Below are 72,089 nucleotides of genomic sequence, written 5' to 3' on the forward strand. Positions count from 1 at the left end.
CCTGATGTATTTGGTTAAAAACATAAAACTGATGTCACGGGAAATTTAGCCACATAGTAGTAATATATAAATCTCTTAAAACCTAAACCTAAACCTAAACCTAAACGTAAGGACTAAATATATAAACAAACTAACCTTACAAAAGCTGAACTTTATAAGCTAAAATCTATACCGTGAGTTGTAGATCTTGAATGCTATACCGTGCGTTTAGGGCTTCTTACATCTAGAGAGAGAGAGAGTTTGCAGAAACCAAAGAAAATCTCTCTATAACTTAAGAAACACAATATAATAAAATCAAAGAGATAAAATTTTCAGAGGACAAAATATTATAGATAATTTAAAAGAATTTTGGTTTAATTCTTGAATACCGCAACTCCATAAAATTCATACTAATAATAATATTTTATGATAGCGCAGTTAGAATTTTGGTGGAAAATTGTGGTGCCAGCAAAGGTTTCGGTTTTATATATATATATATATATATATAGATGAGTATTCAATGGTGAACAAAGTACTATGTATTAATTAATATATAAACAAAACTAGCCTTACAAAAACTAAACTTTATAAGCTAAAATCTATACCGTGCATTGTAGATCTTGAATGCTTTAGGGCTTCCTACGTCTGGAGAGAGAGAGTTTGCAGAAACCGTGACTTTATATTTCTTAACTTGAGAGAGGGGTAAAGTTGCTAGGATTTTGTAGATCTTGAATGCTTTAGGGCTTCCTACGTCTGGAGAGAGAGAGAGTTTGCAGAAACCGTGGCTTTATATTTCTTAACTTGAGAGAGGGGTAAAGTTGCTAGGATTTTGAGAAGTTATAATTTTTATTTATTTTTTTATTTTTTAAATATTGTGCTGACGTGGAAAATTGTGGTGCCAGCAAAGGCTTCGGTTTTATATATATATATATATATATATAGATTATATGATTTGAATAAGTAAAAAAATATTTTAATGAGTAATGTAGTTGCACGATTTTCCTGGCCCAAACCCTCTTGATCAGGCTTTGGCCCGAGGCGCATCACACAATAAATACTTGTAGAGGATGGGTCAAAGAACTAAGCCTCAGTGAGCTTCGTCGGTCTGATGTATGGAAAATATTGTTGCAGAAATAAAAACACAAGAATGAATATTCAACCCAAGATTCTATTCCCTCAGTGCTGAATACATTTTTCGTCCCCTCTCTTAGAGGGACTCCACTACAATATATATCTCTCCCATTCTTATCTGAGCCTTACACTTGTTGATCATCTAAGCCTCCACTTGAGCATCTGTCCCATCAGACACCCTTTCCACTCCTTTGTGAGTTGCAGTGACCAAGGTGGTACTGTTCAGGGGTCTTTTCCTCATTAATGCGGCCAAGAGGGTGGTTGTGACACATTTAATGTTGTGGTGGCAGCTTTCCATGAGATATTTTGGGTTTTATTCTTTTTTATATGCTTGGATGATGAACTGCAGTGGTTGGGGCGAGCTCTTGGTCTGGACTTCGTAGTATCCGAGGAGGTGTTACTCCTCGGACAGGTTTCTTTTACCGCAGTTTGGGCTTGAATAATGTTTTGGTTATGACTTCTCCTCGGACACGATGCTTCTCGGACGGGCCCGTATTTAACTAGCCCATTATTTTGGACCGGGCCCCACAAGTAATATAATATTAAAAAATTACAATATTTTATGTAGGGGCATAAGAGTAAGTTAATTTATACAAACTACCTTTTCTATTTTTTCACTTTTTTTCTCAACCAAACAATTTATTTATTTTTTTATTATCTCTCCACATTTTCACCCCAAAACCAAATACAAAATGAGGGAATAAATTAAAATCTTTTCTATTCTCTCACTTTTCTATCTCCTCCCCATTTCCTATTTTCTTACTTTTCCATTACTTCAATCAAACAAACTCTTAGAGTATTAGAAGTTTTAGCTTATTACAGGTGAAAAGCTCATGAAGGAGATCATTAACACTTCATTTACGAGTACACAAAGAAATAGAATAAGTAAATTATGAAGGAATGAAATGTATTTAATAAAATTACTACAGTGTCATTGCACCACCGATAATGTGAGGCAGAAAATGATTTTTTGCAAAGCATAATTCATTTTTTGTCCATTAATGTGTGGTTTTCTGTTTTTTTTACTAGATTATTCTATTGACTTGCACGTTCTGATTTCACCAAAAATAGGAAAATGTTCAATATTATTTTAAACAAAACGTTTTACACAAAAAGAAATGAAACCTATATTTGAACATGAGTTTAATATTTGCTATTTTTGCTCCAGCTAGGAGGCGCTGTTAATATGAAGGAATCACCGCTAGTTTTTGGTGTTTATGTTAGAATTATATGCCCACAAAAACAATTTTATGGATTTTATTTGATGATAAATTACATTTTCACATACATGATTATTATGGGTATTTATATTATTTATATATGGCTTGTAATGTCACCTCTAAAGAAAAATTATGCTAATAAATAAGGAATAAAAGACATGAAATAATGATTTTTTTATAGACTAGTAAATTGTTGCTAGGCCGGGAATATTAAGGTTTTCCACTTCTCGACTAATCTTTATGTCATAATGCTTTTATTGCTTTGGTTATATTATTTGTGGAATTTCCATATCATTTGTTGTGTGATTAACTATTTAATTAATTGTGAGTTCCAGTAAACTCAATTGGTAAAATTTTTTATATTTAAATAAAAGATCTGGAGTTCAATCCCTGCTTATATCAAAAATTAATTAGTGTCTTAATTTAATAATAAAGAGCTATCATTAGGAGTGAATGTCATAAGTTGACACTCTCTCAAAACAAAAAAAAAAAAAAACTATTTAATTAATTAATCGATCAGGAGATAATTAAGGGTTAGTAGAGAACATAATAATTGTCCTTTCTTGTGTTGCATTTTCGAACTTGATCTTGTACTTAGAATTTGAAAAATACAGTCAAACAAGAAGCACGGTCAAGGAATTTTCCAACATTACACCCAACACGCTTCAGTCTTGAGAAATACCAATATCAAACGGGTATGAGTTGGGATTACCATAATGTAATTATTTTTATTATAAAAATTCAGCTAACACATTATTTAAAAATCTCATTTGGCTGCTCTGTTAGTGTCATACATAAAAAAAAAAATATTAGCGGAAGTGGATAAAGAAACTAATTAATTGCGCTCGTAATTAATGCTCAATTACTAATTTAATACCGATAATCTTAGCCGCCATGTCTGCAATGTTTCTTTCGCATGACCTGTGATGAGAATCTATGCATTAGTAAGCCAGAAGATGTCCTCCATACGAACTTCTAAATGCTGACAGTGAAACCAAAAAAAAAAAAAATCGAATTCAAATATGGAGGCTACATAATTAAAATGACATGTAAGCGTCTCTCTCGTTTGCGAAACTCTTAACAACACAAAATTGCTTTTTTTAGGCAAGAGGACGAAAACTGGGTTGCGTGGAGGGTCCCTATTGTAATGAGCGTGGTTCCCCTGATGTGTAAATTTTGTTTCATTGTAATTTAAAAACTACTTGGAAAGGAATGCATGACAGAAACCTAAACATAAAAAAATAAAAAATAAATTCTATTTCTTACTCAACAAGAAATAACACCTAGCAGTGCAATTTAATTTCTATATATAACGTAGCTCGGAGTTGTTCTTTCATCAACAAACGTTTTCTTCTAACTACTCATAAAAGGTTTCGCGAGAGAAAAATGATGAGGATGGGGGAAACATGGTCTCAACTAGGCTCACTGATTGCGACCGCAATGTTTCTTTGGGCCATGTTTGACAAATATTTCCCTCACCATCTTCGTAGCCTAATCCTAAGTCATACTAAGAAATTGACTAGTTTCGTGTACCCTTATATCCAAATTAAGTTCCCTGAATTCACTGGCGAGTATCTTAAGCGAAGTGAAGCCTATGCTGCCATTGAAACATACCTCAGTAGCAAGTCCTCCAGCGAAGCTAAAAGTCTTAAAGCAGTAGTTGTCAAAGACAGCAGTCAACCTGTACAACTGAGCATGGACGAGAACGAAGAAGTTACAGATGAATTTGAAGGCATGAAGGTTTGGTGGGGTGTAAAGAAAATCCCCCAAAGAGCACAGCCATTTTCTTTCTACCCAGCGATGGAGGAGAAGAGGTATTACAAGCTCACTTTCCATAAATCTCACCGAGAAACTCTGTGTGTGAAATACATCAATCATGTCCTGCAAGAAGGAAAAGCAATAACGGTGACAAATCGACAAAGGAGGCTGTGCATCAACAATCCTAGTCAGAATTGGGGTGGCTACAGATCAACCAAATGGAGCCATGTCACTTTTGAGCACCCAGCAAGTTTTGACACTTTGGCCATGGACTCGAAGAAAAAGGAAGAAATCATCAATGACCTTATTAAGTTTAGTGAGGGAAAAGAGTATTATGCTAAGATTGGCAAGGCCTGGAAGCGTGGCTATCTTCTCTATGGTCCTCCCGGAACTGGTAAGTCTAGCATGATTGCTGCTATGGCTAACTACTTGAACTATGACATCTATGATCTTGAATTGACAACGGTTAAGGACAACACGGAGCTGAGGAGGCTTTTGATCGAGACGACAAGTAAGTCTATTATTGTGATTGAAGATATTGATTGCTCACTTGATCTTACGGGTCAACGAAAAAAGAAAAAGGAGCAAGAGAAGGATGAGGAAAAGAAGGACCCCGCTAGTAAAATGGCCAAAGGAGAAGAAGAAAGTAGTAGTAAGGTCACTCTCTCTGGTTTGTTGAATTTTATAGATGGGCTTTGGTCAGCTTGTGGGGGAGAGAGGATCATTGTTTTCACCACTAATTATGTGGAAAAGCTTGATCCGGCTCTCATTAGGAGGGGACGTATGGACAAGCACATAGAAATGTCCTATTGTGGCTTTGAAGCATTCAAGGTTCTTGCCAAGAATTATTTGGATGTTGACTCGCATGAATTGTTTGCGACCATTGACCATTTGTTGGAGGAAACCGATATGACTCCTGCTGATGTTGCTGAGAATTTGATGCCTAAGTCACAGAATGAAGATGCTGAGACTTGTTTAAAGAAATTGATTGAAGCTATTAAGACGGCCAAAGAGGAAGCAACAAAGAAGGCTGAGGAAGAGGCACGGTTAAAGGCAGAGAAAGAAGAGAAAGAGAAGCAAGAAGCTAGTCAAGAAGATGGGAAAGTAGTTGATATTAACTGGGGTTTAAATTTCTCAACATTCTTCAATCAATGATGGCCACTTCATCTTCTTCTTAAAAATTCATTCGCTTTTGTTTTTGTTTTTCTGGATCATGCGTGCTTATATGAATCCAATATAACCGTTTTCATGTTTAAATAAAAAGAAATGCAATTCCTGTTGGTGAAAGAAACAATCTATCCCTTTCTTGTTTGATACTTTGATTTTTTTTTTATTTTTTTTAAAGTTCCTTCTTTGATTTATATTTTCGCCACTAAATTTATTCCATATCAAGAAACAAATGACGAAAAACACTTAACACATTCATTGTGATATTCAAAAGATTTCGTTATCTTTAACTGTAAATGACTCCAATGAATCTCTCATCTCTTAAATTCTTAATATACACGCAGAAAGATCCCTCAGCTTAGGAATGGCAGATGTGAAAGAGAATGGTGTTGATGTTGTGAAAGATGACAAGACATTGGGTAATGAGGTGAAAGAAAATGGAGTCACCGCCTGAAGTAAACTAGGATACAATTATGACTGAATTTGTTCTTGTGTGCTCTGCATTATGTATATTAAAAGCCATCATATGCTATATTGATGCTTGAAGAATGTGAAAAGATGTGTAATAGTACTATGTATGGTGGTTAGAACTATTAGTCCACTAGGCTGTAGTGAGAAGATGTTTGTGTTTTTAGTTTGTTTAATATGAACTACTCTGTTCCTATAAGATTCAATAAGAACTAATCTGTTTCGTTTTGTTTTTTGTTTTTTTTTTTTTTTTCTTTTCCTACATAAATAGACCGATGGGAGTCAAAGCAGCCCCAAGTATTTGTAGATTGTAGTACTGTTCTAGGCTCCTAATTATTTTTTGAATATAGAAAATTAAAATACTGCCAACAACTATGGGCTTGGCCGACTTCAGCTGAGCAAAACTTAGCCAAGCTCTCAACCCAAGTTCATTCTGTCGGGCATGGACGGTGGGCCCAAGGGGGCCTGGCACCCCTGGTCCAATTTTTTTTTTTTTTTTTAAATTATTCTATATTTAATTTTGTAATTGGTCATCTTTTTCACCATCAGTTTAACTAGTCTAATCTAAATAGCAACTATTTAACTCAAAAATTTTAAAAAAATAATAAAAATATTCACAATGGTAATTATATTTTAGCAAAAAAACTATTTTACCACCAAAAAACAAAAAATCATGTGTTATTGGAGATATTAAAGCTAAATTTTTTGCAACTATAGTAAACTAGTATAGATACTAGTTGACTGAAGTTATTAAAAATAAAATATAATATTACATTAAGATTATATTTATTTCTTCAATTAAAAAACTCAAATTCTCTCTCTTTCTTATTATTTTAATGAATTTTTTATATTATTTTAAATGAAGTAATAAAAAAATAGATAAAGTAACTTTTTGAGATACAAAAAGTTAAAATTTTTAGCACCACCACTATAATACTCTAACTTCCACAAAAAAAAAAAAAAAAAAAAAAAAAAAAAAAAAAAAATCTTAGCCAACCTGGTATAAATAAAAAACAATATTTTGTTGTTGTTTTTATCTTTGTCTTTGTTGGTAAATGATTAATGTATTTGGAAACACTGATTTTATGTATTTATAATTTTTTTAATGGTATATGGATGTCTATTTGAATTTTTTTTCTTTTTTTTGCTAATTTAAAATCCTGAGTTCGTCCTTGCTCTCGGGCTAGAGGCCCATAGACGTTGGGGTTCAGTCAGGTTGATCCTAATTTTATTTTATTATTTTTTAGTTGAATAATCTAATGAAGAGATTAAACTCAATGTTCCAATAGAAAATACAGCACATTGCATGATATCCCAAAAACTACCCCAGAAAAGTATTAGTGCTAAAAAGCAGGATCACTTATTTAATGTCTTACTAAGGGTTAAACTTCAGAGTGATGAACAAAGATTGCACGAACCATGTGTTGGGGATGAAAATGAACCTATATATGAGTAGTATACATTCTATAATCGTAAACATTATATATAGGGTTGGGTTCAAGTTATATCTGATGTAATTCTAAGCAATATTACACCACCTAATAACTTGTTATAGAATTCATATTTTGAAAATCGCACCGTTGAATTACATGTTCTATATGTTTTTAATAATCATGCCAATTTTCATGTCAATTAGATGTTATTTACTATTTGATCCATAAACTTATCTTTTATACATTATTTTAAACTACAAAAACTTGAATTGAAAAAATTGATTGATGACATGTCTATTAATGAAGATTAAGATAATGTAATATAACGGTAGATTTATTAAAATTTGCATCCAATTAAAAAATATTGACTGGTGTAACATTGCTTAAAGTTACACCAGGTGTAACTTGAACCCAACCCATATATATATATAGTTTTAGCCTATGAGGTTCATTTCTGATGATTGTCCTCTTTATCATCAGACCAAGACACCAATTGATTTTTTGTATAGGTGAAAATTGAATCCTAGATCTCTTATTCAGCCATCAAAAATTTTACCAATTAAATTAACTAGAATCTACTATAATATATCATAAACTTTAGTGTATTACAAAGGAAAAAATTCAAATAATGGAAGACAATAAAAACACACCTCGTATCATTATTGTTTAATAATAATTTGCAGAGAAAACCACTTCAAAATTAATATATTATGAATGAATAGTTTTGTCTTTATAACCTATTACCTTAAAAAAAAAAAAAAAAAAAAAAAAAAAACCCTTTTGAGGAAGAACAAAACTTCTTTTTAAGTCTAGACTATTGTCACAGGATAGATTTCACCCAAATTTCTCTTTTTATCGCACTAAGTGTTGTATATATAGGTATATCCAAGGATAGGTTGTAATAATGATATTTGAGTTTGGAGAATATTGTTTCATAAAGTGAAAATTCAAGTTTCGGAATTTTCTAAATGAAAATTCGAAAATCTGAATTTTTTGGAATTTTCTAGAATTTTCTGCAGAATTTTCTGGTAATTTCATAAGGGTTGAAGAGGTTTCAATCTTTGTTAACTCTTTTATGAAAAAATAACTAACTCTCTATACATGCCTTTTCATGAAACATAACCCTATGAGTATAAATAGAAGCTTATGTTCACTTGAAAAAAAATAACTAATTCTCCATACATGTCTTTTCATGAAACATAACCATATGGGTATAAATAGAGGCTTATGTTCACTTGAAAAAAAAAATAAATAAATAAAAAGTTTGAGAGAAACACAAGAAATCCTGTGGTCATTCTCCAAAATTGCTATCTGTAGAACCTAACATCTTGGTTGTATCATGGGAACAAATTTGCGATAACCCTTTAGCAACAAAAGTGTGAGGGGCAAATATTATCTAAGGAAAATGATATAGTGCTTCTAAGTTATCTATTTTCTGTTTGTCTTTTATGTTAACCTTATTCTTCCATTATTACTTTTTGTAATATCCCCAACAATTTTAGACAATATTTGACTACAAGACAAGGAACAAGTGATGTTTCAGCGTTAAAGATGTTGAATCATGAGTTGCTGAAATTGGATCGCTTTGATGGAACCAATTTCTCTTGATGGGAAGACAAGATGAAATTCCTACTTACTACACTGAAACTTTTCTATGTCTTGGACCCGAATTTGATGCCTTTTCCTACTGAAAGTGATGATTCTTTCACATTGTGAATGCATTAAAAGCCATGTTCATAGTTTGAAAATTGAAGGTACGAATTTTTTGTTCATGGGCAATTTGAATTTCAAATTGATTGATGAATTTCTTTGTTAGAATATTTGCATGTGTTGCGAATTCATTTGAAATGAGATATAAGAATAAAATTTTAACATGTTTAAATGTTATAAAGTGAAGTAGAAAATCTAAAGGATGGGAATTTAAACTCTTAAAGTGATAAAATATATGAATATTTTCCTAAGTGATTTTCTAAACTATGTGAAGACATTAAGGAACATGTCAAAAGATCTCACTTTAGATCAATTCAGACAACATCACTGAATTGAAGAGGAAAAGTCCGGTTAGAGGTGTATCTAACACCGATTCTAAAGTGAATATGAACAATGTTAAAATTGGAAGTTCTAGTAAGAACAATAAACACTTGAATATGAATAAGAGTGTGAATGGTTTTAGAAGAATAACTCTAAGGATCCCAACAATGACAAGTAGAATTTCATGTTTCCTTTGTGAAAAGAAAGACCATTACATTTGAGAATGTAAGTTCTTAAAGAATAAGAAGAATGAAAATGGAAGTGCCAATGAAGCAATTGTCATTAAGGACATTATTGCTATGGTGAGTGATGTATGTAATAAAGATCACTATATTTCATATGGTTGTAATTACAAATCCTTCTGATTGGTGTCTTGATTCAGGTGCAATGTTGCATGTGTGCAACTAGAAGGCACAATTCAAGACTTATGAGGAGTCTTCCATAGAACTAGAAGTGCTTGTGGACATCGACAGTAAGGCAAAAGTTCATGAAAAGTGCATTGTTGAAGTGAAATTGAGTTTTGGCAAGAAGTTCTCTTAACCAATGCTATATTTTTCATGTACCTAATATCAAGAAAAGCCAATTTGTTATTTAAGAATGGTCTTGTCCAAGAATGAGATATTAGTAGGCAATGGATATGCTACTATCTGAGTGTTATTTATCAATATGTTTTGGTTGTGCTTATATTGTTGATTCTTTATTTGTGGCATACTAGATTGAGATTTTTAAATTTAGCGAAAATGCACTTTTGGTCCCTACATTTTGGGCCGATTCTCGATTTGGTCCCTAAATTGATTTCACTCCTAGGTCAGTCCCTGATTTCAGAAAATCGTTTTTATTTTGGTCCCTGCCATCAACCCAGTAACAGAAAATGCATACATGGCAAACAAAATGCACTGTTGGCATATTAGATGCTGACGTGACTAATAAAATAAAATAAAAAACCACGTCAGCATGCCATGTCATCGTTTAATTTTTAAAAATATTAATTTATTAATTTGAAAAAAATTAAAAATACATAGTTTCAAATTTGAACGTCAATACACAAGAACTCAAGAACATGAACCCAGATCACAAGAACTCAAGAACACAAAATTCCTGGGCATTCAACATCTTTCCCAAAAAATTTTACCAAACACTGAAAAAATTCACATCTAAAAAGCCGATATCTAAGATTTTCATCAAAACATTTTCTTTCCACCTAAAACCAGAAATTTTCTTATGAAACAAACACACACACAAACCCAGCCAATTCGACTCACAATAACAACAAACCCAACCAACCTCATAAATTTTCCTTGAATAATCATCAACATTTTCCCTAGAAAATCAAGATTTTTCTTTCAAACCAAGCACTAAAATAACTCACATTTAATAAACCGATGCTTAAAATACATACAAAATCCCTATCCTCCACCGAAACCTCCAACAAATCAAACCCATAAACTTAGAAAAATCATCAAATCCACATGAAAAAAGACAAACCCAGAAATTTAAAATAAACACAGCAATAAGTGAACAGATCAAAAACCCACCGATCAAGCCACTGACCCTGCAATTCGAAACCCACATGAATAGATCAGACCACCAATCACCACTGCTGCCGCCGATCAATCCATCAAGCCACCATAACCCACTCCAACAACAAACCCATCCAATGATCCAGCCCCACCCACCACCGGACCAAACACCACTTCACAACGACTACCACCGATCTCAGCCCATCTCTCTCTAAACCCAAATCAAACCCAAATCCCAAAGAGATAGCTGAAAGAGAGAGATCTTGATTCAAGGAAAAGCCGAAAGAGAGAGAGCAAGCTTCAAACCAAATTTTTGCAAAAAGAGAGAGGGAGAAGAAGGTTGAGTGAGCTCCGGCCATAGACAATGGAGAGTGAGAGATTCTATCCATGGAGCGTGAAGAGAGTGAGGGAATTTGAGATTAGTCTTTGTGTGTAGAGATTTTTTTAAAGCTTATGAGGTTAAAGAAAAATAAAAACAAAATAAAAAAAAATTAAAAAGATAATTGTGGGGGGTAAAAGACCCGGAGGCCCACGTCAATGTCTACATTGGGCCAAGGGCCCAGCCCAAAGAAAAGCCCCTTCTCGGCATGGATGTAGCCGAGGATAAAGGAGGCAACCTGCCACTAGTAGTGATGCCCCAAACCGTTCTACGGAATAGGAAAAGTGCTAAAGCAGAAAAAGACAACAGAGAAAACAGAAGTGTCTGAGGGAAAGGCTGCCATTATAGCATTCCATGCCTTGTGCCTGACACAGCCATACTCTTTTGCCTTTACAACCATTCCCAACAACTAGAAGGAAGGGCTGATGGGACAGGTACCTACCCTAGAGACCCCATTCAAGAGGAAGAAAACTACTATAAAAGGGGGTGGAGGGAAACAAAAAGGGTAGGGTGGAGACCCCCCCCCCCAAAATGACAAACCAGTGGCACCAGGAAGAGTTCTTCATTCCATGCCGACGACCAATCCTTTCTGGAAAACTCAGTCTATCCCAACTTGACCGTGATAACCGTTGTCCATATATCAGAGCCTAGCTCTTTGGCCCACTCTCTACAAATTCATTATACCGAGCTCACTGGTCTAAGGTCCCATGCATCTTGGGTTTGACCTGAAAAACGTGACCTTACAATTGGCGCTGTCTGTGGGAAAAGCTTGTGCGTTGGCAAATGCAACTGTTAATCACGGTCAAGTTCCTATCAGTGAGAGTCCCTCGAGAGGACCACTTTGGCAATGGTGTAAGCTACGCGAAAGCCACCCCCCATTATTTCCAAGAACACACTGTCATTGTCGTTACTCATCTTCCACTTAGGTCTACACTCCGAAGCGTTGACAACACGGGGAGGATTGCTGAACAGAGTTCGGTTCTAAGGGCTTCTGACGTAAAATGTGTGCCCCGTGCACTTGTTAAGGGGCTAACTCTCGCGGGCCTAATAGTCCGGTTAGCTGAATTCCCTTCGGAGAAAGACGCCGAAAGCCAAACCAGAATCTTTTGAAGCGGTTAAACAAAACCTTAGCTATGTCGAGTCTTCGGACCTTCGGCTTTGGGCATATTGACGCGTACCTATGACACTCCCAGAAGTCTAAGTGCTAGACAGAACCAAGGTCTTGCATGGTCCTCGAACTCAAACCTATGAGGAAACTAGTCACTCCAAAAGCCTAAGTGCTAGACAGAACCAAAGTCTTGCATGGTCCTCGGACTCAAACCTATGGGGAAACTAGTCACTCCAAGAGCTTAAGTGCTAGACAGAACTAAGGTCTTGCATGGTCCTCAGACTCAAACCTATGGGGAAACTAGTTACTCTAGAAGTCTAAGTGCTAGACAGAACCAAGGTCTTGCATGGTCCTCGAACTCAAACCTATGGGGAAACTAGTCACTCCAAGAGCCTAAGTGCTAGATAGAACAAAGCTCTTGCATGGTCCTCGGACTCAAACCTATGGGGAAACTAGTCACTCCAAGAGCCTAAGTGCTAGACAGAACCAAGGTCTTGCATGGTCCTCGGACTCAAACCTATGGGGAAACTAGTCACTCCAGTAGTCTAAGTGCTAGATAGAACCAAGGTCTTGCATGGTCCTCGGACTCAAACCTATGGGGAAACTAGTCACTCCAAGAGCCTAAGTGCTAGATAGAACAAAGCTCTTGCATGGTCCTCGGACTCAAACCTATGGGGAAACTAGTCACTCCAAGAGCCTAAGTGCTAGACAGAACCAAGGTCTTGCATGGTCCTCGGACTCAAACCTATGGGGAAACTAGTCACTCCAGAAGCCTAAGTGCTAGATAGAACCAAGGTCTTGCATGGTCCTCGAACTCAAACCTATGGGGAAACTAGTCACTCCAAGAGCCTAAGTGCTAGATAGAACAAAGCTCTTGCATGGTCCTCGGACTCAAACCTATGGGGAAACTAGTCACTCCAAGAGCCTAAGTGCTAGACAGAACCAAGGTCTTGCATGGTCCTCGGACTCAAACCTATGGGGAAACTAGTCACTCCAGAAGCCTAAGTGCTAGATAGAACCAAGGTCTTGCATGGTCCTCGAACTCAAACCTTTGGAGAAACTAGTTACTCTAGAAGTCTAAGTGCTAGACAGAACCAAGGTCTTGCATGGTCCTTGGACTCAAACCTATGGGGAAACTGGTCACTCCAAGAGCCTAAGTGCTAAACAGAACCAAAGTCTTGCATGGTCCTCAGACTCAAACCTATGGGGAAACTAGTCACTCCAGAAGCCTAAGTGCTAGATAGAACCAAGGTCTTGCATGATCCTCAGACTCAAACCTTTGGGGAAACTAGTTACTACAGAAGTCTAAGTGCTAGACAAAACCAAGGTCTTGCATGGTCCTCGGACTCAAACTTATGGGGAAACTAGTCACTTCAAGAGCCTAAGTGCTAGACAGAACCAAGGTCTTGCATGGTCCTCGGACTCAAACCTCTGGGGAAACTAGTCACTCCAGCAGTCTAAGTGCTAGACAGAACCAAGGTCTTGCATGATCCTTGGACTCAAACCTATGGAGAAACTAGTTACTCTAGAAGTCTAAGTGCTAGACAAAACCAAGGTCTTGCATGGTCCTCAAACTCAAACCTTTGGGGAAACTAGTTACTGCAGAAGTCTAAGTGCTAAACAGAACCAAGGTCTTGCATGGTCCTCGAACTCAAACCTATGGGGAAATTAGTCACTTCAAGAGCCTAAGTGCTAGACAGAACCAAGGTCTTGCATGGTCCTCGGACTCAAACCTATGGGGAAACTAGTCACTCCAGCAGTCTAAGTGCTAGACAGAACCAAGGTCTTGCATGATCCTTGGACTCAAACCTATGGAGAAACTAGTTACTCTAGAAATCTAAGTGCTAGACAGAACCAAGGTCTTGCATGGTCCTCGGACTCAAACCTATGGGGAAACTAGTCACTCCAAGAGTCTAAGTGCTAGACAGAACCAAGGTCTTGCATAGTCCTCGGACTCAAACCTATGGGGAAACTAGTCACTCTAGAAGCCTAAGTGCTAGATAGAACTAAGGTCTTGCATGGTCCTCAAATTCAAACCTATGGGGAAACTAGTTACTCTAGCACTCTAAATGCTAGACAAAACCAAGGTCTTGCATGGTCCTCGGACTCAAATCTATGGGGAAATTAGTCACTTCAGAAGCCTAAGTGCTAGACAGAACCAAGGTCTTGCATAGTCCTCAGACTCAAACCTATGGGAAAACTAGTCACTCCAAGAGCTAAGTGCTAGATAGAACCAAGGTCTTGCATGATCCTCGGACTCAAACCTATGGGGAAACTAGTCACTCCAGAAGCCTAAGTGCTAGACAGAACCAAGGTCTTGCATAGTCCTCAGATTCAAACCTATGGGAAAACTAGTCACTCCAAGAGCTAAGTGCTAGATAGAACCAAGGTCTTGCATGGTCCTCGGACTCAAACCTATGGGGAAACTAGCTACTCCAAGAAAACCTAAGTCTTAGACGGAACGAAAGTCTTGCGTGATCCTCGGACTTCAGGCTTTGTGGAAATTAACATGCGATGGTACCTTTCTAAGCGTTCAAGCTGAGTTCAATCATGCCTCGGTCCTCGGATCAGTCGCCGAAAAGCAAGTTAAAACTATAAATATCATCAGAAACGTGGAAAAGAACCCTAGTACCCGGTGATCCCCTCGGACAGCTTACTTTAGGTTACACGTCCTCAGGCGGTCACCCTATTCGCAGTATAGAACATGCGGTTGTTCTTCTCGGTTAGTCTAATAAGGTTAACTTACTTAAAGTTGGCGTTGCTGTGCCCATCAATTTTGATAAGTTTAGAGTGACAACTCTTCACGATCAATGACATCAGTTCTAAGTACTATTCAAAAGAAAAGACACCAGCACATCCATTCATAAAACAATTATTGTAGAAAAGAAAGGATACACAGAATGAAATAAAATTGTGTTTTTGTTAGATAAATAAAGAATGCAAAGTACAATAAAAAGGCTTAGACAAGCCTATAGTAGAAGCTAACTAAAAAAAAAAAGGGTACACGGGAACGATAAATCCTCAATCTTGCTTCAGCAGCAATCGAGCAAGTACGGATGGCACTAGCGGTGGAAGAGAAGAAGAAGCGGAGGTGCGCAATCCACGACCTTGCTCTAGCAGCAACCAAGCAAGTCTGGATGGCACCGGCGATGGAAGAGAAGAAGAAGCAGGAACGCCAAACCTCCATACTTGCTCTAGCAGCAATCGAGCAAGTATGGATGGTATCGAAGATGGGAAACCTAAACCCTCACATACGTGGCATACGGCGTCGGATGAAAGTCCAAATTTTGTCGCACCAAAAATCTGATGCGACCTACACCTGCTTTGGATTTTGGCTGAAGGAAGAGAGACTTCTTTCTTGTCCAGTCGAAGGGGAGAAATATCTTTAGCCTTTGTCTCCCTTGCCCTGACTGGGCCATTCTGAATCTCAGAGACACCCGAAACTTCTGAAGAGGGTTTGGTTCCTTCACCCTCACCCTATCTTTGACCATTTCACTCCCTAAATCTCGGTCACTCTCACAGTGGAGACTTTGGGAGCATTGGGAGAGTTAGAAACCTGAAAAACTTGGGGGTCTGCGAACAAAAGGGAATGATCTCCCACCATGCATCTTATATAGGGGGCAAACCTGGTGGCAATCAATTCGCCCAAATCTCCAAGAAGGAATTACAAGCGAGATAAATCTCACTCAATTTCTAATTTGCCTCTCTCGTTTGTAACCCAAATGCTCATGCAACAATGAACCCACAATAAAAATAAATAAATTAAATTAAAAACAAACAGAAAAATAAAAACAAGATAAGGGAAAAAATCGAATGAAGTTACCAATAGAAGAGTTTCCACCAGCTATGCTTTGCTCCAAAAAATTGCCTCTAAACACATAGTAGCTCCCCGACAACGGCGCCAAAATTGCTTACTCACTCCCAAATGTAGGAGATCGTAGCAATATAATTCTCAGAGTACCGAGGTCGAACCACAAGTAGTGGGGTAAATTCAAAGACAATATAATTAAACAATAATTTGGGTGAAGAAGAAAAATACTTTTGCTTGGTGATTGTTAACAAGAATAATAATAAAAATTGATTCAAATCAATAATGTAAATATTAGGGCATCGAGGTGGTTCCCTATATCGATATGAAATTCTTTGTGATCTAAGAAAATATATATTTCATAATTGATTGTTCTTATAAAATTAAACACTTATGATTCAGTTGAACTGAGACAATTCAAAAACGTATGATAACCTTGATTGATAATGCGGTTAGAAAAGTTTTCAGAAAAACCCATTCACTTTAAAACCTGATTTCTATTTGAAACTATTAGAAATTCATCTAAACAATAAGAAAAACATTATTGAACTTATTGAAATCATGGAAGAACTAATACATCAAAAGAAATCTAATTGAACAATCAAATGTGTCGTTGATAAAATCCTAGAAAGAATCGCATTAAATATTAATACCATATAGAAGAAACATAACCCCTAGCCCTAGCAAAGAGTTTAAGCTGCCATTAGAGAAAGGAAAATACAAGGTTCTCTCCAAAATTTGTTCTACACAGCCTTCCTTCCAAAACCCTAATGTAAAAAGTGTTGAAAGAAAATAAAACATTTACTATTTTAATTTCCGTCCAAGTTTACAGCCATAACTTGTGAGTTAATTTCGGCCTTCAAATTTTGAGAATTTCGAAAAACTTAAAACTGGAAAGTTGTAGATATTTAAGTTACATTTCCAACCCATGTAGCCTTGTGTCAATTGGATTTTTGAGGAGAGAGATACACCCAAAATACTGATCAGTGCTCAAATCAGATTTTTCCTTTTCAGATTCTGCCTCTTTGATTTCTTTCTTTATTTGAAGCTTCCAATCATGGTAGACGATCCAAGCACTTCAGCTGCACCTTCTTAGACATTTAAGCATGGTCCTTTAGCTCCACTTTAATTCTAGTTTGGCCTCCATTCTCTCACAAATTCTTGTAAACTCATCTTTACGTAATTTCTTGAATAAGATGCTATTCATTGTGTGTAATTTTCTATTTTCAGGAAATTATGTGAGAAAGATGAGTTTACAGGAATTTGTAAGAGAATGGAGGCCAAACTAGAATTAAAGTGGAGCTAAAGGACCATGCTTAAATGTCTAAGGAGGTGAAATTGGAGTGCTTGGATCGTCTACCATGATTGGAAGCTTCAAATAAATAAAGAAATCAAAGAGGCAGAATCTGAAAAGGAAAAATCTGATTTGAGCACTGATCAGTATTTTGGGTGTATCTCTCTCCTCAAAAATCCAATTGACACAAGGCTGGATCGATTGGAATTGTGACTTAAATATCTACAACTTTCCAGTTTTGAGTTTTTTGAAATTCTCAAATTTTGAAGGCTGAATTTAACCACAAGTTACTGCTGTAAACCTGGAAGGAAATTAAAATATTAAATGTTTTATTTTCTTTGGACACTTTTTACATTAGGGTTTTGGAAGGGAGGCTGTGTAGAACGAATTTTGGAGAGAAAACCTTGTATTTTCCTTTTTCTTCTATACGGTATGAATATTTAATGTGATTCTTTATAGGATTTTATCAACGACATATTTGATTGTTCAATTAGATTTCTTTTGATGTATAAGTTCTTCTATGCGTTCAATAAGTTCAATCAAGTTTTTCTTATTATTTAAATGAATTTCTAATAGTTTCAAATAGAAATCAGGTTATAAAAGTGAATGAGTTTTTCTGAAAACTTTTCTAACCGCATTATCAATCGAGATTATCATGTGTTCTTGAATTGTCTCAATTCAGCCGAATCATAAGTGTTTAATTGTATAAGAACAATCAATTATGAAATATATATATTTTCTTAGATCACAAAGAATTTCATATCAATATAGGAAAACACCCTGATGCCCTAGTATTTACATTATTGATTTGAATCAATTTTTATTATTATTCTTGTTAACAATCACCAAGCAAAAGTATTTTTCTTCTTCACCCAAATTATTGTTTAATTATATTGTCTTTGAATTTACCCCGCTCCTTGTGGTTCGACCTCGGTACTCCGAGAATTATATTGCTACGATCTCCTGCACTTGGGAGTGAGCAAGCATCTTCCATGAACGGACTAAACACATTGAGATCGATTGTCATTTTATCCATTATCATCTTGTCCATGGTGCTCTCAAGCTGATCTCAGTCTCCTCTAAAGATTAACTTGCAAATATCTTCACCAAGTCACATCCTAAAGGATGCCTTCATACTTTGGTTGACAACCTCAAGTTGGTCTCACATCCACCTTGAATTTAAGGGGGGCTATTAATGTGTATAGTGTTGTGGGCTTTAGGCCCAACTAGATTAGTTGTATAGCACACATTCTTGTACTACACTCTTACTTATACTGCACTCTTATGCCTTCTATATAAAGGCACTCATGTATATTCTTTCATTTGAGAAATACAATATTGTTGCATTCAATATTTCTTTCAAGGAAAAAGTGAAGGATGAAGAAAATAAAGATCCTATTAGTAAAATGGCCAAAGAAGAAGAAGAAGAAGAAGTAGAAAGCAATAGTAAGCTCACTCTCTCTGGTTTGTTGAATTTTATAGATCAGATTTGGTCGGCTACTGGGGGAGAGAGGATCATTGTCTTCACCACTACTTATGTGGAAAAGCTTGATCCAGCTCTCATTAGGAGGGGACATAGGGACAAGCACATAGAATTGTCCTATTGTTCCTTTGAAGCATTCAAGGTTCTTGCTAGGAATTATTTGGATGTTCATTCACATGAGTTGTTTGCGACAATTGACCGTTTGTTGGAAGAAACCAATATGACTCCTGCTGATGTTGCTCAGAATTTGATGCCCAAGTCTCTAATTGAAGATGCTGAGATATGTTTGAAGAGCTTGATTGAAGCTCTTGAGACAGTCAAGCCGGAAGCAAGAATAAAGGCTGAGGAAGAAGGAAGGCTAAAGATGGTGAAAGAAAAGCAAGAAGCTGCTCAAGAAGATGTGAAAGTTGATGAATCTTCACCTAAAGTGAAAGAGAGTTGTATTGAAGTTGTGAAACATTGAATTAGTGTTTTGGGTATGTAATTTGGAAGTAGTTAATTGAAGTGGCAGTCATTCATTAGTAGTCTAAAAAGTCTTTTTAGTACTGTTGGTCTTGACCACATCACTTTTTAAGGTGATGCTTTCGACACCAATAATATGGTAAATTTAACTATTTAATCACATAATTCTAATGCCCCTTTATGTGTGAGTTCAAACTTCCTTTTAATAGGTAAAATTCAACATGTGAGATTTTAAATAGAAGGTAGTGTAGAAAAGACAATAATCGAACTTAAGACATCTTGTCCTAATAATATCATATATTAAATTACCAATTGTTCCAAAAGTTTAAATTATTAAAATATGGTAATTTAATTATTTAATCACATACTTTTAATGGTTGCTAATATTAACCTCCGTGCTTCTTGGCTGCTTATTAGTTCTTGGCTCCTTATTGGTTCTATCAATCATGTAACTAAGTCCTGGGGCCTTCTCAATATCTGGTCTTTCAGCCCATGTTCTTAAACTAGAGAAAGCAGAAAGACGACCGAACCCTAGATCATTTTCCTCCTCTTAGGTGATCCTAATTTTTTTTTAAATAAAAAAAAGGACTCGCGGGTGTGTTTAAACTCTGTTTACACATGGTGTGTGACTATTGGAACGTTAGATGGGGTGTACCACTACTCAAAAAACCCATGATCTAGGACTCGCATAAGTTTTATATGTTGTTTGCGTCTTTTATTTATGTGTTTATCTTGAGTTTTTTTTAATAATTATTTTATTTGGACTTGAATGTTAGAATTTTTATTAATATTTAGTTGCAAACCTATGCAATGCATGATCTGGGATAGTTACAATTTTTTTTTTTGTGTCGGTATATATATATATATATATATTTGTTTATAAAAAGTTTTGAGCTTCTTTAATCTACTCAATAGAGTCATCAACATAAAGAGTTTACTTCATGTGGCCTAATTTTGTCATATTAACTATTTTGAGTGCTTGTATGAATATATATATATATATATATATAATTATTCTTGTTAGAGGGTGGAGAGGACAATAAATTTATTATATAAAGGAATTTCTATCATGGTATGTTGAATAACTTATACATTGCAATATGAGCTTCACATGTATCAATAGAAAAAAACTTTCATGTGGTGAATCATTTAAAAGCATAAGAGAATCATAGTGGTCTTCAAATTCAAATTATATCATATCAAAACACTAAAATTATGTAATTCATTCAAAACCTAAAATATTAATATTAGCTAAAGGGAAAAAAGAACATAAAGAAAGATATTATCACAAATTATTAAATTAAACAATTAAAAATAATAATATTATTTTCGTCATCTATATTTTTTAATAAATTCGAATTTAGAATAACTACTTTCATTTGTTTTAATAAATTCGGATTTATTAAAATTTATTTTCATTTTTTTAAAAGAAATGGTACCATGTGACAGTAAAGATAATACAAATTGTACCATTATAAGTCTATAAGACTCATTACATTGATGCATCAACATCAAAATGACATGTGTAATAATTAAACACAAACAAAGCATGTGAAATGATAAAGCTAAAGACAAACACACCCAATACATATTAAGAAACCATAAACCATAACGCCTTTTTTGCATAACAAGTTCTAAAATAAAGTAAAACACTTAAATATCAGTAACTTAAACTAACTTCAAGCTAGGAACGACGTGCAATCGCTACAATGGAAACTAGAATTTTATTATAATGAAAAGAAAATTCTGAAAACAACACACTAGGAAACATTGTTATCAAATAAACTAAAAAAAGAACAGACCACATTTTTCCACAATCACTAGCCAATGCATAATTAATATTGCAATAGCAAATGATGTGCTGGTCTGAATTTATAGGCATGTTCAAATTTCCTTCGGTGTTGGTACAGCCCTAGAAGCATTATATGCACATTTACTCTTGAGCAATAGAGGGAATAAAGGATTAAGTGGGAACATCTTGGGCCAACACTAGTCACTAACAATAGTTCTGGATTTGCAACAAGCAGGACCAATCACACCAAATTTTCCCCTAGAAAGAGTTCCATAAATCTCATTAATACACCCATTAATGCTTGAAAGCGATGACTAGCATTTTGCAATGTCTTGTTCCTAGTTCCCTTTTGATAGTCCTTGTAAAGGTAATTTCACTGGTGAGAGCTTATTCATAGTGATTTGATTAGCTCCCAGAGGTGAAGGTGCAGCTCCTCCAACTCTAAAGCCAGTTAAACAAACATTTTTAGCTTTGATGGAAAAGCTGGGTTAAAAGAGAACAATTTAGGCCAGCAATGGTCACTGACCAAAGTAATGGCTTTGCAACAAATAGTACCAAAGAAGCTAATTTTGCCACTAAAAATGGAGTTAATAACATCTATAAGACACCCTTGTACACCTAAAAGAAATTACCAGCATTGTTGTATGTCTTGATCCTCAGGTAGAAGCCCTGGGAGAGCAACCTTGCTTGTGGTGAGTCTAGAGATTTGTCTATTTCCTTTAGATGATTGACCACACGAGTTATTGAGCAATGGAGCAAAGATGGGATTGGAGGGGAACAATTTAGACAAGCAATTTTCTTCAATCTTCGAGATGGCATTGCAACAAGAAGAACCTATAATGCTAAATTGGCCATTGGTAAGTGAACCATAAACTTGAGTTAGACACCCTGGTATGTTTACAATAGATAACAAACATTGCCCATTTTCTCCTAAAAGAACCCCACCCCCAAGGTTTGGGAATAATCCAATTTTTTGTGGTAACAATTTGGGCGTTTGCAGCAATCCAAGTATTTGTTGCAACTGAGCTTGCCCTATAGAAACCAACACAGCCAAACATGCATATACAAATATGAGCACAATTTTTGGTAATTTTTTTGCCATGGTACTTAGCAAAGTGGATAAACCTGTAGTGTGTGTGACTAGGGATGGCCATACCCATTGGGTAATGGATATCCAACCCTACCCGATCCAAATGTTTCGGGTAATACCCGGTTCTTCATGGGTAGAGCTTAACCGGGTAGGGTATGGATATTACCCGAATTGTTCGGGTAGGGTATGGATATTATCCAAACCCGACTTGTTAAAAAAAAAAAAAAAAAAAAAAAAAAAAAGAAGGAAGAATGGTTACATATTGTAGTATTGATTTTGTTTTTTCAATCTGGAAATTATGTACCAATTACTCTTATACAGGAATGAATATTCTTTGGCTCATTGCAGTGCTATATTTCCCACTTTTTTTTTTAATTTATTTGTTCTCTGGGATGCTTTTATGATATGTAATTATATTCCAGCAAAACTCTTGAATTTCTTTTTCAATCATTTGAAAGTTTGGCTGCCATATTGTTTGAGAAAGTTCTTATGGACTTCTCTATCTGCAGCTCCTGACTTTGAAAAAAAAAAAGGGAAACAGAGAGCTTTGAAAAGCTAAGGTGTTGTTTGGATGAGTGAGTTTTGAGTGATATGATTTTGTTTTCATCACTCATCATCCAAAATTTGTGGGACCCACAGAAAATTTTTTGTTTGGATACCATCACTCATATTTGGTCACCCGGTTTTGGTCATCCAATCACTCAAAAAACTGAGTGATGAAGACCAAAAATGAAAACACAATTTCCTTGTTTTCAAGACTCATCACCCATGACTCAGTGGCAGTTTTGTAATAAGCTGTCTCAGTGGGCCCCATTCAACCAGTGACTTGTCCCATCTATCTGACCATTGGAGCTTCTTCCCTGTTACTCTGCATTTGTTCGAAAATTTTTTCCTAAAAAATTTCCCTCTTCTCACTTCCCTCTCATTTTCACTTCCATCCTCACATCCCAGCGAGGTAGCTCCATGGCACCACAGTCCGTGTTCGAAGACTAAACGAGGCCTAAGAAGATCGTCCGTGTTTGAAGAACAACGCCTCATCGAAGCTCTGAACCAGGCCGGAATCTTCACCGGCGAGTGTAGCTCTCTGTCACCGTGTCCATACTTCTCTCTCCCTTTCCCAGGTGCGATATTATCTCCCAGGTGCAGTAAATCTCTCTCTCTCTCTCTCTCTCTCTCTCCATTTTCCATGTCCCTCGCCTGGTTTGGGTTTTTTGTTGGATGTGAAAGGGGTTTTTGATTTAAAGTACTGATGTTGGTTGTGGCTTGTGAGACATGTTGATTGAATTCTTCTCATATGGATTTTTAGGGAAAATTTGTATTATCTTACTCTAATACCATAGGTCCAAAACAGAGCATGTAAGTGAAAAAAATAAATAAATAAATAATCATTTGTATTATACTCTTAACAACATATAGAATGAGCCGTTATTTAGATTATTTGGACAGCTTGTTTTTTTCAAACTATATTTAGTCTTAAGTGAAATTTGTCTTGAAGATTTTGTGATTGGAAGCCTAGAATGCAGGAGTTTATATACATTGTTATTTTTATTAGATGCATTTTATCCAAAAAAAAAAACAAATGTATGACCATAGCAGACTAGTTTAGTAGACTAGTTTGTACTGATTTAAAGGGCCGGGTAATAAGATAATCAATGTCGCCACTGACAAGAATTTTATATTGCCTTATGGTGTGTTAATGCTGCCAGATTCAGATAGGGGTGAAAACTAGCCCAAGATTGCTCAGGTGCTTGTTCCATGAAAAATCAAAACTAATCCAGATGCACTTTCGAGCCATCAGCACAAATTATTAAAATTCTTTTTAAAGACACAGATGATCTGTGCCTGTTCAGTCTGTTCAATTGAGTCGTGTTTGTTGGACACAAATGATCTTTGGACCTATAATCATAAAAATGATTTTTAAATATTTGTCTAACTCTTCCGCAGGTTTTCAGACATAAAATGTGCCTCACCAATGTTATTGAGTATTCACCTTATTTCTAGTTCCATGTCTTAAGAATTCTTTATTTTGAGTGCATCCATGATAATTTTGGCATCTGTCTTGTCGGTTGGCTCCATGGGAAAAGCATCTGTCATATTTTTCTTCATTTTTTCTTTTTCTTGCTGGTTACTTAGTACACTGCCTGTGTGCTTTGGTTCCTTATATAATTTTAATTTTTCTTACATGAAGCATTATTTAATTATTAAAGAAGGAAAAAAAATCCCAATCCTGAACCTGCCTCATGAATCCCCTCCATATAATCACATGCTATTGTAGTTTTTTTATTTTTAATGGTAATCCCAAACAACTCTATAAATGAATCATTTTAGTGGCCAATTCATAGAACTATGAATATACAAATATTAACATATGCAATTGTGTTGGGAAACTTGTATTAGATGGCACAAGAAACACAGGATGTTGAGGAGAAAAAGTGGCCTCCCCACATTGAACATCTTTTCATTGACCTCATGGTCGATGAACAACAAAAGGGGAACATGGAACATGGTGTTTTTAAGGCCAAAGTTTGGTTATCAATTACGAAAACCCTAAATGAGCAAACTGGGAAGGGTTTCACCCCTAAGCAAGTGAAAGACAAGCATAATAGGCTTAGGCAAAAACAAAGAAAGTGGGGCCAGCTTTTGAGGCATACCGGGTTGGGGTGGGATGAGACAACCCAAACGGTGACTGCTTCTGATGAGGTGTGGGCTAACGTGATTGCGGTATGTTATATTTACTATCCTAATTCTTTGTATATTTGTTTGTAATTTTCTATTTCATATTAGCATGATTTTGATGTATATATTGTCATTTCAGGGGGATAATAAGGCAGCTGCATTACGGAAGAAAGGGTGTCCTGATTATGAGAAGCTTAAGCAACTTTTTGCCCCTAATACTGCAACTGGTTCCCTTCAAATTTCCTCAAACACGCCAGCCCCAGATAGTGATGAAGAGCGTGTCTTGGAAAAGGAACTTGCCAATGAGGAACGTGAGGCACATCGTACCCAGTTGGATGATGATGATTGCTACAATCCCAACATGGAGGGCGTAACCCAAGACGATCCCACTATTGATGAGCAAACCCAACGCATGGACAAACGTCCCATGGAAGACCCTAGTACCAAGGGAAAGAAGGTTGCTAAGAAGAATGATAGGGCTAGTGAGATGACCATGGCTCTACAAGAGTACACTGCCTTGGCAAGGGAAAGGTTTTCCAAAAAAAAGGGAAAGTCGTTTGGTAGCTCTGATCATGTTGCACAATCTGCCGGTGGTGGCGATCCTTGCTCACTTGGAAGAGCTTTAGAAGTGCTGAATCAGTATACTGATCTTGATGATGACACCTACCTTAATGTCGCCGAGGCTCTCCAAAAGGAGAAAAGAGTGTTGTTCATGGGCATGCCCGAGCAAAGGAGGAAGAGGTTTATGGAGTGCCACGCTCAGCAGCCGGATAACTAATGGGGATTGCTTTTGTTCTACCTTTTGTTATGTGACACTCTATGTGAATCACTTGGTTTAGTTTTTTTCCTTTTGAGAAAACACTTGGTTTAGTTTTTAAGTATCATTTAAGGACTTTATGTGTGTGTGCCAACGACAATATTCGATGTTTGGTTTTATTTCTCTTTGCTATCAGTTGAACACTTTTATTTAATGTAGTTTTATTGTAATGTTAAAGTGTTGTGAACTATGCTTGTGATTATGGTGTTACTTAAATTAGTGTGTGGGCTTTGTTATGTACTTGGTGTTTTTTTATAGTATTATATATATATTTTTTAATATTTTTTATTTAGTTCATGTTACTTACATTGTAAGGTGAGTTCAGCTAACATTATTGCAATTCTCTTGGTACTTTATATTAATTTGTCCATTTATATATTTCAATATATTTGGTTCTAATGTTTTGGTTTTTTCAGGGTATAGGTATAATGGTCTCCCCCAGTGATCCTTTCTGGCAATATGATTTTGATGATGCTTATTTTAACTCCGACGATGATGACATGGATAGTGGTGGTTGTGATGATGACATGGACACTAGTTTGAGTGATGATGACATGGATATAAGTGATTGTGACGATGACATGACCACTGGTGCAGACACGGACTTGGAGTATGACAGCGAGGAGGAGGAGTTTTGGTTTGTATTTCCACTTATTGGCGAGATGGTGGCATATTTCCAACGGCATTACGACAAGCGCCCACAACGTACTAGCATTTTGACTGGAAGCGATTATATGGCTGAAGTGAGAGATGGCAATCCTACCAATTGTCATGAGATGTTCCGCATGACACTAGATTTATTCTATCACTTCGTTGAGGAGCTGAAACATTATGGGTACTTGAAGGAAGGGAAGGGGCGTGTTGATGTGCAGGAGGCAGTGGCCATATTCTTGTACACTGTTGGGCATAATACTCGGATGCGGCCTATGGCAGACAGATTTCAGCATTCCACTGAAACTGTGGATCGCAAGTTCCGTAGGGTTTTGCGAGCTGTCCACACATGGGGCCAACATTTAATCAAGCCGAATCCAAATGTGGTAGGCCTTCCAGAGCATTTGCGGGGGAACAATAAGTATGACCCTTGGTTTGAGGTAAATAATTTCATAATATCTTCCAAAATGGTTGTACACATTACTATATAGTATTTCAACTAATTGGCACTATTCACTGTAGAGAAGCATAGGAGCTATTGACGGAACACATGTTAGTTCTCGGCCTTCAGCGATAAGACTCCAGACTCATAGGAGTCGCAAGAGCACTGTTACAACCAACGTCATGTGTGCATGTGACCATGACATGCGGTTTACGTATGTCCATGGTGGTTGGGAGGGAAGCGCCAACGACTCTAGGGTGTTTGAAGAAACTATTAAAGACCCAAAGCATGGCTTCCCATGGCCACCGGAAGGTATGCGTCTTTAACTTAAATCCTAATGGTTGTGGCTTTGTTTGAGTTCCACAGTGAATTAATGATGATCTTCATATTGTAAATGTTTTCCATGATTTGTAGGTTTGTTTTGAGTCCCTAGCTTTATTTGTTTTCATGTAGAACTTTATATTGTAAATGTTTTCCATGGTTTCCTGGTGTGGCTGGTTCATGTAGAACTTTATCAACTCATTTGAGGGTTTTTGACATTTAGAGCATTGGGCTGCTGCACTGGTGTGGCAGCTGGTGCACTAGCTGCTGCAACACCAGTACAGCAGCCCAAGCTGCAACACAGTGCAGCTTGGGCTGCACTGGTGTGGCAGCTACTAGCTGCTGCACTGTGTTGCCTAGATTTTGCTGTGGACTCGTCTGGTTTGGCAGCCTTCCATGATTTTTCTGACTACTTTGTTCTTCAACTGGAATGCTATGCTGCCTCATTTCATTCCCCTTCTCCTCTGTCCCGCTGCAAGAATTAAGACTTCCTAGTTTGTACCTTTTAAGGTTAGAAGCTGAACATTTTAAGTTAGAAGCTAGAAGCTGTTTTAAGTAAAGCATAGCTATTTTAAGTTAGAAGCTGAACATTTTAACACCTATGAAATGCAACAAAATGGCCTGCGAGAGATTATACCTTTTAAGGTTGTTCTTAACTGGACTAGATTTAATTTTCTGCCACACCAGTGCCACACCAGTGCAGGGGCTGCAACACAGTGCAGCTTGGGCTGCACTGGTGTGGCAGCTACTAGCTGCTGCACTGTGTTGCAGCAGCTACTAGCTGCAACACAGTGCAGCAGCAAGTTGTTGCAGCCCTGCACTGGTGTGGCAGCTGCTGCTGACTAGCTGCAACACAGTGCAGCAGCCCAAGCTGCAACACAGTGCAGCAGTACAAGCTGCAACTTAGTGTCTAAATGCAATAAAATTTGTGTCCTATTTCCAAACTGGACTTGAACAATCAATGCAAAACGTCCCAATCTAGTACCATTGATTATAATTGAATACCTATGAATTAGTTCAAAGTTGGTGTACGGTTTTTACAACCTTTAGGGACTGTTTTCGTGATTTTCAGTGAATGATTTGCAGTGAGATTTTTGGGTTGTTTTTCTGGGTATTTTGGCCCTGTTTCTGGTGGTGTTCACAGTGGGTTTGCCGAGCCTTTGATGGTCAGTTTGATTTTTTTTTTTTTTCCCTGTAGTTTTGGGGTGGCTTTGCTTCAGTGTTCGGCTTGGTTTCAACACAGTTTCTTGAGGGCTTCAGTGGTATTTTTAGGAACTGTTGCAGCCCCTGCACTGGTGTGGCAGCTGCTGCACTAACTGCCCCATCACAGTGCAGCAGCTAGTAGCTGCCACACCAGCGCAGCCCAAGCTGCACTGTGTTGCAGCTTGGGCTGCTGCACTGGTATGGCAGCTACTAGGGTGTCCTAACAAAAGTTTCCATGCATGTGAAGACTAGTGCATAATATCCTTGGGGCTTTAATGCTAATATGAAGATCAAAATCTTATTTGCTAATAATTAATAGCTAAATTCATGTATTGTATTAATATGAAATATTAACCAATCTTTCAATAGTAAGATGAAAGGATGAGATATTGAAGAATATAGTTCCTTTGCTTAGATTATTTTACTGATTTAATCCCCTTATTATTACTGATTTGGATATGCTATTTTTGTAGGTTCCTATTACTTGGTTGATTCGGGGTATCCCATTGGTGCATCGTTCCTTCCACCACATAAGGCCACCCGATATCATGCTCAAGAATTCAGGAGGAGGAGTACTAGGCAACCAAAATCGGGGAAAGAGTTGTTTAATTATAGACACTCTTCATTGCGTATGGTGATTGAGAGGTGTTTTGGAGTCTTGAAGGCTCGCTTTCCCATCTTGAGCAACATGGCAAAGTATAAGCAATATCGTCAGCGTTTAGTTGTTTCTGCGTGTTGTGCGTTACATAATTTCATACGCATCAATAATTGAAGGGATGTTCTGTTTAACACGTGGGAGAACCTTGGTAGGGATGATATGCAAACCGAAAATAATGGGAACTCTCCTGAGTCGAGTGCAAGTGTCGAAAGAAGACATGTGAGGGAGATGTCTAATGCATCGAAGAGAGCAATGGGTGAATTCAGGGATGATATAACTGACCGTATGTGGGAGGAGTACGTGCGACGTCGACGTTAGTGGTTGGCATGTCTAAGGATTCACCTTTTTTGTTGGGACTTGTATAGAGCTAATACCCAGTCCCATGACATTTTGTTGGGACTTTTGTATAAGTCTAGGTACCGTGACTAGAAGTCACTTAGCATGACACGTGATGCACCATTTTGGACATTATGATGCATTTTTTTTGTAATTAAGATTAACTGTACACATGCTTACATGTAATGGCTAATGTCAATAATCTATTGACATTTCTGATGTAATTCTTTTTGGCAATTTTAAAGTAAGTGTATGTAATACCTATTGGTAATGTAAGTACAGGTGGACATGGTTATATGTAATACCTTTTCGCAATGCATTTTATATGTAATACCTTTTTGCAATGGAGTATTTTTGAAGGACCAATTATTGTGTATCTAATATGGTTATAGGTGGATAATTATGTTATATCACCTTCTAAAATATATAGGAACTCAAAACAGGGCATGTAATCTTTTTATTTTATTTTATTTTATTTTTTGTTAGAAAGGGAAATTCATAAAACACTAACACAGCCAAAAGAATTTCAGAACAAAGCCTATTCACAATACAAACTAGTGGCATTAGCCTCCAATGTGGAATGATTGGGACAATATCAGGAGTTTCTCTAAGTTTTTCTTTAAAGGCTTTATCAAAAAAGTTTTTCTTTAAAGGACTAATTTTTTTATACTAGTATTTTGTTTGTAATAAGTAATTTATTCTTTTGAAACATATTACAAACCTAACATATATATAGAGTGCACTTTTCTTCTTTTTTTGAGATAAGAACATATTCTTAATTTTTATTTTGTTAAAAAGTGTAAATTTTTTTTTGATAAACACATAGGTTTTTATTAATAGTACACTTATTATCCTGGTACAGCCAGATACAGCACAACTGAACTTTTGGCACTTTATTCTGCTTGCCCTGTTTTTATTCATATCAATGCTTAAATATACTAACAACACAAATGAATCATAAACAATAGGAATGACAAAAAATAAGAATGCTACCAAAATGTCTACCATTACAAAATAGCAATTATATGTATACGAATCATACAATAAGTCTGTCATTCGACACATACAATTGCCAAGTCGAACACCTACACTAAAAGGCACTCCCAACATGTACAATACATTTCCAAACAACTAATAAAAATTAAAAAGGTCATGGCAGACACATTTGCCGTAATCCAACATCCCTATTACCAAGTGAAAATATAATGAACACCACAATTGCCAACCATGACATAAGTAGAGCAACTTGATATTTACATGCTCGCGCATTGGCCATACGAAGGGAAATCTTTGCTTTTTCAGCACTACGCTTTGCTACTCTTTCCCTGTGGAGTAGGTCTGCTATCATTGCACGGGCTTCCATCTCATTGTTTTTTGCCATAGCTGCCTCGGCCTCAAGCCTAGTAAATTTCACAATGACAATCGGTGCTGTTTCAGCTCCACGCCTACATGGGATGCCATCCAACCATTTAAAGGACTTACAATGTTCGTCACTGCCCTGCATATTAAACAAAGCTGGTAAGTACATGAGCTGAGGAGCATAGCAACTTTAACCATGAAACAACAATGATAGTAAGCACGCAGCTAATACTTACAGGCTTCCAATGTCTACAGCCATAAAACCGTCTACCGAAATTATGGAGCTGCAAAGATGTCCGCAACACGCATTGATTCATGTCACACACATGCCCCCTATAGTTGGAGTTATAGCTACTGGCACTTCCCTCCGACATTGTGGTGAATCGTCTAGCCCTACAAGGCATATTCACTGTCATTCAACACATAGCCAACCATGTACTAAAAGTTTTCATCAACATGTATGTAGTAAGAGATGACAGTAATGCAGATTTTATATCCTATTTTGGTCAATGACACTAGTGCAAATTGTAGTCCTGCTATAGTTTTATTTTTACAAAACACAGCATTGTAACAGTGCAGAACACATCAGCAGTTCAGTAAACAATGCAACAGTTTAGAAAAGTCCTGCATCTTGTGCACAACGCAGCAGCAGTCCAGAAGTTAACCATCAAAAGTTTACTACAGGTGGGGATTAGCTTTGTCACACTCACACGGGCTTTAGCATTGAAGTTAGATTTCAGTTGTAACAAACTGTTGTTGAAGTAGTTGCAGTTTGTTATATATTAGTTATTTCATTTTCATTTATCGCATGTGATATTCTTCAAGGGTAAAGTCTCCTCTATAAATGGAAGGTACATTATGTAATTCACAAGTGATGAATATACAGAAGTTGTCATTGTTATTTTCTCTATCTTGCGCTTTCATTCAGAAGAAGGAAAAAAAAAATTTATGGGAAAAGAAGTGCAGTGATCAAGAAAATGGCTTGCAAACTCTAAATTTGTCTAATTATTCTCCCTTAATACTAGATGCAAATGTCATGTCATGTCATTCTTACCATGATGAGTTTATTTTTGATAAAGGAAAATCAGGTTCTAATCTAAATCTTTAGTATTTGGTGCTTAATGAAAGCTGTGAAATTAATTTTAAAGACAAATTAGGTAGGTTGGACAATGAGGTGTAGCGCAGCCTCAAATGACACACTAATTGCTCCTCCCTCGATAATGAGATGGATTGGAGATCGAGTATGGTGAATGGTGGTGTGAGTATAAGAGGCATGTGTAAGTGTAACCTAGCATTAGCAATGAAAAGAAAGAAATAATGAGTTTGCGGCTATATATTCAAGTTCCCTCTAGACTAGACTATCTCATTTGTTGTATATAAATAAATAAAAAATAGTTCATTTAATTTTGAAAGCTTGTAGCTAGGTCCAAGCACATCTTAAAGCTTTATTTTGCTCTGTTTTAGGATGAGTGCTACACTTAATAAGATATGAAAATTTAAAGGCATTTCTTCAAATAAAGAGGTACAGTGGTGCCTATAAAGTTACAATATTAATCAAATCCTTTATTGCACATCCAATGCTTCAAATCAACTCCAATTAGGTACATGAATTCGGGTAAGTAAAGAGTTCATATAACAATAAAATTGAATGTTGCAGTTCAAAGAGATAATTGTTTCTCAAAATTTTTTAAAAACAAATGTTCAAAGAGATAAAGAATGCATGTCAAATATATGTCTAAAATATTATATACTAACAATCATCATCTTTTACCCAAACAAAACTCTCTGACCTCAACAGACCCATGGATTATAGTCGAAACAAAGGGAAATCACCCATCGTAATAAGTAAAAGACAAAGGTCTCAAAAGACAGAGGTCTTACAATCTTCATATTAAAAAAAACCTAACATAAAAATGTTCAAATTCAAGCAGAGTATTCACAGCATTTGATTGTTCAAATCCAATTTACAAGATCTGCAGTAAAATATTTATGAAATATAAAGGCAAAATCATGAGAACGGAGAGAAATTTAGTGCATGTACCAACAGAGGGCTCACGAGTTTCTCTTCAGCAGACCCACAGTGCCGCGATGAGTTTACAATTTGAAGGTGAGGAAGATGAGCAACGTTGGATACGGCAAACTCTCATTAAAACAAAAAATAAAGTGAGATTTTTAAAAAAAAAATTATGAAAATAAGGCAAACTCATAGTTAACACTCTTAGCAAAAATAAATAAAAACCCACTACATAAACATAACAAACACTATCATAATCATAACAATTATAATCAAGATCATAAAAAATAAAAATAAAAATAATAGAAATAAAAATAAAAACCGACCCAAATTTAAAAAGAATAATCGATTACCACATGCTACCGCGATTTTTGATCGTGTAAGGCCCACTTTCCGGCGTCCTCCCGAACGGGGTTATGTTCAGAGTTGGGAGTCTGGGATTCCTTCAAGTGGGTTTTCTGGAGTTCGAGCTGAGGGAGGATCTAACGCAGTGGAGGCGGGGAAGTGAGGGGCAACGAGATCCTCAAGCCAGGTCCGAATGCTGAGAGGAACTGGGGTTTTGCGCAGACAGGTTCGAGGTGAGGAAGAAAAGCATCACTCCGATTTTCTATTCTGGGCGTTTGCACAGTTCCATTTTGATAATTTTGGGTTTCTAGATGCTGGGGACGTTTTGGGGTGGAAAGGGCGTGGAGAAGAGAGACACAGAGAGAGAGAGAACGCGGGTAAGCTTATGACCGTTCTGTACAGAGATTTTTAATTGATATTTGTGGGACCCAGTGAGTTGACATAAAGGTGAGTGATGGAGTTTCAAAACTGAGTCAGATATTTCACCCAAACAAGTCACAAATAGAGTTATCAGAAATTGGGGTATTTTTGAGTGATAGTGATGAGTGATGAGTGATGAATGATAAGTGATGAAAACTGAGTGATGAGTAATGAGTGACCATTTTCTTTAAACCAAACAAGGCCTAAGATTCTTTATCTTATGTTCTGGACATGGGGATGACATGTGTCTTTCTTACTATGCCTGTATGTTTGCATAAAATGTTAGACCATTATGCCTGTCTGTTATCATGCTGCTTGTCTAGTTTTTATAAGAACATGGAAGCTCTACATTTTTTTACTGGTTGACATGAGTGGAGTTCAAATCCTGGCTATTGAGATCTTTTTTATGGACTATAGAAGTTGTGCTTATCTCTTCCTCTCATTGTGAATATAATTTGATTCTGGTGAAGTTATAACATTAGTTGATTTGTTATGTAAGCGAAGCAGTAAAAGAAATCTATCTTGTGCTCCTTTCTATACTTGATTTCCTCAGCATTTGAATGGCATTGTGAGTTCTATTTTAAGAATGCTATTGATGTTCTGTTTGGACTTCTGAAGCAAGTGTTGACAAATAGACCTGATCTAAAGCTAGTTGTAATGAGTGCTACTCTTATTACACTGAAAAGCCTGAAAGTGACTTTTATTACTGTTACATTGACCTTGATTTTGTAAAATTTATTTTAGGAGTTGCCATTTGCTTGACAAACAATTGAAGAGGCAGAGGAAAATGTTGCTTCTTTATTTTATGTTATTTTTTATCTAATAAAATTTCTATCTCTATCTCAAAAAAAAAAAAAAAAAAAAAAAAAAAAAAAAAAAGAAGCAGATACAAACTAATCAATAAATTTTTTTTATTGATTAGTTTTTTCTTTTTTAAGATTGGTTAGCTTTTATGTTAAAATGTTTTGAATTAAAAAAAAAAAAAAAAAAAAGGTTTCGGGTTTCGGGTAGGGTATGGATATCCATGGATAATATATTCGGGTAATATTCGGGTATGGATATTAACGGGTATTAATAATCAAGTATCCATGGGTAAAATTTTCCGGTCGGGTATGGGTATACCCGATCCATACCCTACCCATGACCATCCCTATGTGTGACTATAGGTTTATCGATGGTATTAAAGGATGTTTGAGGCTAACAAAAATGAGAGGATGTGAATTTATAGTTCTTATTAAAGACATAAAAACTGAAATCTTTTTAAGTGTCATTGATGCATTAGTTTTATTCTTCAAAATCTGTTCTATTAATACCATCATCAATGCCAAATAACTTTCATTAAGACTATTGTAAATTATACTTCATTGATGCTGGTCATTTTTTCACAAAGGTATTCTCGAAAGTAATGAATTTAATAATAATAATATATAATATACTTTAAGGGCGCTTTCGGCATAAATATCAAGGTGTCCTAATAAAGCTTCCATGGTTGTTGTTACTCTTCCCATTAACCAAACACCAGGGGCAAAGCTTTTTTTTTTGGGGTATTTTATAAATTTTATTTTACACAAATTACCTAATTTGCAAAAAAGATCACCATTATTTTATTATAATTTTTTTGAGTACTATCACTCCCTAAAATTAAATCTCCTCTAATTTTTTTTTTAATTTAACATTTTATGTCTAATTCAAAAATTGACAAACAATTTGAAACTTAACAACAACGAAAAGCATAGTTCTAAATAATAAAAATTTGCAATAGAAAATTATTTTTATTAAATACTAACTCGAAAAATAGAAATCACCAAATAAGGGAGGACAAGAAAAAGGAGAAACTATGTTCTAGTAGTACTTTTTTTTGTTTGGGGGGGGGGGGACTCTTTTTTTTTTTTTTGGGTCTAATATTTTTTTTAAATGATTAAAAAAACCATATACATTAAGAGAATTTTAAAATTAAAAAAAAAAAAAAACAAAAAAAAAAAAAAAACTATGTTGTGGCTTTGCCCCTGCAAAACACAATATAGTCGTCAACCTACCATGTACAATATCCATGATTTTGTGTATGTATAACTCACAAGAATGTCAGTAAAATTATATAATAAAAAAATTGTCATGTGTTCAAGTGAATCATTTAAAAGCTTAAAAGAACCATAGTTATAGCAATCTTCTAATTTCTATCTTACTTTGAAATTTATCTACAAATTCAAACTTTATAATTTCAAAACACTAAAATTGTGTAATTCACTCAAAAATTAAGGGGCCATTTGGTAACATTGTTCTAGTAATATTGTTTGTATTTTTTGGAAATATGTGTGGATAAAAAAGTGTATGAAAATACGTATAATGTTGTTTAAAAATTGAAAACATGTGTTTAAACACATGTACAAAATAGGCCCTAAAATACTAATATCAGCTTAGGGAGAAAAAGAAAATAAAGCAAGACAACTCCACAAATAATTAAATTAAACAATTCAAAATAGTAATACTAATTTTTGTCATCTATATTTTTTTAATAAATTTGGATTTAGAATAGGCACTACGAACGCAAATCTTTCTTTTCCCCTTTCTTAAGTAAATGCACCAAAATGGAATGAACAAATTGAACTAGACAAAATGGACTAAAGTGCACCAAAATAGACCGAAGGGATCAAAGTGGACTAAAAGTGACCGAACTGGACTGAACTAGACTAAATGGACTGAGTTGGACTGAAATGGACCAAAATGGACCACTCAAACTGAATAATCTATCATATCACAATTTTTATTTATTTATTTATTGATTTGTTCTACTAATTTTTTATAATGCTAAATATATTAACCGATTGATTTTACACATTCATTTTTTTCTTCTAATAATATCTTGGATGGTTTAATATACTTAATATTATAAAAATAAATAAATAAATTAGAGGAACAAATAAAAAAAAATGGTGTTGTGGCCAATAATGTGACTCAATAGCAATGTGACAATACTAAGTGCTACTCTTTGGCAGTTAGATGTTATATAAATAATAGAAGTATACATTTGTAAATTGTAAGGAATTGCCAGCATTATTGCTTCTTGCATGGGTTACTAGATGTATTCATCGAAAAACAAAACATAATTTAAACTACTAGGAACCGTGCCAATATTTCTAACTTCATCCTCGCCTCCATTTCTTTGTGTTTGCTCGGTTCCTTGTAATGCTTGTTGTATTGAGCCTTGGGGACTGCTAACTCTAACCTTTTCTACTTGCATGTCACTTCTTGAGTCGTGTTTTGACTATTAATCTGCGCGATGTCCAAGATAGTTAGCAAAATTTAGATATAATCACTTTGTTTATGGTACAATTACTTTAACTAAAACAAATGAAAATAAATCATTCTAATTTAAAATAAAGATAGAAAAAAAAATAAAATAAAATAAAAGGATTGGTCAAATATAAAACATCCATCTCAAAATGTCATTTGAAAAAATACTTTTCTTAATTTCAATTTATGCAAAACAACCATTGTTGAATTAAATGGAAATTTTTTTGCTAAGAACGTATACATATTAAGGAAAAACAGAAACCACATGTGTCTTTTTGATAAGATAAAACAAAAATATACGTATCTTGACAAAACGTCATAAAGGGTCATTTCTATAAGATGATACAAAGGCATAAGAACAGTGTTTCTATCAAACCATTCATTTCCGCGTAAACAATTGATAGATATTCACAACATGAGAAAAGACATGAAAAACTTAAGCTTGCTAGACATCAAATTTGAGAGTCATACCTTTCTTTTCTATTTTACATTTACATCTTCACACATAATAAATGCTTCTTTTCCACCAAACTCAAGCATAACTGGTCTAAAGTGTCTCGGAACCATTTCTCATCATATGCAGAAACACTAGCCGTGTGAACCTATAATTCAAAAAAAAAAAAAAAAGGGACCAATTTACATGTTGAAACATGTATCCTTTTTTTTTTCTTTTCTTTTTTTAACAGAAGGTAAGCAAGTTTTATTAATGATCTAAATCAATTGGTTATCCATTTTTATTTGGCTAAATATGTTAGAAACAAAAAGAGCCGCCGCTACCACTATAAAGGTATATAACAACTAACAAGTCCATAAAGACTCAATACATGGAATCATGGATACATCAACATCAAACAATCGCGTAATGACGTGTATATTAATGAAACACAAACAAAGCACGTGAAATGATAAAAGTTAAAAGACTCACGACGTGCAGTTCTTAGAAGCGACGTATAGAATAGATGCAAATACCAACAACGACCTGTCGCAATGCTGATTGAAGGTTACTGTGGGTTTTGATGCTGCCCTGTCCTCTCCTCATCCATCCATTGTGCACGTTCTGATAAGTTGTTTTGTTTTGTTTGTTTTTATTTTTTATTTTTTTTAATTACTGATTATTTCAAAAAGTTTAAACTAACCGTGGGCTTTTTAATTACTGATAAGTATAATAAATTTAATTAATTAGAAAGCACTAATCCAACTCAGGACCTTCTATTCATATACCATGTTAAATAACTAATCCTTCTAGCTTAAGTCTTTAATTCTGATATGTTGTTTCGTTTGTTTGTTATTTGATTTTTTTTTTTTAAATTACTGATTGTCACAAAAGTTTAAATGATTGGAATTGATAAATTTAATTATTTAGAAAGTCATAATTTAACTTAAGACCTCCTACGCGCTCAAATACCATATTAAATAACTGATCCTCCCAGCCGCTTCCGTCTTTAGAAGAATTAGTAATTTAACATTTTGTTTTTGTATAGTTTTTTTTTTTTTTTAAATCTTTAAAGGTCTCTTAGTTTGTGTCATTAATTCAAAGCAATAGTCAGCACTAGCTAGCTAGTCCAATTAATTACTCCACAACCAGTCCTTTTAATTTATATATTTTATGTCCAACTCATATGTCACCAAGTAATGTACAAACTCGTCAAAGCAGAATCAGACTTCAGGCATCAAAAAGCAGATTCACCCATCAAAATCATTGAATTAAATTACCAAATAAAGGAAGAGGAATTATAGCTATACACTTATACACACACAACATCGACCACACAAAGAGACCTTCGTTCGTGAGTGGGCTCCAGGTCGAGTAGGAAGCCATGTGTTTTTCCATTGATGAACTTAATTTTACTATGGCCCTTTAAGACTCTTGTGGAGCCTAAAGACAGTTCCTTGTAAGCTAAGGGATTGAAGGGAGCCATGACATCAGTCTTATGATATCATTGCTTCTATTCTATCTACTAACTCCACATTCGAAGAAATTGCGCTATGGCTGCCTTTACCGACTTTCCAGTATTAAGACAAGCTACCAGTCAATTTAGATCAGCGATTGGTGTAAAACTTTTTCACATGGATGACCAATGAGATTCTCATTATATAAGTGCACAAACACAATTTTCACCCAACTTCCTTCTGTATTAAAGTTTTTTTTTTTTTTTTTTTTGGTTGAGAATATCCTTCTGTATTAATTAAATAGGTTGAATGGAATAATATATTGTCCTTATTTTTTTAATCTTTTTTTTGAGAAGGTTATTTTTTTAATCTTAGTTTTCAAGATTGTTTATATAATTTAATATATTTCAAATAGGTCCAAACTGCAAAAAGTAATAATAATTATAATTCAATAAGTGAGAGTGATGAACTTGAATTGTGGTCGTTTTTATTAAAAACATTATGAAATGTCAATTGAGTTATAAGACTTTCAACTAAAACTATTATATGATTATAATATAGTAAACACAATTTTGAAACCAATATTACTTTAATCTCATGGGCACGGGCACAGTGATGTGGCTTGAATTTCTATCGTACGTTAACATCTTACTTGAATTAGATTACAATAATAACACTTTAGATAAATAAAAATAAAAATAAAAGGATTAGAGTGAAATATTGTAAAATATATAGATGATTTTGAACTAAAAGTGAAAGATTTAAGGACCAACTATGCAATTTAATATGTTATATAAGAGATGCGACTAAAGAGTTTCACTTCTGAAATTAGAGAAGAAAAAAAACGAAGCAAAAGCACTTATCAAACATGACACCACAAAACATGTTTGCTAATCTAGGATCGATATTGGCCAGTTTGATGTTTATCCGGGCCATGTTTCAGCAATACTTTCCTCATCAGCTTCAAAACTTTCTTGAGAAATACTCTCAAAGGGTGATGGCTTTCTTTTACCCTTATATCCAAATCAGGTTCAATGAGTTCACTGGAGAGCGTCTCACAAGGAGTGAAGCTTACTCTGCCATCGAGAATTACCTCAGCTCCACTACTTCCATGCAAGCAAAGAGGCTGAAGGCTGAAATAGGTAAGAACAACCAGTCACTTGTTCTTAGTATGGATGATCATGAAGAGGTTGGTGATGAGTTTAAAGGGGTCAGGCTCTGGTGGGCTTCTGGTAAACATGGTGTGAGAGCACAGACGACATTGTTTAATCCAGTTCCTGATGAGAAGAGACACTACAGGCTCACTTTCCATAAAAAATATAGAGATCTCATTATTGGGCCATACCTCAGCCATGTGTTGAAAGAAGGTAAGGCAATCAAGGTAAAAAACAGGCAAAGGAAGCTTTACACTAACTATGGTTCTTATTGGAGCCATGTTGTGTTTGAGCACCCAGCAACATTTCAGACACTTGCAATGGAGCCAGAGAAGAAGCAAGAGATTATTGATGACCTGAATGCATTCAGCAAGGCAGAAGAGTTTTATGCAAGAATTGGGAGAGCTTGGAAGAGAGGGTATCTCCTTTATGGCCCTCCAGGGACTGGCAAGTCCACAATGATTGCAGCCATGGCTAATCATTTGGGTTATGATATTTATGACCTTGAACTCACTGCAGTGAGGGATAACACTGAGCTGAGGAGGCTATTGATTGAAACATCAAGCAAATCTATTATTGTGATAGAAGACATTGATTGTTCGCTTGATCTTACTGGTCAAAGGAGGAAGAAGAAAAAGGAGAAAAAGGAATCAGGAGAAGAAGAGAAGGAACCAAAGAAAAAGGAAGAAAAGGAAGAAAATGAAAACAAATCCAGCCAGGTTACTCTTTCTGGGCTTTTGAATTTTATTGATGGGCTTTGGTCTGCTTGTGGTGGTGAAAGGCTGATTGTTTTCACTACCAATTATGTCGAAAAGCTTGATCCTGCACTAATTCGAAAAGGAAGGATGGATAAGCACATAGAATTGTCATTCTGCAAGTTTGAAGCTTTTAAGGTGCTGGCAAAGAATTATCATAAGCTTGAATATCACCATTTGTTCCCCAAAATCAGTGAGTTGTTTGAAGACGCAGATATGACCCCAGCTGATGTTGCTGAACATTTGATGCCCAAGTCAATTTCAGGGGAGGCAACATTATGCTTGGAGAGTCTGATCCAGGGTCTTGAAAAGGCAATAGAAGAAGTAAAGTTGAAAGCTGAGGTGGAAGCAAAAAAAATTGAAGAATCAGCCAAAAATGAAGCAAAAGAAGAAGATAAGTAATTCGTGGTGAAGATTGATTGGAGAGCCATGAAGGTAAAAGAATTCTAGCCAAGAGGTGCAAAAGTAAACCGGCCATCAGGAAAAAAGACAAATGGAGAAGCAAAAAGTTATATAAAGTAGAAATGAGTGAGTGGCCTGGGCTGTAAGATTCCGACTTTAGGATTGGACAAAATAAAATCTCTCTTTATGAATAGAATAATTTTTTTTTGATGAATTTATGAATAGAATAATTGGTTTAGGCAAATGAACTATAATGCATGACACATTTAATCAAACTTTTGTAGGTATGCCTCAATCTTGAATGATTTCTTAAAATCATGCAAATGTTCAACATAGCATGCCAATTTGGGAAATTAAGCTGGTTGAACATCAAAACTTTCTGATTAGCATGCTTCTCTTCAATTGGTTAATTATGCTTGGCATGAATTATGAGTAGACAAAGATATAAATGCCAAATAATGCAATTAGAATGTGAATGTCTACACCATTTCAATGATTTAGGTCCCTACTCAACCTCCATGGTGTTCTATCCTTAAGAAAAAATCGATTAAATTCATTTGTTTCTAAGCAGGGACGGAGGGAGATTTGGACTTGGGGGCAATGGCCCCCCTATTTTTTTTTTTAATTAATATATACATAGTCACCAATTTTAGCAATTTTGTTCTATAAAATCACACTTTGCCCTCTTTAATATTATCATTGATTCTTTTAGAAGTACTACTCTAGCCACAAAATTTTTTATAACATTTTTACAAACTATTGTGGGAGTAAACTTTTATTAGTTTGCATCCGGGCTCATCACTTACATTGCATTTTTACTTACTAATAACCACTCACCACATTAATAATTTGTAAAAAAAGTTTGTAATTCTAGCATTTTCTTTCTTTTAAAGACCAGATCTAAAATCTAAAGCAAAATAAATAAGCCCAAAAAAATTATTCAACAACAAAAATTACCAATAGTAAAGCTAAAAACAATTAAACTCAATCAACCAATTTTATTTAAAACAAACAACTTGACCCTTAAAAAAATTTTAAACAAAATAATTTTGTCCATACCTGGATGCACACATAAAAAACACAAAAAAAAAAAAAAAAAAACTCATTAGTAAGTCGGAAGTTAGAGCCACCGCACATAACTAACAGCAAAACTACCCCCTAATTTCAAGTTCTGGCTTCGTCCCTGTTTCTAGGGAACAAATTGTAAAGCAATCCCACCTATGAGATAAAAACAAAGTGTACATTGCAGCATCAAACTTAACTTCAATTAATTTAACTTGAAGCATGTCGCAAAAATGTCCAATAAATTCTCAGTTTCTTGGCAATACCTAACTAAAGCTTTAAATTCTAAAAATTGAATAATTGGAAGTTGACTTTGTAACTAGTAACTTGTAACAGCATCAAGCCGCAATTGTAGACTCAATTAAATGCCGTACCACGGTTTGCAAGTCCTACATATGGAATATGGGTGTTTGGTACATGTATTTAAAATATATATATATATATATATATGTTTAAAAATATGTGTAAAAATACGTGTGTGTAAATACGTATAATATTTATATTGTTTAAAAACTAAAAACATGTGTTTGAGTAAATACGGGACCTATATATCCCAAACATAAGTGTACTATACAAGTTTATGGAATACTGTCATGCGAAAAGAGCTACACTTGTTTGCATTCTAAACGTGGTCCAGACAAGCACATATGTGACAAAAAATATACTATAATACGGAAACAATAACATTGCAGTAAAATTTAGTTTAAAATAAATTAGAGCATTTATGGGTAACAATTCATGAAGACAAGCATGAAAATGCTGCTAAAAATTTATTAGTAGTATATTACAATTTTAATAGAGTTTTAACTTATAGCATCCGCTTCTAATAATTGCACTATTTATCATCATACCAAAATACTAATTGGGTTTTAATATAGACGGAGATTGAATCTCAAATCTCTTATTCAATAATTAGAAACTTTATCAGTTGAGCTAACTGGAACCAGTGATAGAGCCAAGATTTTAGGTGGAGGACAAGATTAATAGAAAAAAAAAATTAAAAATTAAATTAATCTAGGAAATATTAACCAATAATAATAACATTATAAATAAATCACTATATGTTAATATAATTGTCATACGTGGTCTAATATAAAATGTAAACTTTAATTTATTTTTTCATACCTAGTTTAATTTACAGTATTTACTCAATAAACAATAATAATTATCAGTTCATAGTTTATAACAAGAGAAATGTTATGTCCACAATGGTGGGTTGTTATTTGTTGTTATTAGTGAGCAAGAAACTAATTTTAATGGTAGGTTCAAATTAAAACCACTAATAACCTGTCACTTAAAATTTATTATGAAAGTGTTATAAAATTGTTGTCAGCATAGCACTTCTTTTATAACAATCAAATCAAGAAATTAATCTAAATACACAAAGTTTAAACATGTAATTTGATTCTTTAAAATAAATCGATGTAAAAATATTAAGAATATAGTAATATACCTGTGAAATTGTGTAGAATTCAGCCAAATATCTTCATCTTCTAAGTAGTTAATTTCGGTTTATAGCAAAAACTTAGGATTTGAGATTAAAAAATATTAGTAACAAGAAGGGGAAAAAAATTTCAGGAGGCAGACCGGCAGAGGCACTACAATAAGCACATAAAAATAAGGATTGCTTTTATATTCTTCAGCAAAGTTGTGGGGCAAAAGTATACACTAAAATTGGTTTTATTATTATTAGGTGGAGCCTATTATTTAATAAAATAATTTTTTGTTGCATTGTGAATGTAAAGTGTCAGACCATGAGCTATGTCATTCCACCTCAAAACCAATTGGTGATGATGAAAACACACTCAAATCTATTATGGCGTTTGAAATCACACCCGCGGGTCTTTTTTTAGAGTGGTTGTAGAGAGCGAAATTGTGATCCCCCCAACAATCCTTCCCTCACAATAACACTCCTGTGACTCGAACCCATGACATTGATTCTAATACCATTTGTCGGACCATGAGCTATGTCATTCTACCTTGAAACCAATTGGTGATAAGGAAGACGCACACTCAAATCTTTTATGCCATTCGACATCACATCCCGCGGGGTTATTTTTAGAGTGGATGTAAGGAGTTAAATTGTAGTCCCCCAACATAAAGGAATTAATAAGCTAATACATATAAGTAAAAGGCTTTTGACTCTTTGTGTTAGGGGCCGAATAGTCTTTTACCACAATATATATAGTACTAGTATTAGAGAATTTTTGAGGAAGTCAGGGGCGACAATGCCCCCTTCCCTCCACTCTTGACTTGAACCAACACTAGTATACCAAGGATCTGTTTGGTTGAAAGGGTGGAAAAGTGAGAAAATAGAAAATAGATAATAAATATAAAAGTGGGAGGATAGAACATATTTTAATTTTCTCTCGTAGTGTTTGGTTAGGAGGATAAAAAAGTGGAAGTGTAAAAAACTTATTTATTTGGTTGAGAAGATAGAAAATATAGTTTGTATAAATTTAATCCTATATCCCTATTACATAATATAATAAATAATTTTTTTAATCATTAAATAAAAAAAAATCATTTTCCATTATATATATATATATATATATATATATATAGAGAGAGAGAGAGAGAGAGAGAGAGAGAGAGAGAGAGATGAAAGCCACCATTCAATTTTTTTTTTTTTTTTTTTTTTAATCCAAAAGTTGCAACAACTTCTCTAAAATCTACCCAACCAAACGGACCTAAAATTAGTGCTTGGAAGAGGAGATATGACTTATGAGTTTCACTAAAAAAAAATCAAGTAGTACACACTACACCGTCAGGCATATCAGATTAAAGCCTTAAACTCCAAAATAAATTTAGAATTAAAGTCATGACCTACGATGGGTCCATTTGAACTTACATTACACCGAGTCCCTGATTTTCCAATAAAGAGCAAGAGAGATTTTACCGCAAAACCCAAGCAAAGTCTATTATATAAGTAGGCAGATTGCCCATACATATTGGAAATCATTGCCCTGGGTTTAGATGGGCTCGATATCTGGTCCAGATATAGAGGCCCAACATTGGCCCTAAGAGAACATCTGTTGAGTCAAGGCATCGCAGTTAGAAGTAAATCCTGACCAAGCGGTAGAGTAGTTTTGTGGGTTCAATTATGAACCACATCTCAGTTCACTACTCACTAGACAGATATTAGGTCAGTACAAGAAAAGCGTCTGACCGCCACAATAGGCGAATCATGAACGAGTGATAAAAATTAAAAAGTTTAAAATGTCTAATATTAAAAACTTAACTATTTTCAGGCTTCAGCTGATCCGCCTTTTTTTTTTTCTTTTTTTTTTTCTTTAAGTGAAGTGCCGGTAAGGAGCAATATAATAGAAAATTTAAAAATATAAGGACTAAAAATAAAATTCTTCAGCATGGCAGTCTTCGAATTGTTTGTGGATGCAATTATGCTCACGAAATTGTCACTAGATGCGTGAGGAGAAGAGAAACAAAGATGAAATTCAAGTATTGAGGCAATTTTGCGTTTCTAGAGATTATGTTTTGTTTGTGACAAAGGAGTAAGGACAGAAGATAATATTGGCTCAAAGATGGGGACAATAACACAAGGATCTTACTCTTCGCTTTTAAGTTCTTGCAGAATATTTCTCTCAAAAGAAAAAAAGGTTCTTACAGAATATAACAAACTACCTTTGAATTGGGCCTACATTTTAGCTATTGTTAAGCTGGATAATATGGGCTCAAGCTTATGACAATTAAAAAAAAATCTTGATACTTCTTTGTTACAGAATAGAGTAAACTAACTTGGACTTGGGCCTTTATGGGCCTACATTGTAGTTTGTGTTGAGCTGAATAACATGGGCTCAAGCTTATAACAATTAAAAAGAATAAAAATAAAAGGATATTGCTACTTTAGTTGTATTTGATCTACATGGTCCTATTCATTCCACTTTGATTCTATTCCGTTCATTTTGGTTTTATTCGGTTCACTTCAATTCTATTCAGTTTATTTTATCCACTTTGGTCCTATATAGTCTACTTTGGTCTTATTCGGTCCAATTCGCCTACTATTGTCTTGTTCGGTCCTATTCAATCCACTTCAGTTCTATTCGGTCCACTCTGATTCTATTCGATTCACTTCAGTCCTATTCTGTCCATTTGGTCTTATTCGTTCTATATCCATCCTATACGGCCCAATTAGTATTATTCGGTCCATTCTGCCCACTTTGGTCTTATTTGGTCCACTTTAGTCATTCAGTTCTATTCAGTCCATTTGGTCTAATTCAGTCTATTTTAGTCCACTTCGATCCATTTTAGTCCATTCAATACATTCAGTCAATTTTTGTGCACTTAGAGTCCGTTTGGATAGAACTTATTTTGCTGAAATTGAAAACTGAAAACTGAAAACACTATAACAAAATAATTTTTAAATATGTGAATAGTGTTGTGGGACTCATTTTTAATGAAAAAGTTACTGAAGAGTGAAGTTTGTGGGTCTGTGAACAGTACACGAATGCACTATTCATGGAAGACTTGGTTAACAACTGCGGCGAGAGAGAGAAAAAAAAAAGCTGAAAACACAGACGTGATAAGTTGTATCCAAACCAGGCTTTAAATAATGGAAAAAGACAGGTTTAGGTTGAGAACACCTATTTTGAATCCAAATTTATGAAAAAAATGTGTATATATATGTAGGAACCAAGTACAAGACCTCTGGGCCTTAGGTCACTTGGGCTCACAATTTATTTGTAGTGGGCTTAAGGATTTCCTACAATGGGTCGTTCTCGGCAGAGAGACTCAAAGCAACACTCAGTTGATACTCTCTCCTTAACTGTTTTCTCTCAATTTTTCTGAACCCCTTCTTCTCCCAACTTTCTTCTATTTATAGCTAAGGTTAGTGGGGAGATTATGATTACAGCCACTGTTAGTGCTACTGGAGGTCCAATATTATCTGATTGAAGTGGATGTTTAGGTGAAAGGGCGGTGCAGCATTTATGATCTTGGAACTTGGCTCCATCTTGACCGACTATGTTCGGCAACTCAGTTCCCCGGGAATATCACAATTTCCCGGGAACAGTTCGTATATTTGACCGGGAACGTTTGTCCGATCACCTCTCGGAATTCAATACCCTATGCTTGTTCGTACATGAAGGAAGCTCCAAGAAAGGCGCAGGACAACTGGACCTTTCTGCTGGACCTTTGCCCAAGGCTGGTATGAGACTCGGGCCCAGGGCCTGTGTGGGCCTAGGATCTCGGTGCCGTACAATAGCCCCCCCTTAATTCATACTCGGTCGCCGAGAAGAATCAAGGAGCTGTTTGGGCCTTTTGACCTCGGGAACCTTCTTGTCTGGGACTTATGACTGTTACTTTTTACTAATATTCTCAAAAGACACGCCGTCTCGCGGCGCCAGGCGCAGTCGTCATTATTGCCTGACGGTTCGTGGACCGAAGCGGCGCGCGAATCGGTTACGTTTGGCAGTCGCTGGGTCGCTCGTAAATTGTGCCCATTTATTGCTTGAATAAACGTTTCTTCTCCCCCCACTTCTTTTTGGCTTTATAAATAGTCCCTCTCTGAACACCATTCCATTTTTCCTTCGCCTCTGATCTTTAGTGCTTACTCTCTGCCGACCACATTTCTGTGCGCTTGCTTGCTCAGTGTTCTTTTCCTCCTTAGAACCCAAAGTAAGTCTTTCTTCCCCTTCCTGTTCCTTCAGCTTTGTTTCTTTGAGTTCACTTTTGTAGTTTTAGGCTTTATAGATGGGTTACTCTTACCTTCTAGAATCCCCGGCTGCTTTGGCCACCTTTAGGAGTAAATTTAATATTCCCGATGACGTGGACGTGGCTTACTGCCATGAGAGTGATATGGAACTCCACCGAGGGCAGGGTACAGCCTTCTTTCCTTTGATGTCCATTTTAGAAGGTAGGGTCAGGTTCCCCGTAGATCCCCTCTTGATAAGCACACTCACTTACTATGGGCTGTGCCCTGACCAGCTTCCCCCCAATTTTTACCGGGTAGTTAGTTGTGTCATTAAGTTGAACCACACCTTTAACTTACAGTTAGACCACCATGATATTAACCAAATGTACAGCCTCTGTGGGAGCAAATCCACCAATTATTACCTAAAGACAAGGGATGCTCGGGTACGGCTGATATCGTGCCTACCCGATTCGAACAGGAACTCCGCCGGGGAGTTCGTCAGGGTGCGCGGCAATTGGTTTACCAGGGAGATCCCTTGCCCCCTTACACGGTGTGAAGTGGGTTCGTACCATCCCCTTCATATAATTGCTTTCCACCGCCTCTTCTTTTCTACTTATTGGAGTAAAAAAAAAATTTATTGTTAAAGGCTAATGCGTCACCTGTTCTTTTGCAGACGGCAAAGTGTTTGTTTAGGACCTCAGAGCCGTCCACACCAGGGATTTAAACTTCGTCCTCCGTTCCGAGATATACGTGCATTGGGACGGACAACTCCGGGCCTCACACTTGATCCTCGGAGTGGAGCCGGTTTATTCTACTTGGCAGCCTTTCAATCAGGCGCTGATAGTTGACAGCCCCCTGCTATCATACATAGACGTCCGGTACGTAAATTTTTTGCCGCCGAAGCTTACAACCGGGGAAGCGAGGGAATTTGGTCGGCGGTTCACTGCCGCGGACGAACTAGTTCCCCTGCGAGACGAGTCCGCGGAACGGGTATCTCAGCGCCTTAGAGAGAGAGCCCACGAAGCCATACAACAAGGGGACCAAGCCCAAGAGCAGCCCCATCCCGAGAATCCACCCGCTGAGCCTCAACAGCAAGTGATAGAAGCGGCTGCCTTGCTAGCTGAAGCGATCCAACCCGGTGCAAGAATGGTGGCAAGGAGAGTCATGACCCTCGACCAGTTCGTGCCCGGTGCCCGGCAACCCAACCAGCCCCCGCCTACTCAGGGTCGGGGTCAAGCGTCTCAGCCTCCTCCCCCTTCGCAGTCCGGACGGGCCCGTAAGAAGCAGAAAGTAACCGAGCAACCTTCCATGGGCCCGGGGGATGCCGCAGTCCAGACTCCTCCCCGACCAACAGGTGGAATCGTTATCCGCGAGCCACCAACCGAAGCTGGCACGGGGGGCGCGTCCTCCTCCCAAGTGGCTCCAGCGTGGGAGCCAAAGTTCCTTCTGGACGGCAAGCCATTGCCCTCAACCGCCTCTGTTCGGATGTGGGATAAGGGCGAGGGCGGCCGTATTGCCCAAACTTTGGCTGAAGCTCTCCAACTTCCCGAGGACGTGCACGCTTTCAAGGATGGGTCAGAGGAGTCTGTGGGGCGCCGTTTAGAGTGGCACGCCATTGCGGTAATTCTTTTGTCTATCTACTCCATATAGATTTCCTTTTGTTTCTTTGCTAACCTCCGTGCTTGCTAGGCTGCTCAACTGGCTCACATTGTGGCTGCCCGGGCACGGGAGCTTGATGAGGAAAACGAGCGCGAGAAGGGGGCGCGGGAGTCAGCAGTGAAAACGGCTAAGGAAAAGCTGAAAATTGCTGAGGCTGCTGAGAAGAAGGCTGCTGCTGCGGAGAAGTACCGGGCATTGGCCAAAAAAAGGTATGCGGAGCTCCTAACCAAGCAAAATGAGACGGAAGTCAAATTAGCCGAAGCCATCAGCCTTAACACTTCCAATGCCGAGGAGATAGCCGATCTCAGGGCAGGCTTGGCGGCCGCGAAAAAAAAGTGGTATGACGTGGGTTTTGCCGATGCCGAGAATTCCGCAGAGCTGGTGGTGGCTCGGGCTCGGAATATGGGTTTCGAGGCCGGGTGGTTTGCCGCTCTTCAGGCAATGGGAGTTCCTGAAGATTCGCCGCTGAGAGACCCCAGCCAAATTCCATTTCCGAACCCTGTACTTGCCGTCCAGGACGCCCCGGCTGCTTTTGACGAGGAGGAGACGGCCAGTATGAGGGAGCTGGTTGAGCAAATCGATTCTCACGCCGAGCCCGAGGAAATGGAGGCCACGAGCATCCCAACTGTGCAGGAGCTTCTCGGTGAGGGCCCGCCTTTTCCCCTGACCGTCCAGCAGGAAGTGACTCCGCCGACCCAACCTCCCAGCTGATTTTACTTTTATTTACTAGCTTATTTTTATTTTATTGGTTTTATTTGCCTATGTCAATGGGATGTGGTGATTGAACAATTGCCTTAATTTATTGGTTTTATTTACCCACGTCACCGGGGTGTGGTGGCTAAACGATTGCCTTTATTTGTTTAATTAGTAGTCCGTTTTCTTTTTCCGTTTCAATTTGTTGAATGAATTTATATCTATTTGTGTTTTGCTTGAATTATACCAGTGCTATGGCCGCTTAATAGAATGGTACCCCCGAAAACCTATTGTGCAGCGCTGTGGGTAATTTGAGAGCGCTATTGGACTTAGTATTTGTAAAAGGGTTAGGTTTTTATCAGGTTTTGGTTTAACCGAGAATTGTGTTTTCGTCCTTAGAGTATTTGTTTGTAAAGTTTCCACTTGTCCGGATATTTGATTTTAACCGAGAATCAAGTTTCTGTCCTTATAGATTTATTTGTAAGGTTCCCACCTGCTCGGCGATTTTGGTCGAACCGAGGGTCAGGTTTCTGTCCTTAAGATTTGTTTGTAAAGTTTCCACCTGCTCGGCGATTTTGGTCGAGCCGAGGATCAGGTTTCTGTCCTTAAGATTTGTTTGTAAGGTTTCCACCTGCTCGGCGATTTTGGTCGAGCCGAGGGTCAGGTTTCTGTCCTTAGGATTTATTTGTAAGGTTTTCACCTGCTCGGCGATATTGATCGAGCCGAGGGTCAGGTTTCTGTCCTTAAGATTTGCTTGTAAGGTTTCCACCTGCTCGGCGATTTTGGTCGAGCCGAGGGTCAGGTTTCTGTCCTTAGGATTTATTTGTAAGGTTTTCACCTGCTCGGCGATATTGATCGAGCCGAGGGTCAGGTTTCTGTCCTTAGAGATTTATTGGCGATTCTCTTGGTGTGCGGTTACAGAGTCAAAAACAGCATAGACAAAAAAGTTCATCATGCTCTCAATCTTAATGGAATACAAGTTCTGGCTTACACCGACGATTATGCGTAGAATTTCTTCAGGTTGTTGGCGTTCCATGGTCGGGGGAGCGGCCTCTCGTCCAGGTCTTCCAAGTAGTAGGCCCCTGCACCTGCGATGGCTGTGACTCTGTATGGTCCCTCCCAACTCTGAGCAAGCTTCCCTGCAGCCATGTCCCGCATGTTCCCCACTACCCTTCTTAACACTAGTTCCCCGGCACGGAATTCCCTGGCCTTTACATTTCGGTTGTACCTTTGGGCCAGCTTCTGTTGATACTCGGCAAGACGTACGGTCGCGGCCTCCCTGCATTCTTCTAGCCAATCCAAATGCTCCATCATCAGGTCGGCGTTTTGTACGGGGTCAAACCCGGCGACCCGTGCACTGCATAAGCTCACCTCGGTTGGTATCACTGCTTCTGCTCCGTATGCCAGAGAAAACGGGGTTTCCCCGGTGGATCTCCTGAGGGTCGTGCGGTAGGCCCATAAAACACTGGGTAGTTCTTCTGCCCATCTTCCTTTCGCTCCATCCAACCTTCTCTTGAGCCCGTTCAAAATAGTCTTGTTTACTGCTTCAGCTTGGCCGTTGCTTTGTGGGTATGCCGGGGTTGAATACTTGTTCTTGATGCCGAGCTCGCTGCAAAAGGTCCGAAAAGCGTTGCTGTCGAACTGTAGCCCATTGTCTGTCACCAGCGAATTTGGCACCCCAAACCTTGTAACTATATTTTTCCATACAAATTTTTTCACATCAGTATCCCGGATATTGGCCAAGGCTTCAGCTTCAGCCCACTTTGTGAAGTAATCTACAGCCACCAATAAAAAACGGCGGTTCCCCGTTGCTCGAGGGAATGGCCCGAGGATGTCAAGCCCCTATTGTGCAAATGGCCACAGGCTGCTGACAGGATTTAGACGTCCTGCCGGCTGATGGATCATTGGGGCGTGCTTTTGACATTGTTCGCAACTCCGAACGTATTCGGCGGCATCCTTCTGCATCTGTGGCCACCAAAACCCCTGTGTCATTGCTCTGTGTGCTAAAGATCGTCCCCCAGCATGCCCGCCGCACACTCCTTCATGCAGCTCGGTCAGAAGCTCCTTGACTCTTTCAGGATGCAGGCACAAGAGGTAAGGGCCGCGAAGGACCTTCTGTACAACTTTCGGTCCGAAGACAACCAGTACCTGGGAGTCATTCGTCGAATCTTGTTGGCCTCGGCCTCATCCTCTAGAACTTTATCTTCGGAAAGGAAGTCTATGATCGGGTTCATCCAGCATTGTCCGGCTACTGCCACCTGCGCAACCTCTACTCCAGCCTGGTCGAGAGCACTCTTCACACAGATGCTTGGCTCCCTTATAAGTTCTATCGTGATAAGCCTCGGCGTGTCCTCAGTAGCCAATGAGGCTAACGTGGCAAGAGAGTCAGCGTGCTTGTTTTGTGACCAGGCTACCTGGGATATCTTTACCGTTCCAAACTGACCGATAATCTGCTTTGCCGTACTTAGATAAGCTTTCATTCAGGGGTCCCGAGCCTCGAAGTCCCCAGTGATCTGATAAACAACCAGCCGAGAGTCCGAGTAGATCTCCACGTCCTTTGCGCCCAGATGCAATACTGCCCTCAACCCGGCTAGTAGGGCTTCATATTCAGCTTCGTTATTCGAGGCTTTGAACCCCAATCTGAAGGAGTGTTCCAGTCGCATACCTTCAGGGGTGATTATGACAATACCAGCCCCGGCCCCCATAGCATTTGATGCGCCGTCCACAAATAACCTCCACGGGCGAATCTCCGCACTACAGATTACCTTGCCTTCATTCTTGGGTGTAAATTCTGCGATTAAATAGGCTAGAACCTGTCCCTTTACCGAGCTTCTAGGTCGGTATCTTATGTCAAACGATCCCAACCGAGTCCCCCATTTAGCAATCCGTCCTGTGAAGTCAGATCTCTTCAACAGTGATTGCAATGGATACTCGGTGAGGACGAACACTGTGTGTGCCTGGAAGTAGTGTGGTAACTTCCTCGTGGCGTGCACCAGGGCCAAAACCAACTTTTCAAGAGGCAGGTACCTTGTCTCGGCATCGACCAAGGTTTTGCTCACGTAATACACCGGCATTTGCACCCCCCGGTCCCTTAGTAACACAGCACTTACGGCATGATTGGTGACTGCAAGGTACATAAACAGATCCTCCTCGGGCTCCGGGGCCGTCAACCTTTGCCAAATATTCATTTAGTTCTCGAAAAGCTTCATCACAGCTCCCGTCCCATTGAAACCCCTTCCACTTCTTCAGAAGTTGATAGAATGGCCGGCAGCGATCGGCAAACTTGGAGATGAATCGGTTCAGGGCGGCCAACATACCAGTGAGCACTTGCACCTCCTTAGGATTGCTCGGTGGTTTGAGGCGATTGACGGCCTCTATTTGGTCGGGGTTAGCCTCTATTCCCCGAGTGGAGATCAGATAACCCAGGAACTTGCCAGCCCCCACTCCGAAAGTGTATTTTTTGGCATTCAGGCGCAGCTTGTGCCGTCGTAGTATCTCGAATACTCCCCGAAGGTCTTCAGTATGCAGCGACTCTCTTCTGCTTTTTACCACCATGTCGTCGATATAAACTTCAACGTGCATCCAATTTTTTCTCGGAACATCCTTGTCATCATATGCTGGTAGGTGGCCCCGGCATTCTTCAATCCAAACGGCATGACCTCGTAGTGATAGTTTGCGTTCGGGGATATAAATGTTGTCTTTTCTCGGTCCTCGGGCGCCAATGCAATCTGGTGGTAGCCTTGGAAGGCGTCCAGGAAGCTCATTCTCGGGTGCCCGTACGTGGCATCTACTAGCTGATCAATCTTGGGCATCGGGAATGGGTCCTTGGGACACACTCTGTTCAAATCTGTGAAGTCCACACAAACTCTCCTTTCGTGGCGCCGACCCCTTGCTTCCAGCTCCAAGTCCATTACCAATCTGCGTAACCGCTCCAGCTCTCGGTCTCTATCATCATGTTGCCGATGTGCTGAGACGCCTGAAATTGTCCGGTGTGTCTGGGCCGATCCTTCTCCCAATCCGGACCTTTCCTCTCCTCTTGGATGCTCCCTATCCTCCAGCCGTTTCTGCCTTCTCTCCCTCCACGTCGATCCCTGAGAAGATCCTGCGGAATTGCTAGGAACATGCCCTCCTGAACGCTCCTCAGACATCTCCCTTGCTTGAGTCTCACTCGAACCACAGCTTCGTAGGAGAGCCCTACGGTGGGGGCCAATTGTAGGAACCAAGTACAAGACCTCTGGGCCTTAGGTCACTTGGGCTCACAATTTATTTGTAGTGGGCTTAAGGATTTCCTACAATGGGTCGTTCTCGGCACTCAAAGCAACACTCAGTTGATACTCCCTCCTTGACTGTTTTCTCTCAATTTTTCTGAACCCCTTCTTCTCCCAACTTTCTTCTATTTATAGCTAAGGTTAGTGGGGAGATTATGATTACAGCCACCGTTAGTGCTACTGGAGGTCCAATATTATCTGATTGAAGTGGATGTTTAGGTGAAAGGGCGGTGCAGCATTTATGATCTTGGAACTTGGCTCCATCTTGACCGACTATGTTCGGCAACTCAGTTCCCCGGGAATATCACAATTTCCCGGGAACAGTTCGTATATTTGACCGGGAACGTTTGTTCGATCACCTCTCGGAATTCAATACCCTACGCTTGTTCGTACATGAAGGAAGCTCCAAGAAGGGCGCAGGACAACTGGACCTTTCTGCTGGACCTTTGCCCAAGGCTGGTATGGGACTCGAGCCCAGGGCCTGTGTGGGATTGGGCCCAGGGCCTGTATGGGACTGGGCCCAGGGCCTGTGTGGGCCTAGGATCTCGGTGCCGTACAATATATATAGAGATCTCAAACTCATAATAACTAAAATTTTAAGCATAGTATTTATTGTTGTTACGCTCTTGTTGACTCTTCATGTTTAGAAAGACTTTTACTAAAATTTAGCTAAACTAAAGTGGACCAAAATGCTACATTAATGTGACTCAAAAACCTAATTTTTAAATACGCGTATTGTACACAATAGTAAAAGGTTGGACTTTGGAAGCTAAATTAACATGTTTGAAACGTTAGGAACCATTTGGATATATAATGCGACTTGGGACTAAATTAGTAAGTAAATATTTTTAATATATGTAATTATTCTTAACTTGTTTGTTACTTGTCATTGTCCTTCCCCCTCCCTTCCCCCCACAACCCCCCAAACACCCCCCCCCCCCCCCCCCCAAAAAAAAAAAAAAAAAAACCCTTGGTGTACTTTACTAGAAAAGGAGGAAAGAAAGCCCAATCCTAAATCAATTTTGGCCTTCGAATTGTTTGTGGATGCAATTATGTTCACGATATTGTGCACTAGATGCGTGAGGAGAAGAGAAACTAAGATGAAATTCAAGTATTGAAGCTATTTTGCGTTTCTAGAGATTGTGTTTTGTGACAAAGGAGTAAGTACAGAGGATAGATAATATGGGCTCAAGCTTGGGACAATAACAAAAGGGTCTTAATCTTCCTGCTTCTAAGTTCTTGTATAATATAACAAACTACCTTTGAATTGGGCCTTCTATGGGCCTACATTTACCTGTTGTTGAGCTGGATAATATGGGCTTGAGCTTATAACAATTTAAAAAGCAAAACAACAAAAAAGATCCTGCTACTTCTTAGTTACTGAATAGAGTAAACTATCTCTGACTTGGGCCTACATTGTAGTTTGTATTGAGCTGGGAAACATGGGCTCAAGCAAATGACAAAATTTTTTTTTAAAGGATCTTGCTACTTCTTTAATTAAAAAATAGAGTAAATTATCTTTGACCTGGCCTTCTACATTTGGCTGGTATTGAGCTGGCTTGGTCAAAAAACAAAAATACATGGCTGGCTTTTCAATCCGAAACTTCTATGGTCTAAGTTCCACTTTATAGTCACAGTGGAAAGTTATTGAGAAAACAACATAATTGTATTTTTGCTCTGAGTATTGGAAATTTCCAAGTTATTCCAATAATTTTTTTTTTTTTTACCAAAATGAAATTACAATTTCCACCCAATTACTCCGGCGTTAGTCTAATTTGTGCTTCGGACTTCAAAATTTTTCCTACCTAAATCCTTGAAATTTCTTGGAGATTTCCAGTTTCCACATCATATTCTAGTCATAATTGATTGGGTTCAATCTGAAAGATTGTTTAACTTTTTAAATTTTTAATGGGCAACCGTGACTTCAATTGTGCATACATTGTACTATACTGTTGGTCACCTGGTCTTTCTCTCTTGATTAAACGTTCAAGTGTATCTAAGCACAATAATGGTCACCAATCACCATAGACTAAGGAATTGAAAAAAGAAATTAGTTACTAGTCTTGGTCCTCGTACTAAGAAAAGAAATAAAATTAGCAAACAAAAGCAACTTTTTTGCTTCTAGAGGAAAGACAAATAGCCTTTGATGGCTTGTTGGGTCCAAAAAGGTTGGTAAGATAAGAAAAATAGAACTTCTAGTCTTGGTATTTTTTTTTTTTTCATTATAATTTTTTTTCCACAGTTAGTATCTTTTTTTATTTTATTATTATTTTTATTTTTTATATTCTATATCACTGCACTTTGCCATTAAGGCCATATTCTTTACATTTACTCAAATTTACGTGGAAACAACGTAATTGTTTATTTGTGGGTTCTAATTAGTTCAACTGATAAAATTTATAATGATTGAATAAGATATTTAGGGTTCAATTCTCATCTATACAAAAAATCAACTGGTGTCTTATTCTGATAATAGAAAGCTATCATCAGAAATGGATGTCATAGGTTGAAACTTTTTCATAAAAAATTAAATAAAAAAATAAAAACACAACAACAACAACAAGAACAGTATTGCTTCTCAATCTTTGGTTAAACTATTTCCATTTTTTATTCTTAAGATATTCTATAAATTACACAAACTGATAGTATGGTAAATTGAACTTAGAAATGTTTGGGTTTTGGTCACACCCTAAATCGATGAGCCTACCACCCATGGACCCAATAGGGTATGTACTATAAATTCTTTTGAAAGGCATATAGACTGTATTGACTGACTCCTCAATAATAAGTCTAATAATTATTATAGTCACATGCAATAAAGTCACCATGACTAGCCGCCCTTCTCACCATTTTTCTCCAAGAGAAAACAAACATGCTTCCCAAATGAAAACGTTGGGTTGTGCTGCTCGGAGTTTCACAATATGCCTCAAAAAAAATAGAAAAAAGTTTCACAATAGAAAGTTGTCTCAAGTTCACCTACTTATCTTGTCATAACTCTCAGTAACAAAGTACATTAGGTCAAGCATACCCTCCTTGATTGAATCTCCGCCGTATATGAGCCAAAAATTCCGGGGTCTACATACTAGAGACTTGGACTCAAAAGTGGATCATACCTTTTCACTCTCGTCTAATATTATAGGCCACAGCATCACTCCAGAAGCAATGAAAATTCCCAGCAATTTACATCCCAATCTAATGAAAATTCCCAGCAATTTACATTCCAATATATGATAGCTTCTTCTCTTCTTTCGTAAGTCATAATAAGCAATAGCTTTGTAGCTCAAGTGACATTTCTTGGTATTTCTAATAAATGCATCTAGGATTTAAATTCACACTTTCTATTGTAACTATAAAATTATTTTAAAAAAATCATAATATATTGGAATAAAAGAATACACAAAATATATATATATATATATATATAGACACTATCTTTTAAAAAATAATTAAAAAAAAAAGTAGTTCCTCAACGAGTAACTTCTTGGGGTTGAGGCCACACATCTTCTCATGAAATCAAGTTTTCACAACGACGGTTTTTTTTATATTCTTGACCATGTTGGAAAAGACAAATTGCAAGCATATGTGTACTCTATTTTCTATTAGTAGCAAACAAACTCAGAGTAGACTTTAGCAAAAGCTCATTCATATTTGTCGTTTTTTTTTTTTATAAACAAACAAAGTTTGAGCCTTTTAGGCTTATTTAATAAATGAGCCGAGCCCAAATTTTTTTTAAAATAAAATAAAATCTTGGACATGCACGTGAACAATAGGACTCAATAAATAAATAAATTAAAAAAAGAAAAGAAAAAAAAAAGCCATGTTTAACTTGGTTTATGGGCTAAGTAATAAGTTGCTATGGACTTGAACAATTAATTTATATGTTACTAAAATTTTAATTAATTAAGTATTTAAACCACTCATTCAAACCAAATGGGATTGACAATATATAATAAAGCTTGATAATGTACTTGGATTAGATCTTGATCTCAAGAGACAAGAGCTTAGTATTGAGCTTGAGTTTAAATTTGATGTTGAGCTTAATTAAACTGAGGATGACTAATGAATTAAGCCAAGTTCAAGTATCTGGAATTTCCTGACAAGCTTAAGCTCAGACTTTATTTGTAGGTTTGATTCAAGTTCAAGACAAACTTAAACATTTCAAATTTGTTATCAAGTCAAACTTGAACATTCAATACTCAACAAAGTTTAACTCCCTTGTCCCTAAGTAAAATTAAACCTTGGCGTTAAGGTCATGTTCTTTAGATCGACTCAAAGTCACTTTAAAATGACTGTGTCTAAGGGACTACTTAGACATATAGCTTGTATTGGTTCCTCAATAAGTACAATAGTTTAATATTGTCATGTCCAATAGTATATATCACCTTGACTAATAGCCCTTCTTAAACTTTTTCTGTTGACAAATAGACTGTATTTGTTCCTCAATAACTAAAATAGTTAATATAGTGACGTTCAATGGAGTCACCGTGACGAATTAGTATTACTAATTGCCCTTCTCAATCTCTATTTCAAGTAAAAACCAAACATGCATACCCACGAAAATGTGGCGTTGTGTGCTGATAGGACTATAGGAGTTTCGCAGTAAGCAAGTTGTCCCAGGTTCACCTACCTAATCTGTTGGAAGAATCTCCTTCAACGCATGGCGGCTCATGAAACAATTATTATTTAAATAAGTACAAAACTTACTAAAAAATTTATGTAACTAAAATTACATTTGAATGATTTAATTATCAATCACTACGTAATAAATTTTTTTTTTTTGGTCCAAACTGGTTCACAAGTAAACTTTTCCAGATAAATAAACTAGTACCTATAAGAATAATTCTGCAACCACAACTGTCCACTGCCTTTTTGTTGCAAAGCATTTTTTATTTGAATATCAATATTGCATGGGTTGAAGGCATTTGTTGGGGAGCAAGGCATAATAACTGAGCAACAACCCAATAAAAAATTATAAGATAGAAGTTAGATTACAATTTCCCACTCCCCAATTATATTTTTTTTCTTAATTTTTGGTGAATTTATTTTATAAATATATATATATATATATATATATTATCATGCTTATAATTAATACATTATTATATATTTTATATATCAAAATTCATTCATAAAAAGAAAGAAAGTCTTTCATATTTTATCAATGTCTTTTTAAGATTAAAAAATTATAATAGAAAAAATGCTATTGTTTTGAGGATTTTCTTACATTAAATATCACTTTTAGTACTTGAGAAAAAGGTAAATGAAATTTTTTTAACTAGTATCTTTTTGGAATACATCCTCCAAATTAAATGGGAGCTCTTAACATGAATGAATATCACTTAACATACACATGAATGAATTTTTATTTTTCATATGTGCATATATTTTGCCCCCAAAAATCAAATCCTAGCTCCGTCACTAATAACATAAGACCATCTTTATTGAAGGTTTTTCCTTTCCCCATGTTTCTATAAACCACCTAAATGTGAACCTCAATATTCTTCATCTTATGTTTATATTGTATCTAAAAGTGTTGTTTTTTTTTTTTAACACAAGTCGTAATTTACCCCAAAAAGGGAGGGGGGGGGGGGGAAATCAAACTAAAATGAGGGATAAATATATATTTGCTATATAAATAACTGACATATGGTTAATATAATTGACTTCAACATGGAGTGGGAATTTTTTTTTTTTTTTACAAGATAAAAGTTCTACTCTAGTCTAATCTAAGTATATATATATATATATATATATGTGTGTGTGTGTGTGTAAAGCTTCCTCATGGAGACTTGAACTCTAACCCTTGCCCCCCACACCCTACAAACACTTATACTTGTAGGGGTTTTTGATACTACAATTTAAACAACAGTTTTCAGTTTTTAAATAACATTACACGTATTTTCACATACTTTTTCATTTACATATATTTTTTAAAAATACAAACAACATTACTAGAACCACGTTACCAAATTCCAATAAAATAATCATGACTAGAAGTCCTTCTAAACTTTTTTCTGTAAGAAAAATCAAACATGTACATGCACATGCTTCCCCAAACGAAATCGCTTGTGAATTCCGTGCCAATAATTGTGCGAATTTGGATTAGCAATAAAAAAAGTTGCCCCAGGTGATCACCAACTTATTTTGTCATAATTCTCAGTAACACACATTAGGTCAATACCCATGATTGATTGAATATGGTGTGTGTGTGTTTGTATATATATATATATATATATGAGTCAAAATCTGGTGTCTAAAGTCTAGACTTATAGGTAGATCATACCTTTCACACTCGTCCACTGTATAGACCTCACGAGATGCAGCGAAACAACCCAGCAATTTACTTACCAATAGATTCAGTGCTTCTTTCTCTTTTTCTTTTTTTGATGATAAGCGAAATATATATTATATTACTGAGAAAAGGAAATATAAAGCTGAACAAAAAGCACGAAAATACAATTTTTTTGATAATCTTCTCTCCATCACTAATGATGGAACTAGAAAAAAACCTTTACATATATATTTAGTTTTTATTACAAACTAGTCGCTAACCCGTTTGATACATGGAAAAGTTATTGACTCTGTAAAAAATTATGAAATATTTAACTTCTATATTTTCCATAGTTTAGAAGTATTGTCTAACATTGAACGTTATTGAGTTATAAGGGCATAGTTATCGAAACCTACAAAGTAATTTACAATTTTTAAATTAATAAAGCAAAACTCTCAATAGTTATATTTACACACACACTCAAAACTAATATAAATTGCAAATATATATATATATATATATATATACAAAGGCCATGAAATGAGGAAGACACTCCAAGTTTTATATTTGATTAGCAATATGACTTTCTCATAGTAATAACAATATAGACAATTCAAGACATGAAACAATATCAAAATTATAATATCTAATTCCATTATCTTTTATGTTAGATCAAAAAAATAATTAATCAACCAAAAATCATAGCTTTTAATAATTAAAAAAAAAAATCACATGAACCTAAATAAAAAGCATTTAAGGTGAAGAATTAAAATAAAAAAATTTAAAACCAAAAATCCCAAGACTTAAAACTTCAAAATTCATAGAATCCCTAAATTCTACTTCAAAACCAAACCAAATTCAACAAATTTATATAAAAATTTATTTTTTCCTAGGCTAAAAGACATAGGTTGCAACTTTGATTTTTCTCCAAAAAAAAATAGAGATGCTTTATTTAAATATAAACGAGTTCAAAGGAATATATGTGATCAATCCTAATGAATATCTTAAAAGATCTATAACCGACCACAAAAAATATATTAGATCATTTTTTTTTTTTTTTTATACAAGATAGAATTTCTACTCTATCATAATCTAAGTGTATATGTGTATGAAACTCCCTTCTGGAGATTTGAACCCAGCCCTTGACCCCCACACTCCACAAGCATTTATGCTTGTGGGGTAACCACCATACTAAGGGTGCGCGATGGTGATCACGATTTAGCTGTTGTTGAGGATTATATTAAAAAATAAAAATAAAAACAGTACTTAAAAATTAAAAACCAAGCCTACAAAACCGCCTGAACAGCTCAATTTATGGAGTGGCTTGAAAACAACGGTTAACGTTTGGTTGTGCGAATGCGTGTTAAACTTAAAATAATTAAAAGTTAGTTTTGCTTTTATGTTTTACCAGATTTTGTTTATGAACCCCCACCGCATTTACTCCAAAAAATAATAATTTTATCTATATATAAATTATGAGGAAAACAATTTTTGAGCACTGATTTTTATAATACGTTATAGGGAAAAAGTGTAGAATAAAAAAAAAAAACACATGGAAATCATAAGAGTATGAACCTTCAATTATGTCGTCTTCATCTTTATCATCATCTCTTTCAATTCTTTGTTTCTTTTGAACCTTCATACTTCCTACCATAGCTTTAATTTGCTATGTGTGTTTTCTTTGTGAAAATTTGAGTGAGTATGAAGAGTTTTGACTTTGGCAGGAGTTTATATTTGTTGAAATTTTTGTTATAGAATTTTAGTTAAAGTAGAATTTTTAAACTCTTGAAACATATATCTAATAGAGTTTTACTTAAACTAAACTATTGCAAAACTTTATAAGATAATTACAAGTTGAAGAGAAATAATAAATATATAAGATATAAAACCTAAAATATATTAGATCATGATTTAGTTGTTGTGGTTGAGGATTATATTTAAAAAAAATTAAAAACAGTACTTAAAAATTAAAAACCAAGCCTACAAAACCGTCTGAACAGCTCAATTTATGGAGTGGCTTGAAAACAATGGTTAACGTTTGGTTGTGGCAATGCGTGTTAAACTTAAAATAATTAAAAGTTAGTTTTGCTTTTATGTTTTACCAGATTTTGTTTATAAACCCCACCGCATTTACTCCAAAAAATAATAATTTTATCTATATATAAATTATGAGGAAAACAGTTTTTGAGCACTGATTTTTATAATACATTATAGTGAAAAAGTGTAGAATAAAATTTTTTTTTTTAAAAAACATGGAAATCATAAGAGTATGAATCTTCAATTATGTTGTCTTCATCTTTGTCATCATCTCTTTCAATTCTCTGTTTCTTCTGAACCTTCATGCTTCCTACCATAGCTTTAATTTGCCAGGTATGTTTTCTTTGTGAAAAATTGAGTGAGTATGAAGAGTTTTGACCTTGGTAGGAGTTTATATCTGTTGAAATTTTTGTTATAGAATTTTAGTTGAAATAGAATTTTCAAACTCTTGAAACATATATCTAATAGGGTTTTACTTAAACTAAACTATTGTAACACTTGATAAGATAATTACAAGTTGAAGAGAAATAATAAATATATAAGATATAAAACCTAAAATAAAAAAAATAAAAAAAAGTGGTGACGTGAAAAATTATAGGAATCTTAGAGGTTTCGGTTATATATATATATATATATATATATAGATGATTTTATAGGGCATTCCTTAAGAATATCAAGGGAAGAAATAAGAGTCATCTAAATGGAATAAAAGTCTTCTTTTTAAAGGAAAGAAATAAGTATGTGATAACAGCCGATCTACCAACCTTATCATGCAAAATTCTTGAAAATATTTGTTAGTAAGAAATTATTCAGTAAACACGCATGTATTACATTTACACCCACTCTTCCATGATGGATTTGCTTACTCCAACCTTAAAGTAGAAGATCGATGGCTTTTCGAAGTTGAACAATGGTGCAACTTGAAGAAGTTATAGCATGTAAAATAAGAAAACAACGTATACTAAATAATAATTATGGATTTGGGATTAACTTTTTTTTGAAAATTTATTTGCTTATTTGTTAAAAATTTGAAAAGGTGCAGTGATACTAGAGCTAGAAAGATTGATGTTTAAAAATAAAAATTTTATACAAGGAAATAAGCTAAAAAGCTCGTCCAAAAGCATATGTACTGTAAAGTTTTACGAGGTTCAACTTTGTTGAATATGTAGACCTAGCTACTTTCAATAAATTTCTTTAGACAGAAAATTATTTAGGCAAAGTATGATGAGTAACTATCATTGAATATTTGAATTGGGTAGGTAACCTTTTGTTTTGTTCAAGAACGTAACACCTGGAGAGAGACCCATTTTAAGGGTCTATAAATACCAAGGGATCGAAGTAAAGATCATTGCAGACATGGAGAGCAGCAAGAAACGAAAGGGTTGGGGCCTCTAGTCGCAGGAGAGATGGCGCGTACCAGTCACGCGGCCTGTACGCGCCATCCTTCTGTGACTAGATACCCCTGAACCTTTTGAAACATAATGATCTCCAAGTCCTACTCCTTGTGAGTGTGTTTGTGACTTTGTGTATATGAGTGAGTGTTTTTGGTGTTTTCTCTTCTTCTTTTATCTTTCTGTTTTTTTGTCTTCCCCTTGCTAGGAAAAAAACAGAAAAGTGAAAACAATTTCCTTAGCCCAAAAGGGGCAGAGAGAAAAGAGAAAACACTTTCCTAGACCAAAAGGGAGGAAAAAAAGAAAAGAGAAAACACCAAGAACATGTATTTCTTAGAGAATTACCAAACATGCATGAATTCATGGACATGTAAAATCATGTCTTTCTTAGTTTATTCATGGAATCTTACATGGACAGGATGTTATTGATCGATGAGGAACGCATTTGGATCAAAGAGTATCGTCTAAAGAAAAATAGGATTTTTTTGGATGTCTTCTTTATGTTTCCAATTTTACCAGTTGTTCCCCGTAGGTAAGATTCTTTTTTGGAAGCCTTTTTGGATGTCTATTTTAGAAACTAGGCAAGATCTTGCATAAATATTACAACATCCTTTGTGAAAAAATCAATCGGTTAGGGTTTTTTTTTTTTTTTTTTTTTTTTTTGCCCTATTTATAGTATTGGGGGCATAATTTGGCTCTCTACTACTGCTTTCAAAAGCTCATGGAATGCGATATTGAGTGTCATAAAAGATTTGAGTATATCTTCCTTGTTCCTAATTAGTTTTGAGATAGAATGACACAACTCACGATCTAATAAGTGGTATCCAAACCAAGGCTATAAGTGCAAGTTGTGGGAGTGTCATCTTAAGGGGGGATTGTTGGGGGAGACCAAAATTGAACTTCCTACAACCATTCTGAAAATAGACCCATAGGATGTAATGTCAAATGTTATAAAAGATTTGAGTATATATTTTTTATTATTAATTAGTTTCAAGGTAGATTGGCACATCTCACTATTTGAAATATAGGAATCCAATAATGTGTAAGACATGGTGAAATAAGAAAATTGTTATATTAATAATAGATCTTACTAATTAAACTCGTGACATTCATCATTGATGTGAAAAGAAAGAGACATTTTTTTTCTATTTTTAACGATTTTATTATGAAAAGGCTATTTGAAATTTATTCACCGCTAGCTATCTAATGATATTTATTAATCTCAAACAAATTCAAAGGTCATGAGGTAACTATAGCAAGATGATCTATTCTGATATCTTTCACACACCATTATTTTCTTTAGTATTACTTAATAGTAGATTTTGTACGTGAAACAAGAAGAAATAAAATTACCTCTTAAAAATTAGACGTGATATATATACCAGTACATTGTGAAAAAGGCATGTGGAGTAGAATTCATTCTGAAGGCACAATGGAATATTATGTAAACACTTGAAACAAAAAATGTGGATCACGAAGAAAAAACAATCCTTTCATCTTCCATTTTCCTTCTCTTCATTGTAATTTTCTCCTACCAAATAATAAATTTCTTTGGCCTCCCTTCTCTTTTCCTCCATTTCATTCTTTTGAGTCCCTTTTTTTATAATTTTTTTGACAACTATTATGTGGCAAGTTGCCAAGTTGTAATTAGAAAACATCTTTTACATTTTTTTTTTCCTAAATAGAATATCACTTTTACATATATTTATCATTGACAAGATTATTTTATTAGTGTTAATCACAATACACTACTTTAACAATTATATATATATAAATTGTAAAGATTATTGTGTAACTAAACATGCTAGTCTTATAAATCTCAAACTTGAAGAAATACATGTTGATTAGCAATAAGTCTAGAGCAACAATAAATTTCAAAAAATATTTTATAGCTGTTGAAATAACAAATTAGGAATGATTGATAATAAAAGTAAGGTAGTAAACTTAATTGAGAATCGTATAACCCATTGCCTGTGGTGGTTGATTTGCTAGCATTGGACAAAGCTGGCTATGTTTGTAATAAACTTATTGTTCCCTAAGTAATATTATGCGTTGTTTAACCAAAAAAACAAAGGGAACTTAATTGAGAATCAATAAAAGTAATGTTTATGAAAATTATTATGAATTTTTTTTAATATATAATATTGCATTGCCCGTTGAAAAGTCGTATAAGGAAGCTGATTGTACGATGCAGTTGACAGATAATGGCGTGCTGCATGTGGTCCACGATTTCTTGTCCCACATTCCAAATAATTACTTTTTTTTGTTTTTGTTTTATTTAGCTGGAAATAGTCTGTTCAGCTATCAACATCAGCCGTCACATTAATGTAGAAGCTCTCTTTTTTCTTTTTTTAAGTTGGAATTTGGAATTCATAAAATCAGGGTTTCACCATGCATGTCTGGAAAGAGGGATAGTAAAAAATTTTATCATAAAAACACAACACACTTTACAAAATATTTCTCCCCTATTATTCGGATATTGTTAACGGTAAATAATAAAATAATAATTTTAATAAGTTTGTATAATAACTATTAAAAACCTACGAACTTAATTGTTTAAGATTTATTGTGATTGCAATGTTATTCAAAAATATTGAGGGGGACTTCAAGTTATGGTTCTGTTGCCAAGGTGCAAAATCCATTATTGATGTTATATAATGCCATAATGGTAATCTGTGGTCCTTCCATTGACAAAGACTTAAACAAATTACCAATATACAGATAATATGTTGCTTGATATCATTTTCAGTAGATTCTTTATAGTGAAAAACAATGTTGGTTCCTCGATCTTACATGTACAAAATAATTCAAAACTTGCATTATTGTCTGACATTATTAGTCAGTGTACAAAGTCTTTTTTCTTGGCTAAAGAAATGGAAACAAAAAGGTCTTTTTTTGCTTTTGATGCGTTTAGGTCTGAAATTCCTTCGGCTGCTTATGATTGTGAAAAGATGTAGATGGGTTGTTGCCTGGAAATTAAGGAGGACTTCATGGAAGGCCTAGAGGAAACACCACATGGATTGAATTTTGTGAATTTGGGATCTCTTATGGTCAATAAGGCAACTAACGTGGTCTTTGTTAATAAACATGCTTCATAGTTCGTTCCTACTTAGTCCTTGCTGGGCTTTTGTCGTTAATTGCATGACCATTAAGTCTAAACTTGTATTTTCTTCCTTGGTGAGGCTTGAAGTGCTAGCATTGCATGTGGGTTCTAGAGATTAATTGGTAAAGTTTTTGCGGTTGAATAAGAAGTATGGAGTTCGATTATTGCTTATACCAAAAATCGATTGGTTTTTAATTTGATGATGAAGAACAATCATCATAGGTGAAGACCAATGTTGAAACTCTAAAATAATAATAATAGCATTGCCAAGAGTTAGATTTCAACCACTGGAATTTGGAAATTTAGTAAACTGTTAGGAATATTATACAAAGTAATAATGGAAGAATAAGATTAACAAAAAAAAAAAAAAAAAAAAAAGATAACTTGGAGGCACTATATCGTTTTCCTTAGACAATATTTGCCCCCCACACTTTTGTTGCTAAATGGTTATTACAAATTTATCTCCAGGATATAACCAAGATGTTGGGTTTTACAAATAGCAACTCTGGAGAATGACCACATGATTTCTTGTGTTTCTTGTGTTTCTCTCCAACTTTTGATTTTGTGAAAATTAGTTTTTTCAAGAGAACATAAGTCTCTATTTATACTTATAGGGTTATATTTCATGAAAAAACATGTATGAAGAGTTAGTTATTTTTTAAGTGAACATAAGTCTATTTCATGAAAAGACACGTATGGAGAGTTAATTATTTTTTTATAATACAATTATCAAAAATTGAAATATCTTCAACCTTTCTGAATAGTCATCAAAAAATTTTGGAGAAAATTCTAGAAAATTATAGAAAATTCAGATTTCAAATTTTCACTTAGAAAATTCCAGAATTTGAATTTTCACTTTATGAAACCATATTCTCCAAACGAAACCATCATTATTACAACCTATTCTTGTATATACCTATATATACAACATAAACTGCAAATGAGTTATTTAAAAAATAATAAGTATATTCAAGGAAATATTTAATAAAAAAATTGTAAAAATAAAATAAAAATGACAAAAGAATTATATCACGAAAGCATATAGTTGATGACCATGGGTGAGTTTGGTTTAGTTTTTGAAAATTGTGTTTTTTGAAAAAGAAATTTTTTTTTAATTTTTTTATTGCTACTCACTTGGTTCAATGTGAAAAACCAAAAAAGAAAAAAAATATCATGTTATAGTACCCAAAAAATATATTTGTAAATTTTATCAAATGCACTAAATCAAAATTATTTTTTGTACTAAGGAAGATGAATTATGCAACCATTTATTCTGGAATTGTTCCTTTGCTCAAGTTGTTTGGCTTCAAGCTTCAGAATTAATTCTAGTAGCTTTCAAGTATTGTCAAAGTATCTACTTCTTCAATGTCATTGCAAAATGTAATTTTGCCAAACCAAATGATTTCTTAGCACTCAGTTATGATCTCTTCTTTGGAAGTATCTTGGATTCTTAAGGATATTAAGCTAACATGTGAGAGTTTTGTAAATATATCATTTGTTAGCATACCTTTGCAATGTAATCATGCTATTTAACTCTTGCGTGTTGCAAAGAGAATGAGGCGGTCATTGTTGAAATGTCTCTCTTCTCTTTCCCATTGCATTGTACAATATTATTCTGTATAATAAACTCTACTATCATTTATGCTAAAAAAAAGGAGCTGATTATCTGCCTAAAACATGGTAACCAAACGGAGACCAAGTATGCATAGAACTCCCGTAATAACAATAGAAAGGAGAGAAGGAAGAAAAAGAAGAATTGCCAATTTGCGATGATGAGTACAAATGACACAAATACATATATTAGGTAAGTTAATTACTAGTTTTGTTAGTTGGTCTATTCGCTAGAGATGAGAACTTTGTTTTCTATGTTTTTTTAGTTTTTTTTTTTTTTTTAAAATGATTAGAAGTATTTACATATTACATATGCTACTACCTTGGCAACTCGAACTCATCCCTCCTAATATATTTGAAAAAAAAAAAAACCCTTAAATTGATACCCATGGAACATATCCATCATATATTAGTTAGTCTTGGTCTTGTCTAATTTTGGAAAAATTCTTAGGTACTCCCGGAGTACAAAGAAATGGCATTTGTTACTTTCACATTCATGATGGACTTCATCATAAATTTAATGAGCGAACTTTACCATGAATATGAGAGAATGGAGTATCACTTTCCGTATTCCGGAAATACCTAAGAATTACTCTAATTTTGATACTCCCAACCAAAATGCAATCAATGATGCATGAAGGACCACACTTGGCAATCAATCCTACAATAAACAATACTATCGAACTCACTAGTGCGATTCTAGCTAAATTCCTAAATATGCTTAGGATAAAGAATATCACTTTCAAGAATAAACTCAAAGAATCCCTAGGTATTTTTCTTTTTACCTCAATCAAGGTGTGATACCTTTTTATATTGAATCTTAGAGGTAAAGTGGCAAACTTTTAGAGATTGTTTCTTGATTTTTAAGTCAATCTTGATAATTGTGGGATTGGAATATCATTTGTATTTTAGGCAAAAATCTTAGGACTATCAATTATTTATTGCCTTTTCTTAACTATTTAAATTAAGGGAGTTAATTTCATATTGAACGTTATTTATTTTAGTAAAGGGAATGAAATTCTTCAATAACGGTTAATGTCGGTGTACCATTTTAGGATTACTAATAACAAAATATATATGTATGTATGTATGTATGTATGTATGTATATATATTTATTTATGTGTTTATAAAAATAATTTAAATCTATATATTTATAAGCCCAAATAATTAGCCTAAGTGCATTAACTTAATGTATTAGCTCAAATAATAGGTTATATAACAATTTTTTTTTTAATTTTTTCAAATTTATTAATTTTTTTTTTTTTATCAACCAAAACATCAATATGGACCAAACACTCTAAATATATCAGATATAGTTAGTATGGACGTACCAATACAACTCGGTATTTTATTTTGTATGTTTCAAAGAAGCATCAATACTGATTTAATGGTCTAAACAATCAATACCAGCAAGATATTGACTCCCATAGTTTGATTGACCAAATTAGGGTTGGTCAAGCTAATGTATCATGACCAAGGATGTCAATACCGTACCGGAGGCCGTACCGGTTTGGCCATCGGTACGATATATTTCGGATACCGGTCAATACCGGTGTACCGTTTCGGGTTTACCGCTATTTTTTATATTTATAAATATAAATATATATATATATATATATATGTATGTATGTGTTTGTGTATATATATATTATAATAAATATAAAAGTTTACCATAAAACATTTCCTCAATTTAGAACTAGTTATTCATGGTTTTAGACTTTAGTATCAATTAAAAGGGAAAAAAAATAAAAAAATAAAATAGAAAGCTTAAAAGTTACCATTGCATACTAAGAAAACAAATAATACTAATAAGTTAATACAAATAAGTTACCATTTTGTCCTAACAAAAATTCAAAAATTACAAAACTTAAAAAAAAAAAAAAAAAAAAAAAAAACTTTTTTCTGTACCGGCCGGTACGCCCGGTACCGGCCGGTATTGCCCGAAATTGGCCGGTACGGCCGGTACGAGGCCGGTACGGCCGGTATTTTTTCCGGTACGAAACAGGGGGGTCGAGTGTACCGGATTGCTGGCCGGTACGGTATATTCCGGCCGGTACGGCCGGTACGGTACGGTATTGACATCCATGATCATGACCACCTATTTGCTTGGCAGATACGATTTGAGCATTATACCTGAGTTTCCTTGTTAGTCCTATTTGTATTAGTTAATAATATATAGTTTAGCCTTCTTGGAATAAGATTCTCTCACATTGAATCCTCCAATTCCCACTAAAATATATTTAGATGTAAGATATGTGCCATTTAAAAATCAAATAAATGTCATGTGTCACATATTTGGTTAAAAATGTGATTGGAGGATTCAATTAGTGGGGATCCCTTCCCACTTTGATAATCTATTGTAATTGAATGGAAGATTTATAAGTCAAAAGTCAAAACAAGAAAACAAGCATGATGTTTCCTAAAATTATATTTTGCAGTGATTTGAAGTTTTGAGAGACTAATTCAAGCAATAAAAAACACATTCAAGACAAACAACATGACAAATTGAAGTCCTGAAACACCAAAAGAATATACAATTTAAGCCAAATCCTTAAAGCTGATCCTCTTATAATCATGCTAGGAAAAAAAATATTAATTATCAGAATAATTAAAAATAAAAAATAAAATAAAAACCCTATCAGATTTAGGTTACATAAATATCTTTCGAGTCTCATATGACCTTGTCTTTGAATATATAGACGCACAAATTATATACTCTCAAAAAAGATATCTTAAAAGAAACTTCTTGTTCTTATTTTCATTTACACTAAAAAAGAGTTGACCTTAACTTTCTATATAATGATATTTCTCAAATAAAATTATATCTTCTAGAAAAGAAATCTATCCTTAGTATAAAATAAGAAAACAGAATATTAATTAATATATAGGAGGTGCAACATGTACTAATTACTTACTACTCCTTGAATCTATGAAATTCTTTTATTTTCCTTTTATTTTTGATAATTTGCCTTTATGAAATTCTTTGGCTGCTTGCGAACTTGGAAAGTGGAGGATGAGCTTCTGTCTCTATGATGTGTGTGGAACTTGATGTGTAAAGCATTAAGGGAGCAAACATGTGCTCGAGTTGTTGTGAATTCTTAAACTTTGTGAAGTCATTAATTTCTTACCTAAGGAATACAATGTCTTTTCTTCTTGGAGAATTTGGAACAAAGCTGCCCATACTCTGCCTAGTCAATGATGTATCATTGTAATTAGCATGCTTCTAAGTTCCTTCCTGGATTAATCCATGAAATTTCCTGCAGGTTTTGGCGTATTCTTGACAAATCATATATAATTTATAGGGGGAAAATTAATTTGGAGGTATTTCAAGCCAATATATCAACATCATAAAGACACAGAATTCCCATTTATTAATATTGTTGCTGTTATTTTTGTTATATATAAGTAAGATTCGATCTTCTTAGTTAAGTCCCTTGTTTGCCGTCATTTTCCTCTTCTTAAACATCATTCTCAAGTGTCTCATTT

At 35.6% G+C, this 72,089-nt stretch overlaps 6 protein-coding genes across 6 annotated transcripts; 5 read left to right on the forward strand and 1 right to left on the reverse strand.

The window, feature by feature from the left end:
• Positions 1–3,649: 3,649 nt before the first annotated feature.
• LOC126715066 (AAA-ATPase ASD, mitochondrial-like) lies at positions 3,650–5,386 on the forward strand. The gene has a single exon (XM_050415494.1). The coding sequence runs from the start codon at positions 3,717–3,719 to the stop codon at positions 5,241–5,243; it is 1,527 nt and encodes a 508-aa protein (XP_050271451.1). The 5' UTR covers positions 3,650–3,716; the 3' UTR covers positions 5,244–5,386.
• Positions 5,387–18,702: 13,316 nt separating this feature from the next.
• LOC126703525 (AAA-ATPase At3g28510-like) lies at positions 18,703–19,242 on the forward strand. Its single transcript, XM_050402485.1, has one exon. The coding sequence runs from the start codon at positions 18,703–18,705 to the stop codon at positions 19,240–19,242; it is 540 nt and encodes a 179-aa protein (XP_050258442.1).
• A 5,278-nt stretch (positions 19,243–24,520) lies between these two features.
• LOC126703531 (uncharacterized) lies at positions 24,521–25,577 on the forward strand. The gene is made up of 2 exons (XM_050402497.1): positions 24,521–24,844; positions 24,939–25,577. The coding sequence occupies exons 1-2, from the start codon at positions 24,521–24,523 to the stop codon at positions 25,575–25,577; spliced, it is 963 nt and encodes a 320-aa protein (XP_050258454.1).
• A 912-nt stretch (positions 25,578–26,489) lies between these two features.
• On the forward strand, positions 26,490–29,567 carry LOC126707219 (protein ALP1-like). Its single transcript, XM_050406814.1, has 3 exons — positions 26,490–26,707; positions 26,790–27,021; positions 28,707–29,567. Exons 1-3 carry the CDS (start codon positions 26,534–26,536, stop codon positions 29,003–29,005), a joined length of 705 nt encoding a protein of 234 aa, XP_050262771.1. The 5' UTR covers positions 26,490–26,533; the 3' UTR covers positions 29,006–29,567.
• A 768-nt stretch (positions 29,568–30,335) lies between these two features.
• Positions 30,336–33,209, reverse strand: LOC126707228 (uncharacterized). Its single transcript, XM_050406821.1, has 3 exons — positions 32,628–33,209; positions 30,823–30,979; positions 30,336–30,725 (listed from the first exon to the last, which is right to left on the reverse strand). Exons 2-3 carry the CDS (start codon positions 30,958–30,960, stop codon positions 30,378–30,380), a joined length of 486 nt encoding a protein of 161 aa, XP_050262778.1. The 5' UTR covers positions 30,961–30,979; positions 32,628–33,209; the 3' UTR covers positions 30,336–30,377.
• A 6,131-nt stretch (positions 33,210–39,340) lies between these two features.
• Positions 39,341–41,071, forward strand: LOC126715068 (AAA-ATPase ASD, mitochondrial-like). The gene has a single exon (XM_050415495.1). The coding sequence runs from the start codon at positions 39,415–39,417 to the stop codon at positions 40,855–40,857; it is 1,443 nt and encodes a 480-aa protein (XP_050271452.1). The 5' UTR covers positions 39,341–39,414; the 3' UTR covers positions 40,858–41,071.
• The last annotated feature ends 31,018 nt before the right edge of the window (positions 41,072–72,089 follow it).

Source organism: Quercus robur, chromosome 2, assembly GCF_932294415.1.
Source record: "Quercus robur chromosome 2, dhQueRobu3.1, whole genome shotgun sequence".
Classification (NCBI taxonomy): Eukaryota; Viridiplantae; Streptophyta; class Magnoliopsida; order Fagales; family Fagaceae; genus Quercus; species Quercus robur.

Bases quoted from the DNA above. Each gene is read 5' to 3' on its own strand.
- LOC126715066 (XM_050415494.1), top strand. From the start codon at position 3,717: ATGATGAGGATGGGGGAAACATGGTCTCAACTAGGCTCACTGATTGCG.
- LOC126703525 (XM_050402485.1), top strand. From the start codon at position 18,703: ATGGCCAAAGAAGAAGAAGAAGAAGAAGTAGAAAGCAATAGTAAGCTC.
- LOC126703531 (XM_050402497.1), top strand. From the start codon at position 24,521: ATGGCACAAGAAACACAGGATGTTGAGGAGAAAAAGTGGCCTCCCCAC. The intron at 24,845-24,938 runs GTATGTTATATT...TTGTCATTTCAG, and splicing joins TGTGGGCTAACGTGATTGCG to GGGGATAATAAGGCAGCTGC.
- LOC126707219 (XM_050406814.1), top strand. From the start codon at position 26,534: ATGCGGCCTATGGCAGACAGATTTCAGCATTCCACTGAAACTGTGGAT. The intron at 26,708-26,789 runs GTAAATAATTTC...TATTCACTGTAG, and splicing joins AGTATGACCCTTGGTTTGAG to AGAAGCATAGGAGCTATTGA. The intron at 27,022-28,706 runs GTATGCGTCTTT...CTATTTTTGTAG, and splicing joins CTTCCCATGGCCACCGGAAG to GTTCCTATTACTTGGTTGAT.
- LOC126707228 (XM_050406821.1), bottom strand. From the start codon at position 30,960: ATGTCGGAGGGAAGTGCCAGTAGCTATAACTCCAACTATAGGGGGCAT. The intron at 30,726-30,822 runs GTAAGTATTAGC...TTTAATATGCAG, and splicing joins GCTGTAGACATTGGAAGCCT to GGCAGTGACGAACATTGTAA.
- LOC126715068 (XM_050415495.1), top strand. From the start codon at position 39,415: ATGACACCACAAAACATGTTTGCTAATCTAGGATCGATATTGGCCAGT.